This window comes from Ambystoma mexicanum, chromosome 13 (genome assembly GCF_040938575.1).
Source record: "Ambystoma mexicanum isolate Mex_15411 chromosome 13, UKY_AmexF1_1, whole genome shotgun sequence".
In the NCBI taxonomy this organism is placed as follows: domain Eukaryota; kingdom Metazoa; phylum Chordata; class Amphibia; order Caudata; family Ambystomatidae; genus Ambystoma; species Ambystoma mexicanum.
In genome coordinates, this window is record NC_090938.1 from 332,326,817 (window position 1) to 332,398,905 (window position 72,089).

Consider the following 72,089-nt stretch of genomic DNA (forward strand, 5'->3'; position numbering starts at 1 on the left):
GCACCTTCCAGCAGGCCCCCACCCATGTCTACCACCACCCCCACCCCCCCCAGCAGTCAGGGGCACCTTCCAGCAGGCCCCCACCCATGTCTACCACCACCCCCACCCCCCCAGTAGTCAGGGGCACCTTCCAGCAGGCCCCCACCCATGTCTACCACCACCCCCACCCCCCCAGCAGTCAGGGGCACCTTCCAGCAGGCCCCCACCCATGTCTACCACCACCCCCACCCCCCCAGCAGTCAGGGGCACCTTCCAGCAGGCCCCCACCCATGTCTACCACCACCCCCACCCCCCCAGCAGTCAGGGGCACCTTCCAGCAGGCCCCCACCCATGTCTACCACCACCCCCACCCCCCCAGCAGTCAGGGGCACCTTCCAGCAGGCCCCCACCCATGTCTACCACCACCCCCACCCCCCCAGCAGTCAGGGGCACCTTCCAGCAGGCCCCCACCCATGTCTACCACCACCCCCCAGCAGTCAGGGGCACCTTCCAGCAGGCCCCCACCCATGTCTACCACCACCCCCACCCCCCCAGCAGTCAGGGGCACCTTCCAGCAGGCCCCCACCCATGTCTACCACCACCCCCACCCCCCCAGCAGTCAGGGGCACCTTCCAGCAGGCCCCCACCCATGTCTACCACCACCCCCACCCCCCCAGCAGTCAGGGGCACCTTCCAGCAGGCCCCCACCCATGTCTACCACCACCCCCACCCCCCAGCAGTCAGGGGCACCTTCCAGCAGGCCCCCACCCATGTCTACCACCACCCCCACCCCCCCGCAGTCAGGGGCACCTGCCAGAAGGCCCCCACCCATGTCTACCACCACCCCCACCCCCCAGCAGTCAGGGGCACCTTCCAGCAGGCCCCCACCCATGTCTACCACCACCCCCACCCCCCAGCAGTCAGGGGCACCTACCAGAAGGCCCCCACCCATGTCTACCACCACCCCCACCCCCCCAGCAGTCAGGGGCACCTTCCAGCAGGCCCCCACCCATGTCTACCACCACCCCCACCCCCCCAGCAGTCAGGGGCACCTTCCAGCAGGCCCCCACCCATGTCTACCACCACCCCCACCCCCCCAGCAGTCAGGGGCACCTTCCAGCAGGCCCCCACCCATGTCTACCACCACCCCCACCCCCCCAGCAGTCAGGGGCACCTTCCAGCAGGCCCCCACCCATGTCTACCACCACCCCCACTCCCCCGCAGTCAGGGGCACCTGCCAGAAGGCCCCCACCCATGTCTACCACCACCCCACCCCCCAGCAGTCAGGGGCACCTTCCAGCAGGCCCCCACCCATGTCTACCACCACCCCCACCCCCCAGCAGTCAGGGGCACCTACCAGAAGGCCCCCACCCATGTCTGCCACCACCCCCACCCCCCCCGCAGTCAGGGGCACCTTCCAGCAGGCCCCCACCCATGTCTACCACCACCCCCACCCCCCCAGCAGTCAGGGGCACCTTCCAGCAGGCCCCCACCCATGTCTACCACCACCCCCCCCGCAGTCAGGGGCACCTGCCAGAAGGCCCCCACCCATGTCTACCACCACCCCCACCCCCCAGCAGTCAGGGGCACCTTCCAGCAGGCCCCCACCCATGTCTACCACCACCCCCACCCCCCAGCAGTCAGGGGCACCTACCAGAAGGCCCCCACCCATGTCTACCACCACCCCCACCCTCCCAGCAGTCAGGGGCACCTTCCAGCAGGCCCCCACCCATGTCTACCACCACCCCCACCCCCCCAGCAGTCAGGGGCACCTTCCAGCAGGCCCCCACCCATGTCTACCACCACCCCCACCCCCCCAGCAGTCAGGGGCACCTTCCAGCAGCCCCCCACCCATGTCTACCACCACCCCCACCCCCCCAGCAGTCAGGGGCACCTTCCAGCAGGCCCCCACCCATGTCTACCACCACCCCCACCCCCCCAGTAGTCAGGGGCACCTTCCAGCAGGCCCCCACCCATGTCTACCACCACCCCCACCCCCCCAGCAGTCAGGGGCACCTTCCAGCAGGCCCCCACCCATGTCTACCACCACCCCCACCCCCCCAGCAGTCAGGGGCACCTTCCAGCAGGCCCCCACCCATGTCTACCACCACCCCCACCCCCCCAGCAGTCAGGGGCACCTTCCAGCAGGCCCCCACCCATGTCTACCACCACCCCCACCCCCCCAGCAGTCAGGGGCACCTTCCAGCAGGCCCCCACCCATGTCTACCACCACCCCCACCCCCCCAGCAGTCAGGGGCACCTTCCAGCAGGCCCCCACCCATGTCTACCACCACCCCCACCCCCCCGTAGTCAGGGGCACCTGCCAGAAGGCCCCCACCCATGTCTACCACCACCCCCACCCCCCCCCGCAGTCAGGGGCACCTACCAGAAGGCCCCCACCCATGTACCATCCAGGTCCACCTTCACCTGGGTCACAACCCCACACAATCATGACCGTAATGGACAGTCTGCCCTGCAAGAATTCCCAAACAACTATCCCATCCACCCACATATCAAACACAATGACATGTGACACACCCAATGTAAATCATATGAATGAAGACATGTCTGTCACACACAGATGTTGCAAGTGAATGTCCAAACAACCCACATGTCATGCATGAAAGCAATGAGATGATACAACACATTGAAGGATCAAATGAAAATGTATTAAAAATAAACAAGGATGGTAAAAATAAAAAATAACAATAAACATGCAATGCAAACTAAATAATAAAAAAGTACAACCAAAAAAATCAGGAACACTAATTAACAAAAAAAAAGTAAAATAGGGGTCCAAAGTCAAAGTCCAAAATTAAATCCAAGTACAAATGAAAGAAGAAACACATTGCCTCATGTGAAAAATTAAAACAAATATTAACATCCCTCAAACTATCAACATGATGATCCGGGTCCATGAGCCCTAATAAATGAAACCTAACTATTTACACTAACTAAGAAAATGTCTATATACAAAAATGTGGTGCATTGTCCTTTGGCAACCAAATAATAACATTAAAACAAAGGAAACCTAACTACAACTAAACTACAGAACTATATACAAAGGCGGCGGGCAAGTCCTGCGGCTCACTGATTGTTGTTCCGGGCCAGGGCATCATCGAACTCCCGCTCGATGTCCCGGAGGCGGCCCCGTTCCACAGCCCCGAGGGTCCGCAGGGACGCCGATGTACCCACCTCCAACTCCCTGCGGATGGCCTCGAGGCACTCGGCCCGCCTCAGGGCCCTCCGCATGGAGTTCTCCGCCCTGACCATAGCGAGCCGCGCCTCTTCCGCCCGCCGCCGCTCCGCATCTATGGCATGGCCCAACCGCTGCCACACGGAAGCCACTTGACGTCCAGGGTCCTCCTGCCCTCCGGCTGATGCCTGCCCCTCTGATGGTGATGGCCCCGAGCCATCAAGGCTCCCACCTTCTTCCTCCTGCTGCTGACGTGCTGGTGCCGGTGCCCTGACACCTGCTGCCTGCACATCCTCCATTGTTTGGGGTGCTGTTGTTGCGGTGGCCACCCCTGCTGGACTCACGACTCCCGACTGGGGCAGGGATGTGTCCTCCACCAGCCTGGCCCCATCGTCAGAGGCAGCTCAACAGGGCACCCAGGTGACAGGTGGGTAGGAAGATGGCACAGAGGACGACTGGCGCATAGGGGGTTCAGGTGAGGAGGGGGTCGGAACAAGGCCCAGTGTATGGAGGAACACAGCCTGGTCTCCCTGAGAATGGGTCCGGACGTGGGCAACCCTGCTGGTGCAAGATGATGCAGACACAGGACCGGGGACAGGATTACACACAGGCACCTCCGCGGCGGCCTGTGCTGCCTCCTGTCCCTGCCCCTGTGCTGCACCACTAGCACCAGTGGAATGCCCACCTCCAGACCCCATCTCAGTCCCTTGCACGGCCTCCTCCTCCACCAAACCCACCACCAACCTGGATGACTCCCTGCCATCTTCCACCGCGGAACCCTGTGGGGTCTCAGCTGCCCCTTCTGCTGCCGAGGAGTCCAACTTCCTCCTGCGCCTCCTGGACCTCCCCTCGGCAGCTGCGACCTGGGACACAGCACCGGACTCCTCACTCCCCGACGAGATGACAACAGGGGAGGGGAGCCGGGCCTTGCGTCTCCGGCTGGCGGTGGCATCCCTGCCGCTGTGCTCCACAGCACCTTCTCCGCCCTCCACATCAGATGACGCTGCAGGCAGGGAGAGACAGGAGACAGGCATCAGGACACTGTACAATTGACTCACACACATAACAGTTGTACAAGAGTGGCATTGTGATACTCCAGACCTGGCATCACAATCCCCAACACACTTGTCTCCTCAACGCACACACATGAGTCATTCAACAGCCATATTGCTACAGCCCGCTACATACATTCACATACAGCAGCATGAGCAGACAAAGGTGAGCCACACATCACATTATACACACGGACTCAAATACACATGCACACATGCAAAGCACACATCCAAGCATGTGTACCACTCCGCAAACTGTCAGTCATGAGATGAACATCCATGTCACATTTGCAATTCACTCTCCAACATGACAGTGTCACCTGCATCCATGTAGCAACACTGTTGCACCCTTCACAACTACACACACGCACACGCTGCAGACTAATGCACCTGGAATCAACATCCATGTGTCACACCACAAGCATGCCAACTCACATGCACAGTCAAACACATGTGCCCACACACAAGCATTTGCACTGCAAGCACACACACACACACATGCACCATCCTTGTCTCACACATCACAGGCACACATGTGCTTGTCTCACAGCCCTGCACACACACATTTATACATGGCCACACAAAGACATGTGCAACATGCACACTCCTGGCACACCACCACACACACAGCTTACAATCAGTATGCATGTACACTCACCGCTCGACTCCAGACGGGTCTGCCTCCCAAGGACCTGGACATGGAGCGCTGGGGATATGCGTTCCAGGACCCGAAGTTCATCTTGCGACAAGTGGCCCCGCCGCCCCTTGGCATCCACTGCCTTCACGAGGCGCCGGGCCTTGTTCAGGGTCCTGGACCTGTAGTCCTCCCAGCGCTTCTTGACTTGATGGAATTCTCGGACTGCCACCCCCTCTGCGTTGATGGCAGTCACAATGTCCGTCCAGATCCTGGTCCGTCCTTCCTTGTCGAGGCGCATCCGTCCGTAGAGGGCATCATACTGCCCCAGGACTCGCTCCACCAGGACACCAACTTCGGTGGCACTGAAGCTGGTGCCCCTCTGCCTCCCTGGCCGGGGGTTGCCAGTCGTGCCAGATGTTGTGCTCCCTGACATGGCAACCCCAGAGGCAGGAGTGGGTGGGCAACTGGGTCCTGGGGCTGGGCTGTGGAGCGATGGTACGGCTGTCGGGAGTCTTTGGTTCCAGCAGGGGTGGTCACAGCAACTGCACCCCTGGCTGATGTGCAGGCAGCAAACAGCAGGGCACGTGGGCAGCAGGCAGTCAGGCAGCAGCAGATGGCAGGTGGGAGCGTGCTCGGGGCTCTGGGGGGCAGGATTCCGGCCTTCGGGGCAGGAGCGTGGTCTTCCGTGTGGGAACGCATGGCCAGCTTGATACGGAGTGAATTGGCACGTTAAAATCATGCACGTCTGCGTGGAATCCGAGGAAAGGCCGCGTAAGCACGTCAGCACGCGTACGCGATTTCATTGGTCCAAAGGGCCAGGCGCATAAGCGCGTCTATAACGCACGGCCGTTTCCCAACCCGCGTGATTGGTCCAAAGGGCCAGGCGCGTAAGCGCGTCTATAACGCACGGCCGTTTCCCAACCCGCGTGAAAAAATAAACCTCCCGCGCGAGCGCGTCAGCACGCGTACGCGATCTCATTGGTCCAAAGGGCCAGGCGCGTAAGCGCGTCTACAACGCACGGCCGTTTCCCAACCCGCGTGAAAAAATAAACCTCCCGCGCGAGCGCGTCAGCACGCGTACACGATCTCATTGGTCCAAAGGGCCAGACGCGTAAGCGCAACCATGACACGGCCGTTTCCCATCCCGCGTGAAAGAAACACAAGCCAGTGTCAATGCGTGTGATTGGAGGCTGGCCCTTCAGCGCCTACACGCGGAAGTGACGCAGGACCTGTGGGCCTGCATAAAAGGTACATGTAGAACGCCATTTCCTTGTACGTGCTTTTCGTGGAGAGCGAGTTGGTGTATTCTGTACTTCTTGTCAGTTGACACGCGATTTACTTCACGGCGTTCAAAGGTCGTACTCCCTGTTACCTCTGACAGCTTTTTCTCTTTTGCTCTTTTTCCTGGGCCTGTTTCCTCACACAGCGTTCCCTTCTACTGTTGTCCTGTCTCCTCAGACAGCGTACCATTCTTCTTTTGGCGGGGGTGTTGCCAACGCGCACACGCGCGTCTTTTTGACGCATTTCTCCCTGGCAGACGGTGAGTTGCGCACGCATCTATCATCTGTGCTTGCCCCGTGTGTCACGTACCTCTTCAGAGGTCAATCTAGGCTGCGTGTGACACGCATACGTTCATTCTTGTGTTACTGGATGCCACAGCGTAGTGCAGGGTTTTTTATACGCACACGTGGTCTAGGAGGGGTATCGTGCACGTTCCTTAACTTTTTTGGGGTGCCTGTGCGTTGCGTGACCCGTCATCTTTCCCCAGGGGTGTCATATAGCCTTGCCACTGCACTAGGGTACGAATACCATCTGGTACCCAACCCCTTTGACACCCAATTGCCCAGGACAATTGTGCACACCCACTCCCATACGCACAATAACATCAGTGCCATGGTTGGGAGGCGTGCAAGCCGTAAGGGTGGCAAAGGTGGCCGAGCCACACGTGGTGGCCGTGGAGGATCCACTAGGGGACGTGGTTGTGACTTGCAGGGTGCCCCTGTCCCCCCCAGTCTGGAGGACCAGTCAGGGACACCCATGCCCCCCCTCCCCCCCCCCCAGGTTGAGGGTCATGTGGCTGATACCAACCCTGATCAGCCCTTGTTGGACCAGCCCATTGTGGCACCAGACCTGTCCGAGGGTGACTCCATCGCTGACATCCAGGTCAGCAGGTCCACTGCACGTGCACCGGTGCACATTGGTGTCATCAGGACACGCGCATCTATGCCAGATAGGTCATCTGCTGCCCCCCGTGGGCAGGGTGTGGCTCCATCCACCCCACCTCTCATACACCCTGCCAAGACTGTGTCGGTCCTAGTTCATGCACCTCAGATCAGGCCTGACCCTATCCCTCTACCCCCAATGCCTGCACCTACTCCCATGCTGAGTGTGCAATCCCACACACCCAGTACTGAGTCCACCACGGCTCCTGCCCCTAGTGTCCACAGCGGCAGAGGACACTCTGGATCCCCACCCCCTTCCAAGCGGAAGAGGAAGAGTGCACGTCCGGCACAGGCTGATGCCCCAGGCACGGCTGCACAGTCCGGCCCATCAAGGAAGCCCAGCTTCACAGACGCCGAACTGAATGCACTTGTTCAGTATGTGTCAGACCATGATAGGGAAATGGTCATCGTTGCAGGGTCCAAGACCACACATGCCAGACGCCAGGCACACTGGCAGACCATTGCTGACAAAATAAGTGCCCTTGGAGTAGTGAGGCGCACAGCTAGTGATTGCCAGAAGCGCTGGAATGACCTTAAGCGCAGGGCAAAGGATAAGCTGGCCTCAAGTCATGCCGCAACCTTGGTGACTGGAGGTGGGTCCCCAGCACAGGAAATAGAACTCACACCACACGAGTCCGTAGCTGGATCCTACGTCACCGAGGGACAACTCCAAGGTGTGGGAGATCTCCCTGATTACGAGGCATCATCCGGTGAGTGCACATGCATGTGTGTTATATCCATGTGCATGGTGTGTGTGCGAAGCCTTCATGTTGGGTGCCTGTCAAGGGGGTGTGTGGCAGAGTTGATAGTGTCACCCATGTGCCTCATCCAGTATGTTCAGTGCAACACCATGTGCCCACAGCACTATCCCTACTGCCAACAGTGCACATATGGCCCTACACCATGGAAGTTCCCCTTGAATTGTCATTTTGTCACGACATTGTTGCTCATTCTCCCCTGTCTATTCATCTTATGTCTTACATACCATTCCTACACTTTCCCCCAGCCATTCAAGTTCCATCGTCACATGCCTGACATGCAATGATACCACATGCTAATGCGTCCTCTGTATATACATGGCACTCAACATGCTGTCATACTGTGGAATTTGCCTTGACACCCACCTCCTACCTGTGTGCTCTTGTTCCGTCTGGTTTCAAGCCCCATTCCCTCACACTCCATGCTGCTCTTCATGGTCTATCTTCCCTGACTTCTACTGTTCAGACCATCGTGCCCTACTCACGACACCTGCTTGCAAACAGTCAAATGAGGGCACCCTGCCCTCCAATGCGACCCACCCTATTGCTGACAAGTACATCTGAGCCTACTCAAGGTTAACTCTCACTGACATCTGCTCATACATGCCTTTGCCTGTCCCATGGACCCTTCACATGGTCCCAGTCCTCTCTCCTTGCTCCTCTTCCACCATCAATGGTGTGACCCGTTGGGGTGTACTCTTGGCCTCCTTCCAATCCTCAGAGGCCACAATTGATGTGTATGGTAATGGGAGCATCTCAGTCCAAGGCCCTCAGGCCAACCTTATTCTCCTTGACAAATGCTACCCAAATCTCATCAACTTCCTTTCCTCTCCTGCTGTCCCCCCTCCTCTCTCCTCATCTATCCTGCACTGCCTCCCTGCACCCTCCCATGATCCTTCTCCGCCTCCCACTCCAACTCCTACACATGCTGCACCTCTGATCTGTAGCACTCCCCGTAAGTCCTACAAGGCTGTCAACCTCCTCCACATTTACACTCCTTACTCTGCCGCTGCATCAGGCATTCCTCCAATATATGTCACTTACATGAGGTAATGCACCTTGACATCCTTGGTCTCATGGAAAAATGTCTGACGGCCAGCTCTGTCTGCATCTTTGACACACTCCTACCTGACGTTCAGGAGATCCTCTCCTTGGCCCGGCACTACTGTGCAGGGGGGGGTGTGCCCTTGCCTTCCCTGAGGGTATTCCTGCCACTGTCACTCCTACGTAGACCTACTCCCCTCTGGAATGGCTTGTGTGACGTCTCTCTCCATCTCACCTCGACATTCACAAACTGTGCGTACTGTGTATCGGAAAACTGGTCAAATGTACTACTTCCTTTCTGAGTGGCCTCACCTCTCCTCCTCACTCATGTCCCCAGACACTGAAATCCTCTTCCTTGGTGATGTACGCATCCACCTGCATGCTTGTTGTCCCCCCCACGTGACTTTTCCGTGACCTCAGCAACTCCCTATCACCCTCTAAACTCCCGTCTGTCCCTACTCATTCTGCAGGGCACACTCTTGATGCTCTGATCTCATCTGACCTTCCCCTCTCCATCCCTCTCTGCACTCCTCTCTCCTGGAGTGATCACTTTCTCCTCTCCTCCCACCTCACCCTCACCACCCCACAGCCAAAGCCACCCTCACCACTGTCACACACCTTCTTGGTATTCCAACCCATGAAGTGTGTGTCAGTCGAGGCTTATGCTGCCAAAATCTCCCCCCCATCCAGCTCCCCCTTAGGCTCACTCCCATCCTGACAGGGCCCACTCCATGCTCCACTCTATGTCAGGTACACTGGATGTCTTTGCCACGGTCATGACAATCCGCCTGAAGCCCCATGCCAATGCTGACTCCTGGCATGACTCGGATCTTGTGAACCCAAAACACAGGTGCCGGGTGGCAGAGAGGAAATGGCCTGCATCATGCTCATCCTCTGGCAAACTGGCCTGCCGCCTGCTCCAAAGGCAATAGCGTCTCACCCTTCTCACCAAGATGAGAGCCCCAATCCAAGGGCACATATCTGCGGCATCTGACAACTCTGCAGGACACATTGAAATCTGCAAGGACCTTGCCGAGCCAGATGCAGTGTGTACCTCCCCTGTCCCCTCCGAGCCCACAGCACTGCATGACTGTCTCTGTACCCCTATAGGCCACCCCCCCAGCACTTGTCTGCGCCTACCACCATCTGCCCTCGACGTTAAGTCCTACTTACCTTGTACAGCACTTCCAGCCGCAACTTCCCCTTGCACTTCATTGTGCCACCCACCTCTGCACTTGCGTTACATGAATGACACCAGCACCAGTAGGATTGTTGAATGGCATCCCCTTCTGCCCCACCACCCCTCAGTGCTCCGCTGTACCTTCATACATTTCTGTACAGGTGCTTCACGAATGCTATATGAATCCATTACAGGTGATGGGGAGGTGGAATCTCATTGTTTACTGCATTTTGTTAATGTTGACAAGGCACTGTGCATCATGGCCAATTGGGACTAGCAGATCCATGTCCAACATGTTAACTTCTTGATGTGATGAAGCAATGTCAGGACCAGAGTGGCCAAAATCCAAATTAGTTGCCCTCCTCTCCCTCTTCACTTGGTGGCTATGTCACATGCCATGTGTGTGATGGCATGTGCATTTGACATGGCAATCACCGGCCAATGTGTGATGCCAGTGCTAGGCAGCATGGGGAGCAGGCGTTGCTCTCCATTCTCTGTGTCATCATTGTGTGCCCTGAGCCTCCCCTCCAGACCCAGTGATGGTGAATGCATAGGAGGTTTCCCAGTCATGTGGGACATGTGTCATTGAACTACTGGCTCTGTTGTTCATCAGCCCTTGTTGTATGCCATGGTGCTAATGCCTGTTTCCATTTCTCTCTTTCATGTCTTTGCAGGGGACGACGCACTTGTTGATGCTGGGGATGTGGTGGTGGAGCCGTCCCAGGAGGGCAACCCGGGCCGACCTTCCACAAGTGAGGGACGTGGTGTGTTTGTGGGTGAAAACCCACAAGTGCTGCAGGTCGTGCTGTCGAGGGGTGTCTCTGGGGGTTCCTCCCCCGAGCAGTATTCAGGTGTAGACTCGGAGGATGACACCTATGTGCAGTCGCAGGTGAGTGTTCTTGGGAGAGAATCTCCTCTGTCCGACCCACCTGCAGCTGGGTTATTGCCCTCAATGGGGATGTCAGTGTCGGCAGCTCAGCCTCCGGTGGTTACGGATGCAGGGCCACACCACACAATCTCTGATCCTGTTCCTGGGGCTGCAGATCAGAGAGGGAATGCAGTCCTGCAGCCTGAGGCTTTGCCGGCACAGCAAGGCGCAGTCCGCCTTGCCCCAGGCAGGTGTGGTGCCCGCCAACGTGGTGGCCGTATGCCACCTGGCAATACCGCTTGGGAGCAATCCATCTACGGTATGGCCACCCAACAGGCAGCATCATCCGAGATGATTGCACAGGCCATGGATAGGGTGGCCACTTCCATTGTCCCCCCAGAAAGGCTGATGGAGCGACTGGAGCAGGCTACAGAGTCCATCTGCCAGGCACACAGGGAGGACATGTTGGCGTCCAACATGGACAGGCGGGCGGGACTGGCGACTCTGCGGGAATCACTTTCCATGGAGTCCCAGCGCCACAGGGAAGGCCTGAGGGAAGAATTCCATCACCTCAGGTCGACCCTGTTAGAGCTTGAGGCTTCATCCCATAGAAGGACAGAGGAGCAGCTGGAGCGTCTGACACGGACGCTCTCGGCCGAGATGCAGGCAACTCGTGCGGAGGTCAGGTCATCCCGGAAGTTACTGCATGGGGACCTCCGCATGATTATAATCCAGAACCAGACCTTCCAGACCCGCCTGCTTGCAGCCATGGAGGAGCAAACTCGGGCTTTGCGTGGGCTGCCTCCCATTGTCACACCATCTTCTGAGGCAGCTCCCCCACCTCCTGAGTCAGCTGCAGGGTCTGGCCAGAGCGATAGCGACTCATCTCCCACAACAGAGTAGCCGTGTGGGCCACGAGCCTATGGGGTGTTTTTATTTCCCATGATCCACACAGGTGGATTGTGGCGTGCATCCTGTCCTCGGACCTCATAGGTGGCCCCCCCCTCCCCGCCGGCCCTTTCATGGCCATTTTTTCTTATCATATTTTTCTTTTTCAAGTGTGTTGCCTTGTGTGGGTACCTGGGCATACACTGTATTGTGGCTGGGCACATGCAGGCTTGTCCTGAGTTTGGTTTCGATGCTTGGGTACCTGACATCCACACCCCTCCTGCTTCCGTTTCCATGGGCTTGCAAAGGGTGTGCCCAAGTGACAGCAAATTACACGGTGACATTGGACTCCCATGAGCTGTTGGGCAGTCCATAGTCAATACTGTGTAGACATTCATAGTGTACATTGTTGTTGCACCTAACTATGCATGATGGTTTGATATGTGCCTCAACTTACATATGTTACTCATGTTTTGCAGGTATTTCACACAGTTCTTCACACGGGCATACTCTCTGGAGTCAGACTACATGTCGGTAGATGTGCAGTGACACTTTTGCGTGGCGCCATCACTGTACATCTGGACGGTGAGGACATACCAGCACAATCAGGTATTGAGACTACCATTGATTACATGCATTGTGTCTTGTTTTGGTGGGCTTCAGGGTGGGTTGGTGTGTAATTTGATTGAAATGACTCTTACACAGGTGTGTAGTAGTGCCTCCATCACGGTTAGCTGTTCAAGTGCGGCTATGTTCCATTTGGGGCACTGCAATTTGTGACACCGGTGTCATGTTGTGAGGGTCAGTTTGTTTGCTCTCACATACCATGACATGGTGTCCTCTGTGGCGGGACTGTGAAGGGATTGGGTGACATGGCAATGTTGTCATGTAGCAATTCGCCTGTGCCAATGCATATTTGATGAATGGAGTTGTGTCTTTTCATAGTTATGCATTGCTGGTGTATGTGTAGGTAGGGGTGCACACATAGTGACACTTCCATGTTAACAATCTCAGGCTGATGTGTTTCTGACAGCTTATTGTCAAGAAATTTTGTGACATTGTCAGGTAGTGTCATCATTGATCGTCAGATGGTATGTGCCAGAGCAGTGTGCACTAGCCAGCACTGTGATTCCTAGGTGAAGAAGTTGGCCACCAGTTGCGTACGGGCTGCCTCCCCCCGTGCCCTTTCCCCTCCCATGCGCAGCGGGCGTGCATGTGGTTGTGGATGTGGGGGCACCACCATGTCCACGGGCAGGCCCCGGCGTGTTGCAACGTTGTGCAGGACACATGCTGCCACTATGATCCTGCACACTAGTGGGGGAGCATATAACAGCTGCCCGCCAGAACGGTCAAGGGAGCGAAAGCGTGACTTCAGCACTCCGAATGTGCGCTCCACTATGCCCCGTGTTGCAATGTGGGCTGTGTTGTACCTTACCTCAGGTGGCGTGGTGGGGTTCCGGATTGGGGTCATCATGTGGGGGCTGATAGGGTAGGCACTGTCCCCTGCGGAGGTGGTGATGGGTATCATTAGTGGTGTTGTGACATGACCCTGTATCTGACATGCATGCATGTGCAGTGGCATTCATGCTCACCAAGCAGCCATGTATCTCCATGCCGGCCAGCCTCTAGGTCCCGGCTTAGGGTAGACATTCTGTAGATGAAGCTGTCGTGGGTGGACCCGGGATAGTTGGCATATACTGATGTGATGATTCCCTTGGCATTGCATACAACTTGCACGTTGATGGAATGCCAGTGCTTGCGGTTTCTATAGATGTGCTCTGTTGCCCTGGGGGGACGTAGAGCCACATGGGTGCAGTCAATTGCACCAAGCACTTTGGGGAATTGAGCCACACCATAGAATTCCTGGATGCACGCCCGCCTTTCTGCAGGAGTCCTGGGGAGATATATGTGCCTGCGGACTGATGGCCGTGCAGTGATGATGTTCAAGACCTGGTGTAGACAGCGTGACTGCGTGGCCTGTGACACACCACCCACTATGGCACTTGTCCGCTGAAAAGATCCAGTGCCCAAGAAGTGCAGTACATTCAGGACCTTCTGCAGGGGGCTGAGTGCTTGGGAGCACAGGGTGGGTGATGTGAGGTCATCCTCCCACTCACTGACCAGGTCCAGTATGATGTGTGCTGGAAACCTGTACCTCCCATACACCTGGTCATCAGGCATCCCGAATAGGCTGGTTCTGGGTGAGAAAATTCTGGCCCTGACTCTCCTCCTCCTCCTCCTTTGGTAACCCACAGCCACTGCTGCTAGGAACGGTATGTTCATCTTTGCACTGAGCTTGTAGGATGTTTTCACGTGAATATTTAGACGTGCCGGGTCACGTACGCCTGCTTCCTGCAGGCGTACGTCTTTCCGTATTGCCTGTTGTAATTTTGCACGTGTCGTGGCCGAGCGTGTGTGACTACATGCTCGAGGTTTACCAGGTTAAATGTACGTTATTAATATTGTAATTGTATTCAGATGTAAATGGTAACCGGGCGTTTTTCACGCGCGCTGTTGAATATGCGATTACTCGCTGTGTGCCTTTGGACCAATGAAATCGGGTACGCGTGCTGACGCGCTCGCGCGGCACGTGTATTTTTTTCACGTGGGTTGGGAAACACCCGTGCGTCATAGGCGCGCTTACGCGCCTGGCCCTTTGGACCAATGAAATCGGGTACGCGTGCTGACGCGCTCGCGCGGCACGTGTATTTTTTTCACGTGGGTTGGGAAACACCCGTGCGTCATTGGCGCGCTTACGCGCCTGGCCCTTTGGACCAATGAAATCGGGTACGCGTGCTGACGCGCTCGCGCGGCACGTGTATTTTTTTCACGTGGGTTTGGAAACACCCATGCGTCATAGGCGCGCTTACGCGCCTGGCCCTTTGGACCAATGAAATCGCGTACGCGTGCTGACGTGCTTACGCGCTGAGGGCCTTTCCTCGGATTCCACGCAGACGTGCATGATTTTCACGTGCCAATTCACTCCGTATCAAGCTGGCCACGCGTTCACACACGGAAGACCACGCTCCTGCCCAGAAGGCCGAGTTACTGCCCCCCAGTGCCCCGAGCAGCCTCCCACGTGCCATCTGCTGCTGCCTGCCTGCCTGCTGCCACTGTGCCCTGCCATTTGGTGCCTGCACATCAGCCATCTGCAGGCGTACAGTTGCTGTGTCCACCCCTGCTGGAACTGAAGACTCCCGACTGGAAGAACACCACTCCACAGCCCAGCCCCAGGACCAAGTTGCCCACCCACTCCTGCCTCTGGGGTTGCCATGTCGGGCACTGAAACATCTGGCACCACTGGCAACCCCCAGCCAGAGAGGCAGAGGGGCCCCAGCTTCAGTGTCACTGAGGTTGGGGTCCTGGTTGAGCGAGTCCTGGGGCAGTATGATGCCCTCTTCGGAAGTAGCCGCGCCAACTATGAAGGACGGACTCGGATCTGGGACGACATCGTGACTGCCATCAACGCGGAGGGGGTGGCAGTCCGCGACAACCGACATGTCAGGAAGCGTTGGGAGGACTGCAGGTCCAGGACCCTCTCAAAGGCCCGGCGCCTCGTGGAGGGGGGCCGGGGCCACATGAGTTCGATCCAAATGAGGGTCCTGGCACGCATACACCCAGCGCTCCACTCCCAGGTCCTTGAGAGGGAGACCCGTCTGGAGTTGAGCGGTAAGTGTGCAGGCATTGCTGTGTGAGACAGTGCATGTTGCAGTGTGCTGGTTGTGTGATGCTGTATGTGTGGAATGGGCCTTGTAGGCATGTATGTGTGCAGTGTTGTCATGGCGATGCATGTGCGACCAGTAATTTGTGGATCACATGGTTGTTGTATGTGTTGCTATGCAACCTGAGGAGGCCTATGCAGATTGGACACATGTGAGCATGCAAGTGTATGTTCGTGGACATGGGTGTGGGTGAGGGATGGATGCTGATGCCAGGTACATGTATGGTGTCGAGGTCGGTGTGCTTGACCTGCATGTCTGTGACTTTTGAATGGCATGGATGCATGACACATGTCTGTGACACTGTACAGATTCACTGATGCTGCCTAATCATCCTTGTATCCACTGGGTTTGTGATGTACGAGGCCACATGGATGTGACAGAGGTGAAGTGTGTGCGTGTGATTTGCATGACCAATGATGCATGTGAGTTCCATGACATCGTACTTTAGAAGAGTGCAGTGGACATGTATGTTGATGTGCATGCCATGGACCATGGGTGTTGCGTGTGTGTATTGCCTGACCCATGTGTTGTGGAGGGACATGATAGAAGTGTACTTTACCATTGCCAGTCATCTGATATTGCTTCCTGTGTAGGGGACCATTGTACAGTGCCCTGATGCTTGTGTTCTATGTCTCCCTCTATGCAGCGGCTAGTGATGGAGAGGGCGGAGACGGCGCTGTGGAGGTAGACAGCGGGGATGCCCCCACGGCTGCGGCGGAAGGGGTGGGTGAGCCCCCACAGGGGCCAGCTACAGCGGAAGAGGGCAAGGAGCCATCCAGGTTGGTGGTTTCTACAGAGGAGGAGGCGGCCGAGACTGAGGCACACCTGAGGCCTGGTGGGGGCATCCCTGCTGGTGCAAGTGGTGCAGTCCAGGGCCAGGGGCAGGAGGCAGCACAGGTCGCCGTGGAGGTGCCTGTGCATGTCGCTGTCCCTGACCCTGTGAGTGCACCACCATGCACCAGCATGGATGCCCCGTCCCAGGCCCGTCCGCAGGTGGAGGGGGTGTCTATGTCATCTGACTCCCCTCCACCTGCGGACGAGGGGACCCGTGGGCGCATGGAAAAGGTCCTGATTGGGGTCGCGTTGCGCACGGGGGTCATTCGTGATGACGTGCGTGCTTCCCGGGAGGAGCACGCACATCATCACGAAGAGCACCGTGCCGACGTGGCCCAGTTGGGATCTGCCATTGCCACGGGTTTTCTGCAGGTGATGGCCAATGTGTCGGGCATCTCCTCCTCTGTGGAAAGTATGCGCCGGTCGTTCTCCTTGCCGTCTTCCGGCCCAGTTGACACCAGGGCCCCCTGTGGACCTGCCCCGACCAATGCAGCCGGCTCAGTGGGGATCCCATCCCTGCCACAGTCGGGAGTCGGTGGTCCAGCAGGTGTGGACACCATGGCAACTGGACCCCTGCAGGTGGAGGATGTGCCGGCATCATCAGGCAGGGCACGTGCACGACGGCGTCGGTGGATACCATCAGCCTGGATGCCGTCGTGCTGGCAGAGGCAGTGGCTGCAGAGGCAGCGGCAGCGACGTGGGAGGCGTCATGGCTCGGGGCCATCAACATCGGAGGGGCAGCCATCGGCTGGAGGGCAGGAGGACCCTGGACAGAATGTGTCTTCCGTGTGGCAGCGGTTAGGCCACGCAATAGATGCGGAGAGGCGGCGGGCAGAAGAGGGGCGGCTCGCTATGGTCAGGGCGGTGGACTCCATTCAGAGGGCCCTGAGGCGTGCCGAGTGCCTCGAGGAGATCCGCAGGGGCTTGGAGGTGGACACTGCGTCAGCCCTGCGGGCCCTCGGGGCCATTGAGGATGAACGCCTCGGGGAGATAGAAAGGGAGTTCGATGATGCCCTGGCCCATAACATCTCTCAGTGAGCCGCAGGACTGGCCCGCCGCCTTTGTATATAGTTATGTAGATAGTAGGTTTCCTTTATTTTTATTTATTATTTGGGTTGATTGGACAATGGCCCACGTTTTTTGTATATAGTTAGCATTAGTTAGGTTTTGGGTAGGTTTCATTTTATGGTTTTTAGGGATATTGGACCCGGACAATCATCTTTGTACATAGTTTGTGGATATTTTCGATTTTATTATTTGGACCATGGGGCAATGTGTTTGATTTTGATTTCCATTTTGATTGACTTTGCACCCGTTCTTTTGGATTTCACCTTTCATTTGATTTTTTTTGTTTTTTACCTGTTACTTTGTGTATTCATTTAGGTGTTTCTTTTTTTTTCCTTCTTACATTTTAATACATTGTTCTTTTGATTCTATTGTGTGGACTTCTCTCATTGGTTTGTTGACTGTCACAATCTGGGTTTTCACAGTCATGTGTTGCCATTGTGTGAGTCTGACGGACTTGGACTCATGCGCATACTGCTCATTGGTTATGTATCATGTAATGGGTATTTGATTTTTGAATGGATGTGTACCTTGGATGTGTGTATGGACTGGGGTGACATGGGGTGGGATGTGGTTGCCCATGGGATCCAGGGATCTGTATTGTGATTTCCTATTGGCAGGGGAACATCTGTGTGGGCCTGGTGGAGGGTGCCCCATGACTGCTGGGGGGTGGGGTTGGTGGGAGACATGAGTGGGACATAAGTGGGGGCCTGCTGGCAGGTGCCCAACAGTGCTGGGGGGTGGGTGTGGTGGGAGGCATGAGTGGGACATAAGTGGGGGCCTGCTGGCAGGTGCCCCACAGTGCTGGGGGGTGGGGGTGGTGGGAGGCATGAGTGGGACATGGGTGGGGGCCTGGTGGAGGGTGCCCCATGACTGCTGGGGGGTGGGGTTGGTGGGAGACATGAGTGGGACATAAGTGGGGGCCTGCTGGCAGGTGCCCCACAGTGCTGGGGGGTGGGTGTGGTGGGAGGCATGAGTGGGACATAAGTGGGGGCCTGCTGGCAGGTGCCCCACAGTGCTGGGGGGTGGGGGTGGTGGGAGGCATGAGTGGGACATGGGTGGGGGCCTGGTGGAGGGTGCCCCATGACTGCTGGGGGGTGGGTTTGGTGGGAGACATGAGTGGGACATAAGTGGGGGCCTGCTGGCAGGTGCCCCACAGTGCTGGGGGGTGGGTGTGGTGGGAGACATGACTGGGACATAAGTGGGGGCCTGCTGGCAGGTGCCCCACAGTGCTGGGGGGTGGGGGTGGTGGGAGGCATGAGTGGGACATGGGTGGGGGCCTGGTGGAGGGTGCCCCATGACTGCTGGGGGGTGGGGTTGGTGGGAGACATGAGTGGGACATAAGTGGGGGCCTGCTGGCAGGTGCCCCACAGTGCTGGGGGGTGGGTGTGGTGGGAGGCATGAGTGGGACATAAGTGGGGGCCTGCTGGCAGGTGCCCCACAGTGCTGGGGGGTGGGGGTGGTGGGAGGCATGAGTGGGACATAAGTGGGGGCCTGCTGGCAGGTGCCCCACAGTGCTGGGGGGTGGGTGTGGTGGGAGACATGACTGGGACATAAGTGGGGGCCTGCTGGCAGGTGCCCCACAGTGCTGGGGGGTGGGTGTGGTGGGAGGCATGAGTGGGACATAAGTGGGGGCCTGCTGGCAGGTGCCCCACAGTGCTGGGGGGTGGGTGTGGTGGGAGACATGACTGGGACATAAGTGGGGGCCTGCTGGCAGGTGCCCCACAGTGCTGGGGGGTGGGGGTGGTGGGAGGCATGAGTGGGACATGGGTGGGGGCCTGGTGGAGGGTGCCCCATGACTGCTGGGGGGTGGGGTTGGTGGGAGACATGAGTGGGACATAAGTGGGGGCCTGCTGGCAGGTGCCCCACAGTGCTGGGGGGTGGGTGTGGTGGGAGGCATGAGTGGGACATAAGTGGGGGCCTGCTGGCAGGTGCCCCACAGTGCTGGGGGGTGGGGGTGGTGGGAGGCATGAGTGGGACATAAGTGGGGGCCTGCTGGCAGGTGCCCCACAGTGCTGGGGGGTGGGTGTGGTGGGAGGCATGAGTGGGACATAAGTGGGGGCCTGCTGGCAGGTGCCCCACAGTGCTGGGGGCTGGGTGTGGTGGGAGGCATGAGTGGGACATAAGTGGGGGCCTGCTGGCAGGTGCCCCACAGTGCTGGGGGGTGGGTGTGGTGGGAGACATGACTGGGACATAAGTGGGGGCCTGCTGGCAGGTGCCCCACAGTGCTGGGGGGTGGGGGTGGTGGGAGGCATGAGTGGGACATGGGTGGGGGCCTGGTGGAGGGTGCCCCATGACTGCTGGGGGGTGGGTGTGGTGGGAGACATGAGTGGGACATAAGTGGGGGCCTGCTGGCAGGTGCCCCACAGTGCTGGGGGGTGGGTGTGGTGGGAGGCATGAGTGGGACATAAGTGGGGGCCTGCTGGCAGGTGCCCCACAGTGCTGGGGGGTGGGGGAGGTGGGAGGCATGAGTGGGACATGGGTGGGGGCCTGGTGGAGGGTGCCCCATGACTGCTGGGGGGTGGGGGTGGTGGGAGACATGGGTGTGGGCCTGGTGGAGGGTGCCCCATGACTGCTGGGGGGTGGGAGTCATGAGCAGGTGTGCAGGGTAATCCCCTGTGGTGTGGACTGCATGCAGGGGACGTGGAGGCTGTACAGGGAAGACCTGTGAAGACCCAACGATCGGAGTAGCGTGTTCAACTATCCACGCCCCCCTGAAATGGACGTAGCCTGGGATTTCGCGTGTGAAACGTTCCCGCGCACCCCTGAAATGGAAGTAGCCTGGGATTTCGCGTGTGAAACTTCCCCGCGCACCCCTGTAATGGACGTACCCTGGCTTTTCGCGTGTGGGACTTCCCGCGCACCCCTGGAATTCCCGTAGCCTAGCTTTTCGCGTGTGAAACTTCCCGCGCACCCCTGTAATGGACGTACCCTGGCTTTTCGCGTGTGGGACTTCCCGCGCACCCCTGGTATTCCCGTAGCCTAGCTTTTCGCGTGTGAAACTTCCCGCGAACCCCTGTAATGGACGTACCCTGGCTTTTCGCGTGTGGGACTTCCCGCGCACCCCTGGTATTCCCGTAGCCTAGCTTTTCGCGTGTGAAACTTCACGCGCACCCCTGTAATGGACGTACCCTGGCTTTTCGCGTGTGGGACTTCCCGCCCCCCTGCAATTCCCGTAGCCTAGCTTTTCGCGTGTGAAACTTCACGCGCACCCCTGTAATGGACGTACCCTGGCTTTTCGCGTGTGGGACTTCCCGCGCACCCCTGGAATTCCCGTAGCCTAGCTTTTCGCGTGTGAAACTTCCCGCGCACCCCTGTAATGGACGTACCCTGGCTTTTCGCGTGTGGGACTTCCCGCGCACCCCTGCAATTCCCGTAGCCTAGCTTTTCGCGTGTGAATCTTCCCGCGCACCCCTGAAATGGACGTAGCCTGGGATTTGACGTGGGAAACTTCCCGCGCACCCTTGAAAATCGCATAGGCCGCTTGCCGTGATGGTCCAGGGTTAGCGCAGCCCCTTGCGCTGGTTTGGGATTTTTATGAGATTTCCCAGCGCAAGGGGCGTTCCTGGGGGCGTAACTGGCGCTGCAGCGAGTCGCTACGCCACTGTGCGCCACGGCTGCCTGGGGAAGCTAAAATCCATGAATACGCTGTGCGCCGGATTCGGTTTTGGCGCACGCGGCTGGCGCAGACTATCGCACGCGCACGCTGTGCGCCAGCCGCGTGCGTTACTTGTGCGCTGAATTCTATGAATTACCCTGATAATGTGTATGTTTGCTGGTTTGTGAATTTGTAAAATGTTCATATGTTATGATATAACAATTAAATACCTCCCAGACTTTTTGGGTAGTGGTGCTGTTGTCCGCATATGTCCGCGGACATTAGAAGAGTTCGCGAACATCAAATTCAGTAGAGGGGGTTCAGTATGTTCCATGTTACATGTACATAAAGTTAGAGATATTATTGTTAAGTTGCGCTACTAAAAACCTATGAAATTCAGTAAAAAGACTTTGTTAAAGGGACGTTATGGTTAAGTTGCGCTACTAAAAACCTATGAAATTCAGTAAAAAAACTTTGTTAAAGGGACGTTATGGTTCCAAGTAATACCGAAAACCCCTGAAATTCGCCAGCTATGTTAAGTTAAACAACCATAACTCGCGCCACCACTGTGCACCGCTAAGACTAACACCCAGGACATCAAAGATGACATCACAAATGTCATTGATTACAAAGACCATCCACCATCACATGTGCATTCAATTTTCATAAAAACTGTGTGCAATGCATTCCTATTATAATGTTCACAAAAAAGTGTCAAGGATCATTTGCATAAATGTCATGAGGTATTTAGTGCATTAATCAATACGTTGATATAAATACATTCTATTATAAATTCTATCAAGTATACTAACATACTCATGTAGAAACATACGCATTGTGTGCAACATACATGATGGAAGTGTAATATACATAATTTTGCAATATTCAATACTGAAATGATAACTACTTTCTTATTACAGTTTTGCATACTGTTACACATGTAATAAGTGGCCATAAGAAGCAAAGAAACAGGTGGTTTATATCCCCGAAAGTCCACGAACACTGCAGATGTCCTGGGACAGTCCTGTGGTGTTCGCATTTCTGCATTACAGGGTTGGTGAAAAGCAGTTTTTGGATGGCTTATAACTTTGGCGCCACTCAATGAAACTGCATGTCATTTTGGAATTTGATTCTAGACCTAATTCCAAATGGTTTTGCAAAGATTTGTGGGATTCTGTCAAGAGGGGGCACAATTAGAGGGGGGTCCCACAATATGGTAAAGGCTTACAAATGTGGTGCCATTTGACAAATCTGCACAACAGTTATCAAAACGATTTTGGTTCTAGATATAAATGGTTCTGAAAAGTTTGGTGGGATTCTGTCAAGAGGGGGAAAATTAGAGGTGGGTCCCAAAATAGTGTGAGTAAAATGTGTAGAAATAGGAATATATACAGGGAAAGTATAGTAATAAACAAAAGAAATATCAAAAGTGCTGATAACCCTAATTATTATCTTAATGCACAGAAACAATTGCTGTCTTTCAAGCCTATGTCTTCCCTTATGTATATGTTTAATAGGATATGACTGGACCCTAAGAGAATTACTGTGGAAAGCGCTCGGGAGACCAACAGAAACAAGTGACAACTGATCTTGTACTGAACTTATCAAAAGGAGAATTAACAGAGGAAGAAAGGAAACTATTAAATAAAGGTCTTTCCTTTGCACCTACGACAACATGCAATTACATAAACTTACAAATTGATTTGTATAAATTCATCCGGAAATTAAAGTTAAAAAAGTTATTTGCAACCCAGGCACCGAAGATGTATGTCAGAAAAGAAAAGGAACAACCAAGTGAGACAACTATTCATCCTCTCAGATCATTAGGAGAATCAGAAACCTTTGTCATAGGAGATGTCCTACAAGAATTAAACATTCATCAAGAAAATCTGTCCATGAAGGAATTGAAATCACGGTCAAAATTTGTCCCGCAACTACCCCCAGACAATGTTATTGATACTTTTTACAAAGTTGTAACAGAGGATTTGTACAAACTATCAGAAAAGCAAACTAAACACACTTGCAAATTCAATCTGACACTCAAGGAATACTTAGCAATTCAGTATTTGATGGAAGATACCTCTGTGTGGTAATTAAACAAGACGATAAGGGAGGCGATATTGTGATTATGGAAAGAACGGATTATCTAAAAATGGCCATGAATCACTTAGAAAGCCCAGGATGCTACATTAAAATACCAACAAACCCTAAGAAAGAAATTGTATCACAATTAGGGAAAAGGATCACAGAATGGCACAAAGATGGATTACTCACTGATGAAGAAAGAAACTTCCTCATAATAAAGGAACCAGTCACACCAATCATGTACTTTTTGCCGAAAGTACATAAGAAATTCAAAGACATAACAGAGGGGAGGCCAATACTTAACGGGATAGGCTGGGCTATGGAAAATCTGTCAGAATATCTAGACAACATACTGAGACCCAGAGCAAGTAAACTTAAATCATGTATTAAGGACACCACAGATGTTATCATCAAACTAAAAAATATTGAATGGAATGAGGAACTCAAACTAGCCACTTTGGACGTGAAATCTCTCTATACATTAATCCAACATCACTGGGCAATAAAAATTATCAACCATGCATTTAAAAAGAATCGGACTCGATGTATCAACAGATTGTGATGATCAAAGAGATGTTGAAACTCACACTTGAATACAACACTTTCAACTTTGACAACTGCTTTTACAGACAATTGAAATGAGTAGCAATGGGCATCAAATATGCCCCTCATTAGCTAATCTATTCATGGGTTTATTCAAAGACAAAGTTGTCTATGTAGATGAGGCCTATCCTAATCAATTGATCCACTTGATGAGGTTTATAGACGAGATTCTGATAATTTGAAATGGCTCAGAGGACCAATTCAAGAATTTTATGAACAGGATAAACATTAATCAATTCGGCATCCAATATACTGGAAATTGTGACCCAACAACCATTAATATTCTTGATTTCACAATCTATATAGAAAATAATAACATAAGAACCGATAGGAAAGATACAGAGGTCAATTACATCTTGCAAGCAAATAGTTGCCATCGCCAATCAACAATACTTAATATTCTAAAGGGGGAATTTGTGGGGGCAAGGATAAACTGTTGCACACAAAATGACTTTGAAGAAGAATGCAACCTACTCAAAACTAGATTCTTGCAATGTGGGTACTCGGAAAAATGTCTAACGAAAGCACACAGCACAACTAAGAACTGGACCCAAGAACAAACTCTAATTCCAAGTAAATCTTTAACAAAAAGCTCTGACCAAGAATGGAAATTGGGATTCATAACCAAATTCAACAAGGACAGTCATAAGATCAACAAAATTCTGCAGAAACACTGGCATCTGTTAGAACTCGATGAACATATTAGAACTCAAGTTGGAGACAAACCAAGAATAATTTTCAAAAAAGCAGACACTTTGAAGACTAAACTAAGCCCATCGTTCTTACCAGAAGTCAAGAAATACAACACCAACACATGGGGCCTCATTACGACCCAGGCGGTAAGGGGTTAACGGCGCCGTAAAAGGTGGCGGCACCGTTAACACCTTACCGCCTAATTACAAGGTCCCTTTGTGGGTCCCCACCTTAACGGCTGGTTTTACAGCCGTTAAGGAAGGAACCCGCAAAGGGACTTTCGAGGAAATTACGGTACCGCAATCTGTGGTACCGTAATTACTGCCTTCCCCATTCCCATTGAGCCCTATGGGGGCAAAAAAGGGAATGGGGAAGGGCCAATGGTGAATGGTGAATTATCGCCCCACCAACCTTGGAATGGGGCGGTAATTCTGCCATCCACCATGGCACAATCGGTAAAATACTGTCGTCAACCATGGCGCTAATAGCGCCATGTTTAACGCCTGGGTCGTAATGACCCCCATGGACTCTATCACCCTTAAGAGGCTTTTGAAAATGTGGGATGTGCACAATGTGACAATGTGCAAATATGCAAGTGAACAGACTGATTTTCTAAAAGACAGCAATGGGAAAGTAATCCGAATTAAACATGTGATTAATTGCTGAACGAAATTTGTAGTGTATGTTATAAAGTAAGCACTATTTGAGAATTGCGCATACGAATCAGGGAACATCTGGCAAAAATAGGCAGCCAAGACCACAGACTGTCCCTATCAGCACATTGGCAGAAAGTACACCAAATGGAGAAGAAAGAAGATCTGAAATTCATTGGACTACAACATGCCCAATTTGGCAGAATATGAGGAGACAGAGAAAAAGCACTCTGCCAGGCAGAAGCCAGAATTATTTGTAAATTAAATAGCACAATAACTGGTTTGAATTCACACAACGAGATGGCATCATTTCTTTGAACTCCTGAAGAGAGCGTTGCCCAGTGCCACGAGGGTTCTATGACCATCTGAAACTGAACTGATCGATTTGGTCTTTATAGATGTTAACTCTCAGAATGTGTTTAGAGTGATTCAACCAACACACACTAATGACCAATTCACGCAAATTCTCATAAAATTACTAATGGTAAGAAGAGTAAGAATAGTGGTTTGGCTCGCTGTCTAATATGGTATGCAAAATAAAAAAGATAATGAGCAACATACCCATTTAGTTTAGGTACACGTAATTACTGCTATTTTTCACCAAAAACTAGCAATTTTAAACATTAAGTCATAAGATGATGTAACTGGCCGAAATTAGCGGGAAGGTTTCTACATATTTAGACAAGGTACACGTAATCACTTTGACCATAAGTACTCATACCAAAAATATAACATTGCAATGATCAGGCAAGGGCACAATGTAATAGGCTCACATTAACGGTAAGGTTTTCACTTTCCCAAAAGATGGCGCCCATAATTTGCAGGACGCAGTTTTAGGACTGAAGCTTTGTTCGTTGCCATGGCAACTCACAAAAACTTTCTAAAATGGAGAGTGCGAGAGCAGTACGCGAGCAGCAGTGCGAATGCGAGGGATGCCGGACGGCTTGAATCAGAGGTAAGAGATCATCGATGTTTTCAAAATCATTGTAAAAGGTGCACATAGTAGAACATAAAGTGGAAAGGCAGCAGATCGATACGAGCGCACGAGATGCATACTCGAGTACAAAAGTAGAATAGAAATGTAAACACAGAAAAATAGTTGAAACATTTTTTGAATAGACAAACTCAATCCAAATAAACAGATGCTCGAAGAGAGTCAATGCAATGCGGATAGAATCCCCAATGACAGCAATGCAACATTTAAATTGACACACAAGCGTATTGCGATGGCATCTGGAAATATGAAACTATCTCCTGCATATGCAAATTATTCATGAGGCAATGTGCAGATTCAAGGTAACCTCAGCATATATAATATGTAGGTAAAAATAAGCAGTTTAGCGAAAGTACTTTACAGGTAGCTTTATTGAATGTACTATCTCAATCAACCGAAAAAGAAATCAAAGCAAGGTAGACAATTTACAATACTTTTACATTTATTCACAGGGATTGGACCCTATATAAAAGGAACTCACACAAACCAACAAGGATTATAAATGTCATAATGCTGCGAAGGTAATGTGAAATATAAGCTATATTTGGAGAAAACAAGCCATATGAGAACAGTATGGCATGGTTGTGTTATAGTTTTTCTGTTGAGTCATTTTTGTAATTCTGACTATGGCCCTCATTACGAGTTCGGCGGTAACCATGCCGCTATTGGCGGCATGGCTGCCGCTGAAATCGCGTCAGGGTCCGGGTCCTCGGAATGAGGGCTTACCGGGCCATTCCGAGTTCGGAAGGCCCGGTAATTCCTCCCTCCGAGGACCCGGACACGGTCCTTCCCCATTCCCATTGCAGCCCTCATAGGGCTGAATGGGAATGGGAGAGGGAGCAAACAACAGGCCATTACGAGATGGCCCGTTGTTTGATCCCTCTTCTCCTCGCAGGACCTGGTAAGCACACCTGGTTTTCCCAGGCGTGCTTACCATGTCCCGCGAGGGGAATTTGTAATGCGGTGGTAGAGAGTGAATGGCACCGGCACCTTTTACGGCGCCGTTCACTCCGTACCGCCAGGGTTGTAATGCGGCCCTATGTGTTTTATTTATTTCTCTTTTGTTATTTTATTGTCAAATCACCCATTAATCCTCCCCTACTCCAACCCTCAATCTCGATGAATCTATATACATGTTTGTTCACATATCTGTGTTAACCATATTATGTGTTCTTAGATTTGTTAATAATAGCACAAATAGCCCTGATATGAGAAAGGCTTTCAAGAACCGAAACACGTGTCATCACTAAAGGCAAAGCATTAAAACTCAAGTTTATGGTTTATAAAAAAAATGGGCGCATTTCTTGACATCTGAGTGTGTATGAATACCTTACCACGTAGTAGTGACGTTCTGCTCTCAGTACTTTGCAGTACTTCCTGTAACATTTCCTTCTTCGTTTCTATGTAAATCGGCACTACTGTAATATTGTTAGAAGCGGACGTTATTTCTCTTGTTGGTGCATTTCATTATGGTGCATACCCTATGCATTTGTTCTGTTTGTTTTATAAGTACAAAGTTTGAAGACCTACTGTATTTTTCTTTGCAATTCATGTATATGGTGCTGTTTGTATATGTTCTGTGTCTTTGCTGAACGGTACCACTATGTAAGAGAATCCCTGAATTGATGTCTGCTAACAGACGCACAGTCCGCGGCCACTCTGCCCATCAGCATGGAGCCCTTGAATTTAGTATGTTGTATGGTACATCTATACAAACTAAGGGAATCCCGGTAAAAACCTATGAAATTAAAGGGGCGATATGGTTAAGCTGCGCTAATTAAAACCTATCACATTCAGGGAAAACATGTTGTTAAAGGGACGCTATGGTTCATTTGGCGTAAGAAAAACATATGAAATTCAGTGCATAAACCTTTTGAAGGGACATTATAGTTACTTTGCACTAAGAACAACCTATCCATATTATGGTTGAGAGTAAAACCAAAATCCCCCAGAAATGTGGCAGTTATGGTAAGCTAAACAACCATAACTCACACCACCACTGTGCACTGCAAGGACTAACACCCATGACATCAAAGATGATATCACAAATGTCTTGACCCCCTCTTACCCATTATGGATGAGCCAGCCGAGTAAAATATGACACTCCCTTAGATGTTTTTTTTCAGCGGAGGGTGTGCTCTTAACTGTGAAAGGGAAACTTTGTTTCCCTTTCCCAGTTAAATGTCCCCAGCTGCGCAAGCTCAATGAGCCATTTAATTGCATGCTTCATTTGAAATGCTGGCTGGGGAACTGCACATCTGTATGTGCAAGGTGGCGCTCCCGCATCTCCTCGCACATACAGACAGTGCAGGCTGCAGTGGGGCATCTCCAGACTCACTCTCAGGGCCCTTGCACACATGTGCAGGGACCAAGAAACTTACTGATTCCTGTTCATGTGTGCAGGGTGCTGGAACACTTGAACCTCCAGACCCACGGCAGAAGGTACGTTTGTTTATGTTAATTTTTAAATATTTAACTTATATGTATGGATGCTTGTGTTAGGTGAATGTATGATGATGAATGCTGGTTTAAGTGCTTTCAGTGTGTATGTTGTGTTGATATGTTTGTTTATTTAGTATTTAAATATGTGCATGGATGCATGTATGCTTGTGTTATGAGTGAGTACATGATGGATGCTTGTGTGCATTAAACAGAGTGTTTAGTGCATGTGTGTTGTGTAATGTGTGTTTGTATGCTCATTTATTTATTATTTAAGTATGTGTATGGATGCATGAATGCTTTTGTTATGAGAGTGCATGATATGTGCTGTGCAAATGAAAGAGTGTTTTCAGTGTGTATGTTATTTAAATGTGTGTGTTTGTATGTGTATTATTTAAATATGTGTATGGATGTGTATATGCTTGTGCATTGACTGACTGCATGATAGATATTTTTGTGAATAAAAGAGTGTTTGCTGTGTATAGGTTGTGTGTGTATGTTGTGTAAATGTGTGTGTTCATATATTTACTTATTATTGAAATATGTGGATGGCTGCATGTATGCTTGTGTTATGAGTGCATGATTGGTGCTCATGACTGTGAATGAGACAGCAAGTGCTTGCTGTCTGTATGTTGTATAAGTATTGGTTTATGTGTGTGTTTGTTCTGGTCCAAGATGATTTTGATGAGTGGGGGTAGGAGGTTTGTACAACAAAGGCAATTTAAAAATGCCTTTGTTGCACATACCCCCTCGCCACAGGCCAAAATGGCGCTGTGGGGCCCATGGTACAGGGATGGTATCCTTTTACTGGACATTTATCATAGATGTCCAGTAAAAAATACCATACCTGCGCTCCTGTCCCCCTGCGCCTTGCATACACACATAATCAGTTTGATTGTGTGTGTGTGTTGGGCCCTATGAAGCCCACAGGACAGGCATGGTATTTCTTTTCTGGACATCTGTCTAATAAAAAATATCATACCTACCCATCTGTCCCCCTGCGCCTTGCCTACATACATAATCACGTTGACTGTGTGTGTGTGTTTGCCGCTGTGAGGCCCAGGGGACAGGCATGGTCTTTTTTTTACTGGACATCTATGATAGATGTCTAGTAAAAAAAAAACATATCTACCCCCCTGGTCCACCAGTGCCTAACGTACACAGAAAATCATTTTGATTCTGTGTGTTTGGTGCTGTGAGGCCCATGGGTAAGGCATGGTATTTTTTACTGGACATCTATGATAGATGTCCAGTAATAAATACCATCCCTGCCCAATGGTCCCCTAGTGCCTGGCATACGCACATAACCACATTCATTGTGTGCATGTGTGAGGAGCTTGGGACACAGAGGGACAAGCGTGTCATTTTTATACTCGCCATTTATGATAGATGGGCAGTAAAAAAAAACATGCCTTACCCCAGACTGGCATTTCAATGCAGCCAGTACAGTAATTTCATATTGTGGTATGGCATTTTGTATTGGGCATCGTTGGTAAAGCAAGCATGATAAGTGTAATCATGAAGCAAGACCGTCACTTTTATGCACTTAGTCTAGCCGTTTCTTATTGCGGTATGACATTTTGTATTGGGCATTGTTGGTAAAGCAAGCATGATAAGTGCTATTATGTAGCTCGACTGGCATTTTAGTACCACCAGTTTGGACATGTTTTCATACTTTGGCTGGAGTGTGTTCTTATGTGGGGATACTGCCATATATCGGCAGCACAAACATGGACATATGTTCTTATAGTATCATTACTGCATTATGCACAAAGCAAACATGAGTGTATTCTTATATGGGAATAGTAGGGTATAATGTTGCAGTCAGCATGGAAATGTATGGGTACAGCCAGTGTGAAAAAGTTTAATATTGGCACATATTGTGGGAAAATGCATCATGAAAATGTGTTGGAGAAATGCTCCTGTGCACTGTTGGTGACTTCCATCTATTGGATTTATTTCATGAGTTACCCTACAAAACCCAATTGAAAACTGTTTGGCTTTCACCCAATTTCTCTAAAAAAGTTTGCTCTAAAATGCACCATTTTCACACATTATTTAAAACAATGTTGCAAGGGGGGGTCCACCCCGAACCCACTTAAGTGGTGTGGGTAGGCTCAGTCGCTCAGCCATATCAGGGACAAATATTTACACCCCTCCAGTTAAAAAATTCAACAGCCGCCACTTGTCAGCAAACTCACTCTCCTATTCAGTCAGTGGACACCCCTCTGGACCAATCATCGGGCAGCGTGATGTCCGCGGACATGCCCAGGATTGGATTGGCTCCTCGTCTTTCGGCCTGGGGGAGAGGGGGACGATTTCAGCACTCGACTGGGCCAGTTTGGAAACATTTATTTATTTTTTTAAATAGGAAGAAAAAAAAGCACCTGCAATGACATAATTCATCAAAGCAAGATAACACATGTTACCAGCCGGGCCTGCAGCTATCACTGCGCCACCAATCCACTGGGCACGGTGCCTGCCCCCTGGAATGGCTATGCTGTTGTATTAGTGATAAATATGTATTAGTGATATTAGTGATAAACAACCAATTTAGAGAAGGATAAGCATCCATTTCAGACTATGGACCTCATTATGAGGTGGGCGGTAAGGGGTTAACACGCCGGTAAAGGTGCCAGAGCCATTAACCCCTTACTGGCCTATTACGAGGTCTCCTTTTACCAGGCATCCTTAGCGGGTCCCACGAGCAGCCCAGCATGCTAACAGGCCCATCATTAACGGGCCAGTTGTTAGCATGCTCCCCATTCCCATTGAGCCATATGGGGGCACAAATGGGAATGGGGATGGTCCAGGTCCAGTTTCCCTGAATGGGGAAATACCGAGCCCTCTAAGGTCAGAATGGCCCGGTAATTCCCCATTTAGGGAACCGAACCAGAGTTTCGAGTCAGCCATGCCCTTATTAAGGGCATGGCTACCTCCATACTCTTAATGAGGCTCAATGTGTTCAGATTTTCCATATAACGCTGTACCTATTAAATGGTCTGCAGCTTCGTAGCACCCGCATTCTCTATGGGAGAGCATTTTTACAACGATGCTGTACAATTTTTGTGATAGTGTTTTGTCAGATGATATGTCATCCCAGAAGTCTTTTAGCCCTATTTTCTCAGTTTAGGTGAGATGGGCTGTGACATATCTTGCAACTGCAGTGGAACTGTCTTCAATGTATTGTATGACTATGTTTGCATTCAACAAGAGGGCAATGAATGCATTGTAATTGTTGATGTACTTGGATGCCTCATTGCTTTTAAAGTTGTATGTTTTTAGAGGATTTGCCTTTTATGCTGTGTCTAGCAGAAGGAATTAAGCAATTAATTGTCCTTTTTTACAAACTGGTCTAGGGAAGCCAATGCAACATTTGGTATAGTGTTTACCTTTGTTTTTATATATATGATGGTAGTATTTGCCACACTTATGTTTTTGTAAGCGTATGATTTGTGTACGTACGTCACTATGTGTGGTTTCTGAAGGTATGTCACAGATAATGTATTTTTCAGTAAGCTGTAAAACAGTGGTGTCATTGTCATGGCCAAATTTGAGAGCATCTTTTATCTACAAAAGCATGTCAATGTGTGGTGCTCCTCTGGATTGATATTCTTTAAACCAAAAGAAGTGTTGCACTTCTCAGAGCAAAGGGGTATATTTATTGCAGATGAAGTGCAGCATGGTAATGTAGCGATGGTGAAAGTACCTTGATACATTGACAGGGTCAAGAGAACAGAGTTCTCCTTGTGTTTTTATAACTATTCCCTCTTTATTTTAGTTTGGAATGTGTAAGTCGTGCAAGTCATCCCATGCGCACTTTGTGGAACTTAAAGTAACAAACCATGTTGGTGGGCCTAGGTTCCTTAGCATACAATGTACATCAGTGTGACGTCTGAACCAGTATTCCTTTGTACCACGCATGTTTGCCAAGAGATTTGTGATGCTTTTTGTATGATATTTTTGATTCTCTTCATTTAACTGTATTTAATATGATCTGTATGGAACATTGTATTCACCCGTAAAGCAAAGTAGGAGTTAGGGGTGGTTTAATAAATGAATGTTTTTTTTTCTTTCCTCTTCCCTCTTCTTCCTCCCGCTCCTTTGTTTTTGATCATTTTAAAGCTGTATGGATTCTTGGAGGTGAGGGGGAGAAATGTTGTTTGTTTGAAATCTACAAGGTTGCTCATGTTTGGATCTTTATTTATTATTGTTTCTTTATAATAATCTTTGTTTTTTATTATTTTAAAGCCGTATGGGTTCATGGGAGTGAGAGAGGGGACATGTTTGTTTGAATTGTATTAGGGTGCTCATGTTTGGATCTTTATTTATTATTGTTTCCATATAATAATCTTTTCATATAGTTGTATGCTGACCAAATCAATAAATTAGTATAAAAAAAAGAGAGTTGTGATACTTGACTGCAAGACTTCATCTTGGTCTTTTATCTTTTGAAGCAGTTGGGTAGTGAACATGTTTAAAAAATTAGAGCCTGTTTTTAATGTGTGTGCAACTCCATAACAGAGTTGCTATTTCACTTTTGAACAAGAGGTGAAACATATAGTCTACATTTTGTCTGAATCTGGAGTCTTCAGAATAAATTTGTAAAGAGCGATATTCTGATGCTCTTATTTGTGTGGACCTTTCATCATATCTTCCTCCTTTTCCTTTAGGAAAGAGTAGAGTAAAAGAAGGTGCTTCTACACTTTTTTCCCATGTGTTCATTGGTGATCCTTTGGCTTGACGCATTTGATATGTTTCTAATGCACCTTCAATGGGTTCTTTAGAGTGTAGTAGGTGAATTGTATACTGGTCTAAAATGTTGGCTGCAGTAATAGGATCTACACGTTGAAATTGGCCAGTTGCTGGTGAATCTTGAATTATTTAGGTGGTTTCTCTTAAGTTTTCCGCTATGTTTATATCTTTGTAGTATACATTGTTTTGTTTTAGATATTGTAGGGCTTGGTTAACTTTGTTTGAGTCAACTAGTTGTTGCCAAATGGGTTTGTCTTTTGTTGGTACACCATTAACTACTACAATCAAAGATTGTCTATTGGTTATTGTATTCCTAGAGTTTCTACATTTTCTTTCATATCTAATGACAAATATACTACTTTGCCACGGGTGCACTTTAGTAACTCGAATGAAGGTAATTTGGACGATTTTGGTTGAAGGCATATTATAGCTTGAAATGGGTGTACTGTTTGGATTATAATGTTCTCATACAAGTTTAGTTTTTGGAGAGCTTTTTGAAGTGGGAATATTTCTAAGTTATTAGTAGTAGCACGCAAATTGGCAAAATAGACTTTGTGATTTGCCAAGAAGTGAACAAATGGACAAAACTACATTGATGGCTGCTGTATTAGAAGATTGTAAGTGGATGAGAAGCCTGTATAAAAATGGGATAGGCGGGCTAATGAGTAGGAGGGATTCATCAGCTCCAAATAAGCCCTTATCCGAAGGTGGTCTAAAAGGTTGCTCAACTTCAACACAGACTTATAATGAGAGAGAAGGGCTACCGTTAACAATGGACACGGGAATCTCTGGCCAGGGGGATCAGCTGGGGCCTGAAGTTCCAACATCCAGTCAAGACTTAGAAGGGCTACAAAGGGTGTTTGGGTTAAACTCCGGCAGGGCTACCTCCACTACGAAGTATGGCAGGACTGAACCTTCAACTGATTTTGTTTCGATTTTTCAAAATCAGAAGCCAGTAGGCTTGGTGGTTCCGCTGCCCCGAGGGCGGGGGGCTGCCCAACAGAAAAATAAATCTAAGAATGTGCCAATGGGCCTGACATTGAAGTCCAATGGTTCAAGGGCTTTCCTCAGGTACCTGTGGTCCCCCCATCTAAATCAACTACTCCAGTTGTCAAAGGAAAGAGGTGCAAGGATGCCTAAATCCACTGCAGAAACTAAAGGGCAGGGCAATGGATATGCCTTTCATCAATTTGGGGAAGACGGATGGGAATGAAGACTTAGAGCTGGCATCTGATCCATGCTTGAGTGATTTTCTTGCAATTATTCCCATTCATGAAGAGGCCGAAGTTCTGGAAGACTTGAGGTTGACTTAGTCATAGGGTATCAGCTATAGACTGGCTCATCAGGCCCCCCAAGTGGAGGTAATCTCCACCTCTAATATAGCAAGTGGGCCCACCTAGTGAAACCCAGCAGAATACAATGCATTTTAGAACGTTGGAGGAAAAAAAGGTTGGCAGTGTCAGCGAGGATGTCTTGTGATAGAAAGATTAAAGTTCACGAAATCTTAAAAGTGAGTGAGAGTCTAAATCTGAATTCATCAATTGGCATAGATGAGACAGCTTCTCTCTCAATGTTAATTCAACCTGCACAGTCTACTTGGTCAGGCATAATCCAGCAATGCAGAGTGCATAATGTAAATGCAGAATTATATCTCTTTATATCAGGATAGACAAAGCCATCGCAATTTAGGAAGTAGGATCATTTTTACCACACTAACCTTGCCCTCAAGAGTTCTTTTTAATTTCTCCCATTTATTGCAGGGTGTGTTTAACCCAGACCCTTTGCATAGAATCCTGGAATTCAAGAGGCTTCATTGAAACCTTCACAAATGCAATTTTGGAACTTAGCAGCTATGACATTTGTCTCCAGGTTTCTATTGGAAATTCAGCAAGTGGCAAGTGCCTTAATTTTACAAGACCCTTTGTCAAGTCTTGGCTCCTTTTCTTGTACAACTGTATATGGAGATTATACATACTGAGGTGGTTGCTGAATCTATGCACACAGTGTTAATCACGGTTATTCCTAAACCTTGTAAAAATGTATCGCTGTGTGAGAACTATCGATCTATCTCACTTTTAATGATGTAAAACTTCTAGCAACAGTATTTGCCAGAAGACTGAATGGTTTAATTCCTAAAATAGTTCATAAAACCAGACAGGGTTTATATATGGTAGGAATAGTTATGATAATTTGCATGAATTGCTTGATGTTATCTACCTTAAGAGGCACTCTAGTGACGGTCATGCATCTATCAGTATAGATGCAGAGAAGGCTTTTGATAGAGTGAGTTGGGTCTTCAGCCGCCAAATCTTGAGTAAAGTTAACTGTGGACAACGTTTCCTCAAACTCTTTGGAGCTCTTTATGGTGGCGCAAAAGCAGACATAACTGTTAATGGATATATTTCAGACTTTTTCCAAATCCATAAAGGGACTTGTTAGGGCTGCCCTCTGTCCCCATTGTTATTTGTCTTGTTGATTGAGTCTCTAGCAGTTATGTTGATGAATAATCCAGACATTATGGGCATCCCATTCGAGGACTATATTTCAAAGGTCCTCTTATATGCAAATGACCTTTTGGTGTCAATCTCCAATCCTGAGTTCTCTTACCAGGAACTCCTACTATCACTACAGATATTTAGAAATGTCTCTAGCTATAAGGTGAATGTCTCAAGGATCTTAGTTTTTCCAATCTCTCTTTCTTGCCATAGAGGACTATTTAATATAGATTGGGCGGAAAGGGCTGACTCAGGTTTTAAATATGTGGGTGTCCATGTTGACAGATATGTTGAATCTTTCTTAGTCAATAACATTCAGCTGAAATTTATTGAGATAGACAGACTCTGCAGTAAATGGGAGAAATTAAAACAGACTCTTTAGGGCAAAGTTAGTGTGGTAAAAATGATCCTACTTCCTACATTGTTATATATTTTTAATATGCTTCTGCTACTACTCCCAAACAAATTACTTTTGAATACTAATAAATCACTGAATAGATTTGTGTGGGGTGAGAATGTTTGCGCACGTATGCCGAAAGTTGTTCTTCAAAGACCAGTGCATTTCAGTGGGTTTGGCTATCTTGATATAAAGAGATATCATTCTGCATTTACATTACACACTGCATCGCTTTATTATGCCTGACCAAGTAGACTGTGCAGGTTGAATTAACATTGAGAGAGAAGCTGTCTCACCTATGCCAATTGATGCCAGCCAAATTGACTCCCCCGTTTATAAAACATGTGGTAAAAGAATGGAAGAAATGTAATGTGACACAAGGTAAAAAATATTTACTCTGTGTAGACTCTAACTTGTGGAAATAATTGTGCTTTGTCATGGATTTCTTGGCAAAAAGCGGGCATTTGGAGGTTGGAGGTTGGGCAGGTTCAAGATGGTCAGAATATGTTTGATTTTGAATTCTTATGTTTTAAATATAAGCTGAAGGCAGGAGAGATTAGTCGCTATAATGTACTGAAGGATCTCTGTAGTAATATGTAGAGAAGGAGCCAAGTACCCCCACCTCTACCAAGTATGGTGATGGCACGTACAAAGCTGAACTGACGTACATGGAAGATATGCAGAGACAAGAAAATGAAGATATTCTATAAAGAATTTAGAAAGTATCAAAGATAAGTGACATCTTGGGCTCCAGATACAATGAAGATATCAAGTCATTTCACACATGTACATATGCAACGAAACGCAAGCAGATGAAGTATTCTTGAGGCTAGCTATGTAGGGAATAGATTGCGGCAAGCGCTAACGTATATATATATATATATATATATATATATATATATATATATATATATATATATATATATATATATATATATAATTTATATATTCTGTGAAAAAACTTTGTTAAAGGGACGTTATAGTTAAGTTGTGCTACTAAAAACATATGAAATTCAGTGAAAAAACTTGTTAAAGGGACGTTATGGTTCCAAGTAAATACGAAAAACCCTTGAAATTCGCCAGTTATGGTAAGCAAAGCAACCGTAACTCGCGCCACCACCGTGCCCTGCTAAGCCTAACACCAGGACATCAAAGATGACATCACAAATGTCATTGATGACATCACTGATGACATCACATGCCTGACACAACCTTTTTTTTCCTTTCCTGACATATCTAGGCCACATGATTTACTTCAGTAACGGTCAGGAACTAAAAATTGTAAATGTACTATATTTGTAGACTTATCCTTCAAGTATGTTCTTACAATAATTCCCTTATGGTCCAGTCATATCATATGAAACATATACATAGGGGACGACACAACCTTGAAAGACAGCAATCCTTTTTGTGCATTAAAATTATCAGTAGAGTTATCAGCACCTTCTGATAGTTTTGATGTTTTTTTTATTACTGTACTTTCCCTGTACATGGTCATATTTTTATATGTTGTACTCACACTATTTTCCTTAGGGTCCAGACACATCATATGATATATGTAGATAGGGTAAGTAACAGCTTTGAAACAGAGCAATCATTTCTCTGCATAAAGGTAATCAGTTAGGTTAAGAACACTTTCTGCTTCTATTGCTGTTTTTTTTTCTTACTTCAATTCCCGTGTATATATTCATATTTGTATGTGGTGTTGTCTCTTTGTGATTTGTCTATAATAATGCAATTATGTATTAAGTGGGTTTTATTACCTACTTATCACAAGTTTCACTGTACACAAAACTCTAATTTAAAAACAGTTATCATTTCACTATTCAACATGGCAAGCTTATGAATATTGCACCTCCATCATGTATGCTGCACACAATGCCCATGTTTCTACATGAGTACCTTAGTATACTGGATTGAAGTTAATAATAGAATGCTATTTATATCAATGCATAGCTTAATGGACTGATTAGCACTTGATAATTATTCCAATAATCTTTGACACTTTTTTTATTAACATTACACTAAGAATCCCTTGTACAGACTTTTCATGAAAGGTAAATGCACATGTGATGTCATCAGTGATGTCATCAATGACATTTGTGATGTCATCTTTGATGTCCTGGGTGTTAGGCTTTGCAGTGCACGGTGGTGGCGCGAGTTATGGTTGCTTAGCTTACCATAACTTGCGAATTTCAAGGGTTTTTCAGTTTTACTTGGAACCATAACGTCCCTTTAACAAAGTTTTTTCACTGAATTTCATAGGTTTTTAGTAGCGCAACTTAACCATAACGTCCCTTTAACAAAGTTTTTTCACTGAATTTCATAGGTTTTTAGTAGCGCAACTTAACCATAACGACCCTTTAACAAAGTTTTTTCACTGAATTTCATAGGTTTTTAGTAGCACAACTTAACAATAATAACTTTGAATTTATGTACATGTAATATGGAACATACTGAATCCCTTCTACTGAATTTGATGTCCGCGAAATTTTTTGATGTCCGCGGACATGTATGGACAACAGTACCACTACCTAAAAAGCAGGGTACGTGTATTTCAGGGGTGCGCAGGAAGTTCCACACGCGATTTCAGCAGGGTACGTGTATTTCAGGGGTGCGCGGGAAGTTCCACACGCGATTGGCCCAGTGCGAGCAGGGTACGTGTATTCCATGGGTGCGCGGGAAGTTCCACACGCGATTGGCCCCGTGCAAGCAGGGTACGTGTATTTCAGGGGTGCGCGGGAAGTTCCACACGCGATTGGCCCAGTGCGAGCAGGGTACGTGTATTCCATGGGTGCGCGGGAAGTTCCACACGCAATTTCAGCAGGGTACGTGTATTCCAGGGGTGCGCGGGAAGTTCCACAAGCGATTTCAGCAGGGTACGTGTATTTCAGGGGTGCGCGGGAAGTTCCACACGCGATTTCAGCAGGGTATGTGTATTTCAGGGGTTCTGGGGAGTACTAGACGTGAATTGGCCGTGTGGGTCCTCCCAGGTGTACGCTCCACAACCTCCACGGCCCCTGCAGGCGGCCCACACCACGGGGGACTACCCTGCACCCCTGCTCATGTCCCGCAGGCAGCCCATCCACCATGGGCATGCCCCCCAGCCAACCCACATGTCACCTTGCACTACTGATCAACAATGCATGTCTCCCACCACCCCCACCCCCCAGCAGTGCAGGGGCAGCCTCCACCAGGCCCCCACTCATGTCTCCCACCACCCCGCCCCCAAGCAGTGCAGGGGCACCCTCCACCAGGCCCCCACTCATGTCTCCCACCACCCCCACCACCCAGCCACCAGGGGCACCCTCCACCAGGCCCCCACTCATGTCTCCCACCACCCCCACCCCCCAGCAGGGGCACCCTCCACCAGGCCCCCACTCATGTCTCCCACCACCCCCACCCCCCAGCCACCAGGGGCACCCTCCACCAGGCCCCCACTCATGTCCCCCTGCACCCCCACCCCCCAGCAGTACATGGGTACCCTCCACCAGGCCCCCACTCACGTCTCCCACCACCCCCACCCCCCCAGCAGTGCAGGGGCACCCTCCACCAGGCCCCCACTCATGTCTCCCACCACCCCCACCTCCCCAGTCACCAGGGGCAGCCTCCACCAGGCCCCCACCCATGTCCAACTCATGTCTCCCACCACCCCCACCCCCCAGCCACCATGGGCAGCCCCCACCAGGCCCCCACTCATGTCCCCCTGCACCCCCACCCCCCAGCAGTGCATGGGCACCCTCCACCAGGCCCCCACTCATGTCTCCCACCACCCCACCCCCAAGCAGTGCAGGGGCACCCTCCACCAGGCCCCCACTCATGTCTCCCACCACCCCCACCACCCAGCCAGCAGGGGCACCCTCCACCAGGCCCCCACTCATGTCTCCCACCACCCCCACCCCCCAGCCACCAGGGGCACCCTCCACCAGGCCCCCACTCATGTCTCCCACCACCCCCACCACCCAGCTACCAGGGGCACCCTCCACCAGGCCCCCACTCATGTCTCCCACCACCCCCACCCCCCAGCCACCAGGTGCACCCTCCACCAGGCCCCCACCCATGTCCCCCTGCACCCCCACCCCCCAGCAGTGCATGGGCACCCTCCACCAGGCCCCCACTCATGTCTCCCACCACCCCCACCCCCCAGCAGTGCAGGGGCACCCTCCACCAGGCCCCCACTCATGTCTCCCACCACCCCCACCCCCCCAGTCACCAGGGGCAGCCTCCACCAGGCCCCCACCCATGTCCAACTCATGTTCCCCACCACCCCCACCCCCCAGCACTGTGGGGCACCTGCCAGCAGGCCCCCAACCATGTCCCCCTGCCCCCAGGTCCGGACGATACACAATCATGGCAGTAATGGGCAGCATACCCAGCACAAACACCCAGCCAAGGATTGCATCCACCCACATAGCAAATGCAATTACATGATACAACCCCAATGGCAAGTATGTAAATGAACACATGTCTGTCACACACACATACACAATGGGTGCAAGTGAATGTCAAAACCCATATCATGACATGCATGAAACCAATGAGAAAATACCACAAAAGAAAGTTATAAAAACATGTATTCTCAAAGAAAATGAAGTAAACTAATCAAACATACAACAATGGGGATAACAAAATAAATTGTCCTTGTCCTGATAAGTAATGTAAAAATCCAAAAAACAAAGGAATCCAAAAACTAATGTTGTCCAAAACAAAATCATGGTGAAAAAAATAAGGAAAAACCTTTGCCTCATGGTGAACACAAATATAAAATAAAAAAAAAAATGTATTTTAAAAAATCCAACTATACACAAGAATATTCCAGGGTCCATGAGCCCAACACTATAAATGAAACCTACTACTACCTAATAAAAAAACTATATACAGTAAAGTGGCCATTGTCCGAGCGGTCCAAAAAAATCTCATAAAATAAAGGAAACCTAACACTAACTAACTAAAGAACTATATACAATGGCAGCGGGCAAGTCCTGCGGCTCACTCTGTGATGTTGCCGGCCAGGGCATCATTGAACTCCATGCCGATGTCCTGGAGGCGGGACTCTGTCCTGGCCCCGAGGTCTCGCAGGGATAACCCCATGTTCACCTCAAACTCCCTGCGAGCTTCCTCGAGGCACTCAGCCCGCCTCAACGCCCGACGCATGGAGAACTCCGCCCTGACCATGGTGAGCCGCTCCTCTTCTGCCCGCTGCCGCTTCGCACCTATCTGCTGGACCAACTGCTCCCACATGGAAGACACTACCATCCCAGGGTTCTCCTGCCCTCTGGCCGATGCCTGCCCCTCTGATCTTGATGGCCCCGAGCCATGATGCCTCCCACGTCGAGCCTGCTGCTGCCTCCGACGCCACTGCCTCTGCCAGCACGACGGCATCCAGGATGATGGAAACCACCGACGCTGTCGTGCACGTGCCCTGCCCAATGATGCCGTAACATCCTCCATCTGCTGGGGTCCAGTTGCTGTGTTGTCCACCCCTGCTGGACCTCTGACTCCCGACTGTGGCAGGGATGGGATCCCCACCGAGCTGGCTGCATTGGTCAGGGCAGGTCCACAGGGGGCCCTGGTGGCATCTGGGCCGGAAGACGGCAAGGAGAACGACTGGCGTATAGTCTCCACAGAGGAGGAGAGGGCCGCCAGATTGGCCGACACATGCAGGAAACCCCCGAACATGGCCGATCCCAATTGGGCCACGTCGGCACGGTGCTCTTCGTGATGACGTGCGTGCTCCTCCTGGGAAGCACGCACGGCATCACGAATCACAGCCGTGCGCATCGCGACCCCAATCAGGACCTTCTCCACACGGCCAGGGGTCCCCTCGTCCGCAGGTGGAGGGGAGTCAGATGACATGGACATCCCCTCTACCTGCGGACGGGCCTGGGACGGGGCATCCCTGCTGGTGCAAGGTGGTGCACCCACAGGTTCAGGGACAGCGACATGCACAGGCCCCTCCACAGTGACCTGTGCTGCCTCCTGCCCCTGCCCCTGGACTGCACCACTTGCACCAGCAGGGATGCCCCCACCAGGCCCCATGTGCGCCTCAGTGGCGGCCTCCTCCTCCTCTGTGGAAACCACCAACCTGGATGGCTCCTCGCCGTCTACCGCCGTAGCAGGCCCCTGTGGGGGCTCACCCACCCCTTCCGCTGCAGCCGTGGGGGCATCCCCGCCGCCTTGCTCCACAGCGCCGTCTCCGCCCTCTCCTTCACTAGCCGCTGCGTAGAGGGAGACATAGAACACAAGCATCAGGGTACTGTACAATGGTCCCCTAGACAGGAAGCAATAGCAGATGAGTGCCACTGTCAAAGTACACTTCCATCATGTCACACCACAACACATGTGTCAGTCCAGGCAAAACACACACAGTGACAGTCATGGTGCGTGCCATGGACATTTCAATGCATGTCCAATGGACTCTCGAATCATACAATGTAATGGGACTCACATGCATCATGGGTCATGCCTATCACATGCACACACTTCACCTCAGTCACATCCATCTGGCCCCGTACTCCCCAATCACAGTGCATACAAGGATGACTAGGCTGCATCAGTGAATCTGTACATTGTCACAGACATGTGTCATGCATCCATGGCACTCACAAGTCACAGACACGCAGGTCAGGCACATAGACATGGATACCACATATGTATCTGGCATCAGCACCCATCCCTCGCCCCCACCCATGTCCAGGAACAGAGACTGCCATGCTCTCATGTGTGCAATCTGCACAGGGCTCCCCATGTCGCATTCAAACACATGCAACAACCGTGCGGTTCACACATTACAGGTCGCACATGCATTCCCATGATGTCCCTGCACACATACATGCGTACATGGCCTATGTCACACATGCAGGCAAGTATCAGACAACCAGCACACTGCAGCATGCCCTGTCTCACACAGCAATGCTTGGCCACTTACCGCTCAACTCCAGACGGGTCTCCCTCTCAAGGACCTGGGCGTGGAGCGCTGGGTGTGCGCGTTCCAGGACCCTCAACTGGATGGAACTCATGCGGCCCCGGTCCCCCTCCACGAGGCGCCGGGCCTTCATGAGGGTCCTGGACCTCAAGTCTTCCCAGCGCTTCTTGACCTTCTGGATGGTGCGGGTTGCCACCCCCTCCGCGTTGATGGCAACCACACAGTCGGCCCAGATCCTCTCCCGTCCTTCCTTGTTGGCGTGGGACGATCCGAAGAGGGCATCATACTGCCCCAGGACTTGCTCCACCAGGACACCAACTTCGGTGGCAGTGAAGCTGGTGCCCCTCTGCCCCTCTGGCTGGGGGTTGCCACTGGTGCCAGATGTTGATGTGCCCGACATGGCAACCCCAGGGGCAGGAGTGGGTGGGCAACTGGGTCCTGGGGCTGGGCTGTGGAGCGATGGTATCCGAGTCGGGAGTCTTCTGTTCCAGCAGGGGTGGACACAGCAACTGGACACCTGCAGATGGCTGATGTGCAGGCACCAAATGGCAGGGCACGGTGGCAGCAGGCAGGCAGGCAGGCAGCTGCAGATGGCACGTGGGAGGCTGCTCAGGGCACTGGGGGCAGTAATTCGGCCTTCTGGGCAGGAGCGTGGTCTTCCGTGTGTTTTCGCGTGGCCAGCTTGATACAGAGTGATTTGGCACGTGAAAATCCTGCACGTCAGCGTGAAAATCGAGGAAAGGCCCTTAGCGCGTAAGCGCGTCAGCACGCGTACGCGATTTCATTGGACCAAAGGCCCTTACAGCGTAAGCGCGTCTGTGACATTTTGCGCACGGGCGTTGCCCTGGCAGGGCTTGGTGATCCCGCGTGCCTTTATGTTCTGTACGTGCTTTTCGTGCGGTGCGTGTGTTTTCCATCCGTTGGGGTTCACACGCTATTACTTCACAGTGGGTGTTGGCTACGCGTTCTTCTACACGCAAGGCAGACGGTGAGTGGTACACAGCTCCCCCAGGCCCGATCGTGTGAAAAACTTCACGCGAACCCCTGTAATACACGTAGCCCGCTCCCCCAGGCCCGATCGCGTGAAAAACTTCACGCGAACCCCTGAAATACACATAGCACGCTCCCCCAGGCCCGATCGCGTGAAAAACTTCACGCGAACCCCTGTAATACACGTAGCACGCTCCCCCAGGCCCGATCGCGTGAGAAAGTTCACGCGAACCCCTGAAATACACGTACCCTGATGAAATCGTGTGTGGAACTTCCCGCGCACCCCTGAAATACACGTACCCTGCTGAAATTGCGTGTGAGACTTCCCGCGCACCCCGGTATACACGCACACATATTTTTTGTCAGCGGGTGTCCGTCTTTGTGGGTACCCCTTTGCACGTCATTTGTCCTGGAGGGCCACAGTATAGGACATTCATCATGGCAGTATATAGGTGCTATTTGTTGGCGCACCTTTTGGCGCACATTTCTTACAGCCGCAGAGACGCTACCGCCTGCTTTCTTGTGGCGGTCGTGTTTGTGCCTGTGCGCTGGTTTGAGCGTGCGCTTTTTTCCCCTATTCTATTCCATGAATACGTGTTGTAGGCGAGCGTGTGGGCGTTCTGCGCACTTGTGCCCTGTACTTCCCCCGTGACGCCCACGTTTTGGCAAGTTGTTCCCCATTCCGAGTGTTACGCCCGTGTTCCGCCTACTTTTGTTGCGTGCGCCGCGAATTTCGCTGTGGCCTGTGCGATTTTCGCTGTGACCTGGCGCACGCTGTTAGATGGCCTGTGCGCCAACGTGCGCCGCGCACTTTTTTATCGCACATCCGCTGGTTTTCTCGCACACGGACTTCCATGAATCGATGTGCGCTGCTTTTCGTGCAATTTTCGCACTTGCACTGCGATTTTCGCTATTCCACTGCGATTCGCACGTTTTTGCCCACTTGCGCCGCGCTAATTATTCCATGAATCGGATATTCTGTACCACAAAAAGTAAAATGTTGTAAAAGAAAACTAAATCAAACAGAAATGCAACAGGATATCACTGTAAATCCTCCAAAGAGAGTAAAAGAAACTAAAACTTCATCAGGTACCACAAACATAAAAGAACCCATTAGGGAAAGTAAACAAGGTACTTCATCAAAGAAGGAAGACAAACTAAAAAAAAAATCTATCAGATACAGAACTACCTGGTCCATTTAAACTCTCAAATATAGTTGGAGCAAGTTACTACGCAAATGTAGCAATGAATATTCTATTTCAATTGCCACCAATTGTTGACAACATTTACTACACAGTACAGACCAATTGTGTTTGCAAATGTTAGCACTTCACAGAAATGCAACAAACAATCCTGATAACACGTATAGTGTTTATGGAATAAGACAACAATTGGACTACTGTGCTGGAATAGTTAAATTCACTATAAACTCACAGGAAGATCCACAAGAATTTCTTATGTACTTACTACAAGTACTGGAAAATAAAAACATACCTATAAATGAAATCTTCCAGATTTCATACATGTGGAAACATACATGCACTCTCTGCAACAATTTGACACAAGAAGAAATCCCCAATGAACGCTTCATATATATGTCAATACCTAATTGTGAATCCATTCCATTTCAGCAACTTGTACAAAATGCAAACCATGGTAGATTATGTACTACCTGCAATTCGGATAAGCGCTCCACGTTAGTAATACAAACACATAGTAAATATGTAATACTAATGCTTCTACGTTACAATGCAGATGGTATCAAAAACAACTGCAAGCTGACTGGATTCACACATGGTCAAATATCTCTTGGTAAGAAAACCTTCACAACAATAGGTATAATCTACCACGCAGGAGCCACAACCAATTCAGGGCACTACACTGCATATATAAAAAAGAAATGTGGATGGTTTGAATGTAATGATAGTACCATTACTTTAAAGCAGAGATTACCAGCAAATCTTACAAATGTTTATTTAATGTTCTTAAAACCAAAATTTGATAACTAAACTGTACTTAAACCTTAAGTAAACTTACAGTAAAAAAATATAAACTGTTAGAATATTCCAAAAGCTATCTAACTGCCCAAAGATTCTACAACAACTAATCAGAAATGAATACCACTAAATTAGAGCAAAAAATAGACAGTTAGAATACGCCAATTGGTATCTAACTGTCCCAAAATGTAACAATATCCAAACAAATAAATAATATGTTACTGCTCCAAAAAACTGCAACAAGCCAATGTATAAAGCATTAGCCAGAAACAACAAGTGAACACTGAAAACAAACAAATAAACTGTAGCATAACAGAAAACGTTTTTTTTTAATCCAACATGGATTTCTTTTTCACCCACAGACCCAATGATTTTAGCAACAAACACAGAAACTGAGCAAATTGCACAGTACTCTGGTTTGTAATCTACTATATATGAGGGTCCAAAAAAAAAACATTGTTGATTATACATGTAATAAGTCATTACAAAATACTAATACTAACATGCTATTTTCTTTTATCACAGAAATGAACAAGAAATACATGTACTCCAGTTACTAAACCAAACAGTAAGTATATTATAATAAGTACAACCATCGCAAAATATCACACCCATAGTGGCTTATAACTTTGTTCCTTATAAATTTGTTTTTTGACGCAAAGTTATAAGCAACTATGAGTGTGATATGCTGCGGTGGTTGTGGCCAGGGCATAGACTCTTGGGTGCATGGCAAAACCACCACAGTATATCACACCCATAGAGTCAAACATTTCAACTATGGCCTATGGAAACTTTTAATTTCCGCTGACATTATGAGTGTTCTTAGAACACTTTCAACTTGCCAGCGAACAATACGGACAGCGTCCTCAGAACACCCCCATTGTGTTTATTTACAAACATTTCAGGACACCGCAAGTGTTCTTAGAACACATTCAACTTCCCATCGAACAATACGGACAGCGTCCTCAGGACACCCCCATTTTGTTTATTTACAAACATTTCAGGGCACCACGAGTGTTCTTAGAACACATTCAACTTGCCAGAGAACAATACTGACAGCGTCTTGAGGACACCCCCTACGAACATTTCGGGACACTGCAAGTGTTCTTAGAACACTTTAAACTTGAAACCGAACAAAGCAGACAGCGTCCTCAGAACACCCCCATTTTGTTTATTTACGAACATTTCAGGACACCACAAGTGTTCTTAGAACACATTCAACTTGCCATCGAACAATACGGACAGCGTCCTCAGAACACCCCCATTTTGTTTATTTACGAACATTTCAGGACACCGCGAGTGTTCTTAGAACACTTTAAACTTCACAACGAACAATACAGACAGCTTCCTGAGAACACCCCCATTTTGTTTTTTTACGAACATTTCAGGACACCGCGAGTGTTCTTAGAACACATTCAACTTGCCAGTGAACAATACGGACAGCGTCTTCAGGACACCCCCTACGAACATTTCAGGACACTGGAGTATTCTTAGAACACTTTCAACTTGACAACAAACAATACGGACAGCGCCCTCAGGACACCCCGTTTTTGTTTATTTACGAACATTTCAGGACACCACGAGGGTTCTTAGAACACATTCAACTTGCCAGAGAACAATCCAGAGGGCGTCCTCAGGACACCCCCATTTTGTTTATTTACGAACATTTCAGAACACCGCGAGTGTTCTTAGAACACATTCAACTTGCCAGAGAACAATCCGGACAGCGTCCTCAGGGCACCCCCATTTTGTTTATTTACAAACGTTTCAGGACACCACGAGTGTTCTTAGAACACATTCAACTTGCCAGAGAACAATACGGACAGCGTTTTCAGGACACCCCTACGAATATTTCAGAACACCGCGAGTGTTCTTAGAACACTTTAAACTTGAAAACGAACAAAACCGACAGCGTCCTCAGAACACCCCCATTTTGTTTATTTACGAACATTTCAGGACACCACAAGTGTTCTTAGAACACATTCAACTTTCAAGAGATCAATACGGACAGCGTCCCTAGAACACCCCCATCTTTTTTATTTGTGAACATTTCAGGACACCGTGAGTGTTCTTAGAAAACATTCAACTTGCCAGCGAACAATACGGACAGCGTCTTCAGGACACCCCCTACGAACATTTCAGGACACCGTGAGTGTTCTTAGAAAACATTCAACTTGACAACGAACAATACGGAAAGTGTCCTCAGGACTCCCCCTTTTTGTTTATTTGCGAACATTTCAGGACAATGCGAGTGTTCGACACATTCAACTTGCCATCGAACAATACGGACAGCGTCCTCAGGACACCCCCATTTTTGTTTATTTACAAACATTTCAGGACACCACGTGTATTCTTAGAACACATTCAAATTGCCAGAGAACAATACGTTCAGCGTCCTCAGGACACCCCCATTTTGTTTATTTGCGAACATTTCAGGACACCGCGAGTGTTCTTAGAACACATTCAACTTGCCATCAAACAATACGGACAGCGTCCTCAGGACACCCCCTACGAACATTTCAGGACACCGCTAGTGTTCTTAGAACACTTTAAACTTCACAACGAACAATACGGACACCTTCCTGAGAACACCCCCATTTTGTTTTTTTACGAACATTTCAGGACACCGTAAGTGTTCTTAGAACACATTCAATTTACCAGAGAACAATAGAGACAGCGTCCTCAGGACACCCCCATTTTGTTTATTTACGAACATTTTAGGACACCAAAAGTGTTCTTAGAACACATTCAGCTTGCAAGAGAACAATACGCACAGCGTCCTCAGAACACCCCCATTTTTTTATTTGCAAACATTTCAGGACACCGCGAGTGTTCTTAGAACACATTCAACTTGCCATCGAACAATACGGACAGCGTCCTCAGGACACCCCCATTTTGTTTATTTACGATCATTTCAGGACACCGCGCGTGGTCTTAGAACACATTCAACTTCCCATCGAACAATCCGGACAACGTCTTCAGGAACCCCATACGAACATTTCAGGACACCGCGAGTGTTCTTACAACCCTTTAAACTTGACAACGAACAAAACGGACAGCGTCCTCAGAACACCCCCATTTTGTTTATTTACGAACGTTTCAGGACACCACGAGTGTTCTTAGAACACATTCAACTTGCCAGAGAACAATACAGACAACGACTTCAGGACACCCACTACGAACATTTCAGGACACCGCAAGTGTTCTTACAAAACTTTAAACATGACAACGAACAAAATGGACAGCGTCCACAGAACACCCCCGTTTTGTTTATTTACGAACATTTCAGGACACCACAAGTGTTCTTAGAACACATTCAACTTGCAAGAGAACAATATGGACAGCGTCCTCAGAACACCCCCATTTTTTTATTTACGAACATTTCAGGACACCGCAAGTGTTCTTAGAACACATTGAAATTGCCAGAGAACAATACGGACAGCGTCCTCAGGACACTCCCATTTTGTTTATTTGCGAACATTTCAGGACACCGAGAGTTTTCTTAGAACACATTCAACTTGCCATCGAACAATACGGACAATGTCCTCAGGACACCCCCATTTTGTTTATTTACGAACATTTCAGGACACCACGAGGGTTCTTAGAACACATTCAACTTGCCAGAGAACAATCCGGAGGGCGTCCTCAGGACACCCCCATTTTGTTTATTTATGAACATTACAAACATTTCAGAATACCGCTAGTGTTCTTAGAACACATTCAACTTCCCATCGAACAATATGGACAGCGTCCTCAGGACACCCCCATTTTGTTTATTTACAAACATTTCAGGACACCGCAAGTGTTCTTAGAACACATTCAACTTGCCATCGAACAATACGGACAGCGTCCTCAGGACACCCCCATTTTGTTTATTTACGAACATTTCAGGACACCACAAGGGTTCTTAGAACACATTCAACTTGCCAGAGAACAGTCTGGAGGGCGTCCTCAGGACACCCCCATTTTGTTTATTTTTACGAACATTACGAACATTTCAGAACACTGCTAGTGTTCTTAGAACACATTCAACTTCCCATCGAACAATACGGACAGCGTCCTCAGGACACCCCCATTTTGTTTATTTACAAACATTTCAGGACACCACGAGTGTTCTTAGAACACATTCAACTTGCAAGAGAACAATATGAACAGCATCATCAGAACACCCCCATTTTTTTATTTGCGAACATTTCAGGACACCACGAGTGTTCTTAGAACACATTCAACTTGCCAGAGAACAATACTGACAGCGTCTTGAGGACACCCCCTACGAACATTTCAGGACACCGCGAGTGTTCTTAGAACACTTTAAACTTGAAACCGAATAAAACAGACTGCGTCCTCAGAACACCCCCATTTTGTTTATTTACGAACATTTCAGGACACCACAAGTGTTCTTAGAACACATTCAACTTGCCATCGAAAAATACGGACAGCGTCCTCAGAACACCCCCATTTTGTTTATTTACGAACATTTCAGGACACCAAAAGTGTTCTTAGAACACATTCAACTTGCAAGAGAACAATACGCACAGCGTCCTCCGAACACCCCCATTATTTTATTTGCAAACATTTCAGGACACCGCAAGTGTTCTTAGAACACATTCAACTTGATGACGAACAATATGGACAGCGTCCTCAGAACACCCCCATTTCGTTTATTTGCGAACATTTCAGGACACCACGATTGTTCTTAGAACACATTCAACTTGCAAGAGAACAATACGGACAACGTCCTCAGAACACCCCCATTTTATTATTTGCGAACATTTCAGGACACCGCGAGTGTTCTTAGAACACATTCAACTTGCCATCGAACAATACGGACAGCGTCCTCAGGACACCCCCATTTTGTTTATTTACGAACATTTCAGGACACAGCGAGTGGTCTTAGAACACATTCAACTTCCCATCGAACAATCCGGACGTCTTCAGGACATCCCCTACGAACATTTCAGGACACCGCGAGTGTTCTTAAAACACTTTAAACTTGACAATGAACAAAACGGACAGCGTCCTCGGAACACCCCTATTTTGTTTATTTACGAATGTTTCAGGACACCACGAGTGTTCTTAGAACACATTCAACTTGCCAGAGAACAATACAGACATCGTCTTCAGGACACCCCCTACGAACATTTCAAGACACCGCAAGTTTTCTTACAACACTTTAAACATGACAACGAACAAAACGGACAGCGTCCTCAGAACACCCCCGTTTTGTTTATTTACGAACATTTCAGGACACCACAAGTGTTCTTAGAACACATTCAACTTGCAAGAGAACAATACGGACAGCGTCCTCAGAACAGCCCCATTCTTTTATTTGCGAACATTTCAGGACACCGCAAGTGTTCTTAGAACACATTCAACTTGCCATCGAACAATACGGACAGCGTCCTCAGGACACCCCCATTTTGTTTATTTACGAAAATTTCAGGACACCACGAGTGTTCTTAGAACACATTAAAATTGCCAGAGAACAATACGGACAGCTTCCTCAGGACACCCCCATTTTGTTTATTTGCGAACATTTCAGACATTTCAGAACACCGCTAGTGTTCTTAGAACACATTCAACTTCCCATCGAACAATACGGACAGCGTCCTCAGGACACCCCCATTTTGTTTATTTACAAACATTTCAGGACACCAAGAGTGTTCTTAGAACACATTCAACTTGCCAGAGAACAATACAGACAGTGTCTTGAGGACACCCCCTACGAACATTTCAGGACACCGCGAGTGTTCTTAGAACACTTTAAACTTGACACCGAACAAAACAGACAACGTCCTCAGAACACCCCCATTTTTTTATTTGCGAACATTTCAGGACACTGCAAGTGTTCTTAGAACACATTCAATTTGCCATCGAACAATACGGACAGCGTCCTCAGAACACCCCTGTCGGGGAGTTTCTCCCGGGGTCGGCTGGGCCTTCCGCGGACCTCCGGGCTGGGAGGCCCCAACTCCTCCCGCGTATCCCAAAAATGAGTATGAGACACACACAAGAAGCAAGGTGGTTCTGCTGTTTATTGAACAACGGCAGGGATGGGTCTAGGATCGTACGCGTCCGTCCAGACTCTCGAAATTCTTGGGGCTCGCAGGCCCCTTTTTGCCTCAGTATGACGCGCTACTTGCGTCAACTGGGAAAGTTAGCAAAAAACCTATCGCCACTCTGGATTGGTTCCTCGAGTGGTAGGGTTAGTATAGCATACGTATAGGGAACGTTGTTAGTGGTTAAGGGTCAGTCAGGTGGTATACTTGGGTTGTCCCTTCTATTAGATACTTGAAAATTGTTACACAAAGACCCCTAATGATTGGCTAATGTTAGTGGCGTCAGTGATGAGTGCCCCATGTTCTGATTGTCCACTCGCAAGCCCCCCAGCCTGGGACCATCATTGTTCCCAGCTCGCGATGTACCTGTCATTTGCAACAATATGTAACTATGTGTTCGTGCAGACAATGCGTGGATTTGCTCATATGCCTGAGAGCAGACCATTCCTATCGTTGTAGGTATCCATTTTGTTTATTTACGAACATTTCAGGACACCACGAGTGTTCTTAGAGCACATTCAACTTGTCAGAGAACAATACGGACAGCGTCCTCAGGACACCCCCATTTTGTTTATTTACAAACATTTCAGAATACAGCGAGTGTTCTTAGAGCACATTCAACTTCCCATCCAACAATACGGACAGCGTCCTCAGGACACCCCCTACGAACATTTCAGGACACCGAAAGTGTTCTCAGAAAACTTTAAACTTCACAACGAACAATACAGACAGGTTCCTGAGAACACCCCCATTTTGTTTTTTTATGAACATTTCAGGACACCAGAAGTGTTCTTAGAACACATTGAACTTACCAAAGAACAATACGGACATCGTCCTCAGGACACCCCCATTTTTTGAATTGCTAACATTTCAGGACACCACGAGTGTTCTTAGAACACATTCAACTTGCCAGCGAACAATACGGACAGCGTCTTCAGGACACCCCCTAAGAACATTTCAGGACACTGCGAGTATTCTTAGAACACTTCCAACTTGACAACAAACAATACGGACAGCGTCCTCAGGACACCCCATTTGTGTTTATTTGCGAACATTTCAGGACACCGCGAGTGTTCTTAGAACACATTCAACTTGCCATCGAACAATACGGACAGCGTCCTCAGGAAACCCTCATTTTGTTTATTTACAAACATTTCAGGACACCACGAGTGTTCTTAGAACACATTGAAATTGCCAGAGAACAATATGGACACCGTCCTCAGGACACCCCCATTTTGTTTATTTGCGAAAATTTCAGGACACCGCGAGTGTTCTTAGAACACATTCAACTTGCCATCAAACAATACGGACATCGTCCTCAGGACACCCCCATTTTGTTTATTTGCGAACATTTCAGGACACCACAAGGGTTCTTAGAACACATTCAACTTGCCAGAGAACAATCTGGACAGCGTCCTCAGGGCACCCCCATTTTGTTTATTTACAAACATTTCAGGACACCACGAGTGTTCTTAGAACACATTCAACTTGCCAGAGAACAATACGGACAGCGTTTTCAGGACACCCCTACGAACATTTCAGAACACCGCAAGTGTTCTTAGAACACTTTAGACTTGAAAATGAACAAAACGGACAGCGTCCTCAGAACACCCCCATTTTGTTTATTTACGAACATTTCAGGACACCACGAGTATTCTTAGAACACATTCAAATTGCCAGAGAACAATACGCTCAGCGTCCTCAGGACACCCCCATTTTGTTTATTTGCGAACATTTCAGGACACCGCGAGTGTTCTTAGAACACATTCAACTTGCCATCAAACAATACGGACAGCGTCCTCAGGACACCCCCTACGAACATTTCAGGACACAGCGAGTGTTCTTAGAACACTTTAAACTTCACAACGAACAATACGGACACCTTCCTTAGAACACCCCCATTTTGTTTTTTTACGAACATTTCAGGACACCACAAGTGTTCTTAAAACACATTCAACTTACCAGAGAACAATACAGACAGCGTCCTCAGGACACCCCCATTTTGTTTATTTGCGAACATTTCAGGACATCGCGAGTTTTCTTAGAACAGTTTCAGCTTGCTTGCAAACAAAACGGACACATATTGCGTCCTCAGAACACCCCCTCATTTAGTTTATTTAGAACATTTCAGAACAGCCGTGTTGTCCGCAGACAAATCGAACACAACAAGAGCGTCCACCACATAACAACACTAATTTTTTTTACCTACTTTTTGGTCATTTTTTAAAAAAAATACTGGACGGATTTTCACCAAATATGCAAAGGCACGCTTACGGGACCAAGCCGCTACTCCTAGTCTAAATTTGGTGAAAATCCATCCAGCGGTTTGGGCCCCATTGTGTCTATGGGAAAAAAAAAAGTTTTGGGACCCGCCCTATAACTTTTCTCCCCCTGGACGAATCCTCACCAAACTTTGCAAAAATTCAGAGTGGGCCATATACTTTTTTTGCAAAGTTTGGTGAGTATTCGTCCAGGGGGAGCGAAGTTATAAGTCGCGCAAAAAGTGCTCTTCCTATGGAAACAGCAACTTAACCATAACTACATGGCCACGGTGATATATATATATATAGGAATGAGCAAATAGTTGAAGTTTTCCACAACGTGTTATAGCAGACCTAGACCAAAGGAAGGAAGTACTCTTTACCAGTGTGTTGCAGTTGAAAAAGCTATTGAATTACACTGGCAGATCTCAGAAAGGCGAGGTTGGATGAATACCAGAATACCAAGAAGCCAAGTTCTTATCAGACTTTGATGAGCAGAAAGTAGTTACAAATCAAGTGAAAGAACAAAACTCTTGTTCAGAAGGCATGGACAAAAACAAGAAATACGTCAAAGGTCTATTAAATAATAGTATTTTAAAAGCACCAGAGCTTGAATTTGTGGTCTTCAGTCACGTAGAAGGATGAAGTTGGACAAACATAACAGACCGCACCTACGCATAAAGGAAGAACGTGCCTTCACTCTTCTGAATTCTCCAGAGCAAGGACCATTTCCAAGGAATAGTTCAAAGCCTTAATTGACAGCAGACCACTGACATGATGATAGATGATATGCTAATTGGTGGGAATCTATAGTTATGACTAGCTCTGCAGCACCTGGAGGTCTTGCCTGTGTGCTTCTAAACATAGGTGGAAAGGTACTGACAAATGTAAGAGTACCAACCAATTGTAGGGGGCCGTATAATATAGAGCCCTATAGTTTGTATAACCAATGGGACATCGTGTATTTAGTGATGTTCATAATGACTTGTTTGAAGGGCGGGCTTAGTTGACCCACCTGATGTTAAAAAGCCTGTCACTTTCTTAGACTAGTATTGAACGTATACCTAGATGTTCCTTTTGAGCCTATCACATTTGCCACTAGATTTTAGTAGTTTGCCACGTAGGATGGCGTTAGTAAATATGCAGGTTCACGTCATCCATGATGAGTTTTTATTATATAACTCATGTTTTTTCTGAAGCAAATTGAGAGATCATGCATTGAGATCTGTTGAGATCTGTTGTACTCTCTGTGTTAGATAATTGATATTAAAACAGTTAACCTTTTGCCAACTACCTGAGACATTACAATTATTGATGTTTGAGTAACTTCTGCTTCCCCATTCATCTCACTGTAATGCCACCTTGTCTTAAAGGGCTGGGGTGACTCCCTCAGTTCACGTGGTAGCAGAGTGAGGATGGTTAAAGACCCATCGAGATAGTAAGCTTTGGGTTCCCAGCAATATCGACCATCGTCTGCGATTTAACTGAAAGGACATGCAGCTCCCTGTAGAAAACGGAATCTGTTTTTCAGACATAAGTCTTGCAAGCACAGGTTAGACGGGTCCCTTGTTTTCAGACAGAAGCCCCTCCTGACTGAGCGGACGGAAGGTTGAAAAGACTGATAACGAGGCGGCGATCCTGCGAGTCGGAAGTCGAAAAAACAAATGGTGAGTAAAACTGAGTGAGGTGGCAAAATTGTGAATGGGCAGTGAGTAGAGAAAGTGGAAAGGGGAAACGAGAAACAAGTAACAGAGGGAGGTTTGGGGTAAAAAGCAACTCGAGCTAATGAGTGTTGAGTTATTAAGTAATTGACCTGAGGAGAGGAGCCAAGCAAATGATAAACTGTGAGATGACGAGCCTAACAGTAGAGTAAGCCCAGTGTCCTGCATCATAAAGACGTAACAGAAGCAACTGTATCTAGAGCCCATTTACGGGTGACGTAAGCTACAGATTTGTTTAAAGACAATCTAATGAGAAGGGTTCACATCCCGATCAGGGTATTTATTAGGGGCAGGATAGGTCTCGAGTATGTCAGTCTGTCTGTTTGTTTTATGTGATTGTATAATTTTATATGTGGTGAAGGAATAATAGAGAAATTAAGAGACTAGAAAAGGAAAACACGAGATTTAAGAATTAATTATTTATCTGTTGAAATTGAATTGATGGTGCTTTAACGAATAAAGTAGTTTGGCATAAAACGTGAAATAGAGGGTTTGGAGCCTGCAACGGTTGGTGCACACTCATATTGTATTATTTTCTTGAAACGTAATTTTGAAACGTGCAAAGTATAAAGGTGAGTATTGACAGTCAAGAGTGACAAGACAAAATGGAGGATATTACTCCGCTTACACATCTCTACAAACAGTTGCCGAAACACGCACCCAAACTCATACAGTATAGTGCACAATGGGTTAAGCTCACAGCAGACAAGATGTGCATGCCATGACCACAAGGGGGATCACTATCAAAGGCAGTTTTTGCATCATTTGACAACATATTTGCATGCATCATAATGGGAAAAAAGTTAGAGAAAAGGTTTGCGAGTTTAGAGTTCTGAAAAATGTACCAGGAGGAAAGGGAAGAGCCGCCTCCTGAAGACTGGATACTTAACATATGCAAAGAGCAGGGTGAAGAGACTTCTGCTCCCCCGCCGTGCCTGAAGTAGACGGTGATAGCAAAAAAGTAGACAGACTGTACTCATTAAGAGAACATAAGGCAGGGACAGGGTGCAGCAATCCGGCATATGAGTCGCCTGTACAAAGCAGCGATGAAGATGCAGAGAAAATTTCTGAGAAAGATGTGATCTCTAAAGTCCAGAAGGACAAGGAGAGACATGACAAGGAGAGAGGTGATCGAGCAAGTACATACTTGGATATAGCATGAGAAATAAAGAGATGGAAAGGAGAAAATTATAAGGCTGATGAGGTAGCGCTCATACAGAATGAATGGATGGGTGGTCAGATTTTGCTTAAATGCGATGGTAAGAGCATTGAGGATGTAAGGCAAAGTGAAGATGGAGACGAACAGGACAAAAAGGATAAAGAAAGGAACAATTGAAAGAAGATGGGGCGAAAAGAAACGATAGACAAAGACGGGAACAGTTGTGTCAAGACGAACAACTGAAAATGCAGGAATGAGCAGAGGAGCAAACAAAGTATGACAACAGACAGAGGGCACTTGAAGAGCGAGAGGGATTAGAAAAGAAGAGAAAGGAAGGGGAGGAACAGAAATTAAGGGATAAAAGAATACAAAGATGAAGAGATGAGGAGATACAAAGGGCAAATGAAAGATATAAAAATAAATGAAGAAGACAGGGTGAGAGAAGAAGCAAGGAAACAAAGAGAGCTTGATGATGACATAGAACGAAAGAGAAGGTAGAGAGCTTGATGATGACATAGAACGAAAGAGAAGGCAGAGAGCATGCGATCTTGAACATATGGAAAAGGAATGAATGGCTCCAGTAATGGCATGGGAGGATATAGAAGAAGTCTTCCCAGCACAGGAGCCCATAGCAGGTTGAGTTTGACTCTAGAAGCATTGGGGACTCAATCGATAAAATCTATCATGATATGAGGACTAAGAAAGGGCTAACAGGAAAGGGCAAGAATGATTGTCTTGAGAGTACACAGCTATATGATAGAGAGGGAGGCTCATGTAGTTTTGAACCTAAAGAGCTGTCTTTAGATACAACTAAGACTAACTATGAATAGAGACGAGGAGGAGAGAAGCCACAGAAGTTGGGGACAGGATATGTCAGACGAGGACAGAGAAACCTTCCGAGGGGAGCAGGGTGGTAATACATGTGGTCCCGAGGGATGCTCTCCAAGAGATTGCGAAGTAAATGGTCTGATCTAGATCTTCCCAAAATGCGGGTGTCAGAATCCCTGAGGCGACTAGATCAACCTAAAGAACAATCCCATGGTGAGAGGGGAGACTTGCCACCTTATGTGAACAAGTTAAGGTTATTGCCAGGCAGAAGGCGGGGCAGAACCATTGTCCCTGCTGTGGACAGACAGGCAATGGGGGACGAATGTGAGTTTGAGATTTCACAGTTTCCCTTGTTAGAAAAAGGAGGTGCCAGACCACAGTATATACATTTGCCGCATATGGATAAACATCATTTAAGGTGTAAACTCCCAAGTTTAACTTCTGCCGCTGGGAAATGGATACACGAGTTAGAGAAAATGCCAGAAGGAAACACGCTACCTGTAGGGGACATTAAAGGTCTCCTAGTTGCTTTCCTTGGGAAGAGAGCTAATGACGTTTGGTCAAGCGAAGGATATTCGAGTGTTACCACGTTGAGCACTGCTCATGATGGAGCACCATTTAACCACTGTAGGGCGGCAGTCTGGAAAGTGATAAGAGAACTGTATCCGGGCACATCAGAAATGGGAGATATCATGCCGAAAAATATGCAGGAAGGGATGATCCTATTGTATACATTCAGAATTTTATTTTCAGTAACAATGGAGCTTAGAGACTCGAGAGCCATGGGGGAAATCTATACCTGTATTTTAACATATACTATGCCAAGGGCTGCCAGAGCCAGTGCAGAAGTAGCTCAAGAAATTGGTGGCCATGGAAGCAAAGCCATGGTCAGAAATTCAGCTGACCATTCTGCATTATTCCAAACTTTTGCAAGATAAAAATCGAAAGAAAGACAATACTAGAAGCGATGAAGAGGTGTCATGGGTACCAGGCATGTAGTTGGGGCAAGCTGTGTGGAGGCCTGGCAGGCCTGGCATAGGCACACACAAAAACCCATAGCACATACCTTCTTTTAATTCCTTCCTGGAGTTTGTAGTAACTTCCTGGTTACCACTTCCTGTTGCCAAACAGGAAGTGCATGACAGTCCATGAGCTCTCTAGTGTTCGGGTGTGGCTGGCTATATAAGTCACACCCAAGATTCTACCAGTGATTTGTGTTACTTTCTGTAAACTGCATCAGCAACACACTCACAGTGCTTCTGCTTACCTGCTCCGGATCATCCTGCTTCTGCTTATCTGCTCCGGATCATCCTGCTTCTGCGTATCAGCTCCGGATCAACCTCTGTGCTTTCTCTACACCGCAGCTTTCTCCAGTCACAAGGTGAAACCTACACTGGCAACTGTAAGCACAAAGAGGAGCTTTCATTAGCGCGCTCGCTCCAGTAACACTACGCTTACTCACCAAATATTCCTGCTACGCTGGAATCCAGGTTCGTAGTCCGAGATCCCAAATTCCTCCAAAAGCAAGGTGAGACATTACTTACTGCGCTCGCTCCAATAACGCTGTGCATACCTACCGAAGTCTCTGTGCATGCTTACCGGACCACCAAGGCTCTCCAGTAATGGTGAACCCAAGCTCATGGCGCAACTCCATAATCCACTCCTGCAATCTCGCGCCTTGAAACACCTGTGTATAGGCGCGTTACAAATACCATATCATATCATATCATATCAAGGGAAAAGAGAGACATTACTAGGTGCGCTCGACCCTATAACGCTGCGCATACCTACCGGCAGTTCTGAGTTCTACATGCAGCGCTACTCACCCAATATACCTTACAAATACAGAAAATTTGGACAATTCCAGACTCTCAAAATCCAACACGCAACATTCGCCTTGTGGAAAAGGCTTTCTTGCTAGTGAAGAAACTAGCACATTGAACACTCTGCCTCGCTGTGAAGGCATATAACAGCGTGTGGCATCAGAACTCGGCAAGACACTGACTTCATCCCTGCAAGTGTAGGGCTGTGAATCTCCCATAGAATCGCACCCCTGCGGATGCAGGACGGAGTGCACACCCCACTAAAAACCAAGGTAAGCCCTTAGGGGACATCACAGCACACAGTAGAGAGAAGGGAAGGGGCCCAAGGGAATCAGGTGAATTCAGGTCTGAGTGTGCATCTTATATTTGACAGGTGTTCCTCCGGGTGAAACAGTGGAAGTGAGAACTCAGGGTCCAAGGAGGCTCATCCATCGCTCCTGCAGAGACACAGGTGAGTGTGACAGAACACGATGGAAACCTCTGAGGTAGACCAGCTTTCTCTATTGTTAGGTGAACTACTAGCTGAGGTGCATGCAGCCCGCTCAGAGACTAATGCCTTAAGGTGCAAACTGGTAGTCAATAGGGACAAAACCGACGACTTGGCAAGACAGCTCTTACAGACCCAAGCCGGTCTAGCACCCCTACCAGGTTGAGCCCCTCAGGGGCAGCCTACTGTGGCACCTGTAGTCACACCCGTACAGGTACTGCTTCCAGGCCATATCCCTTTAGCACCCCCAGAACTTTTCTCTGGGGATCCCAAGAAATTTGGAGCATTCATGAATCAATGCCGCCTACACTTCATATGCAAACCGGACTCTTTTCTGAACAACCAGGCTAAAGTAACGTTTGTCCTCTCCTATTTAGGAGGACACGCGGCAGACTGGTCTATCCCATTAGTGCCTAGGGACGACCCCTTGTTGAGAAATTACCCAGGTTTTCAACCTGAACTGGAAAAACTATTTGCTCATCGGACTCGTAGTCAAGCCTTGGTTGATGAGCTGCTCTCTCTGCGACAGGGTGGTCAGAATCTTATTTCGTATGTCGCCACATTAAATTGTCTAATAGCCAAATCAGGTTGGCCAGAGGCGAAACGAATAACATTATTTTATCGAAGACTGAGAGGAGAATTAAACGATGTCTTGGCACAAGTAGTTAATCCTCCTGAAGACTGTAGTGAATACATCGATCTGACTATGCAACTAGACTACCGGTTACAGGATCGCAAGGCCAACCGAACCAGATCAGAACATAGACCAGTGTATGTCCGACCGAAAGAAGCCTTCAATCGACAGGCCTCTGAAACACACTCAGAGCACATGCAATTGGGTGTCCTCAGAGGACCACTCGCCAAAGCAGAGAGTGAACAGAGGTGTTAGGAAAAACTTTGTTTATATTGCGGCCAATCTGGTCACTTCCTCCGTAACTGCACTGTTAAACCCCCACGGAAGACAATGGGGGTCCTGGATAACACAAGGGAAGACACTGAAGCGGAAAACTCCAACCCCCAGCAGATGTATATGTCGGTCTGTCGAGCCAAGAATGGAGCACTTAGATGTCACTTTTCAGTATTCCTGTGGTTCTGGTAGATCCTTCACAACCCAACTGAATGCATGCCCTCAAGGCTTTCATAGACAGTGGGGCTATCAGGAACTACTTGGACGTAAACAGTGAAAACACCTTGAGAATGGCATTCCACCGTAAGGACACCACTGAAAGTGTGACAGCTGTGGATGGTTCACAACTCCTTTTGGGACCAGTAACACAGTGTACTTCCACTCTCACCTTAATCTGCCAAGATGGTCATAGGGAAGGTATTAGGTTCGACCTTATCGCAGCACCCCAATTCCAGCGTATTCTTGGGATACCGTGGCTAGAGACGCACAACCCAGGGATAGATTGTCGAGCTAGAACCTTACTCCTTCCCACGGAATGTGTCTCTTGCTATCTAATGATGCCACAAAAATAGGAGTGTTGACCGGACAAGTGGCGTGAGCAATAATGTGTGCTAAAGTGCATGCATTAAGGGGGGTCCCCATCCCTTTGCGAAACCCAACTTGTGAAGGACTTAAAGCATCATTGGTGTATTAAAAACTTTCTAGCTCCTGTAAAATCAGGGCAGCAAATATTTTTGCTGCAACATCAATAATTGCTACCGGTCTGTAATTATTGGGATCTGATATTGCACCTTTTTTATGTAGAGGAATAATGATTGATGTAAGCCAAGAGCTGGATATTTTTTTAGAATGAAATATTTCCTGAAAGATGCTAAGAAAGATGGCAGACCAAAATAAGGGATCATCCTTAATTAAGCACGGGGGAAGCCCATCCGGACCAGAGCATTTGGAACTCTTTAGTTTCTGGATAGCACTACATATATCAGACTTGTCCCATGGGCAACGATTAGGAATTAGATGGAATTCAGGCGGTTGTTCAAAAGAGGTAAATTCAGTAGGAAGGGAATATTTTGCGAGAAAGAAAGAATACCAAGTCACACTGTCAATACCTGAGTCAAAATTACATGAAGGCTCTTCGTCTAATGCTCTTAGTGTTTTCCAAATTTTTTTGTTTTCCGGTTACATAAAAGGTTAACTATTCTTTGATTTTGCCGTATTTTCTTTAAAATACGGCTCTCCTTTAGAGCTTTTTTTATAATCAGCCATAATTTTTTTTTTAATGTTAAATAGTCAGAATTAGCAAGACCCAATCTAGATTTCATAGCCTTATGGAGGTCAACTTTTTTTTTCCTTTTTATTGAAGCAACGACCGGGCAATATGATCGACTCTCACTCTCGCCCACATCCTTCCTATCCATCATATCAGACATTTTTGCCAAATGTGAAGAAATCATCACAGAGTTCCAGTTAAATATAATTGCATTATCCACCGAATTTCCCCCATTATATTTCCAAAGATCACGATTCACTAGAGAAGTTAATTTCCTGCATATTGCTATTGACCAGTTGATAGAGTGACGTGGTCTATCACATTGGATAAGCGCAAGCTGGCAAACAGGCGGACTGCTTGTGAAATACTTAGAAATAGATGATGTAATCATAACATGATCCCCAATAGCATTTTACAGGTATTAACTTTTGAAAGTCTGCCAGATAATTCCTTCGAGGAGAACATGTGGTCGATCCATGATTGAGCATTGCCCCTTTTCCACGTAAACCTCTTCTGCATATCTGTTGAGGCAATTAGAAAAATGTTCCAAGATTTCAAAAATGTACTCCATACATTCCCTTTATGAAGAGAAGCCTGAAAATAGGGTGCATTAGAACTCAGGTTAACAATATTGGTCATAAATGAAGCATTGAAATCACCACCAATAAAGACCTCAGCGTGAGGTGCTTTGCGAAAAGCCTCATCGAGGGCCTCACCTAGTAGGTCACATGCTTTTTCAATGGCATACTGGGCCGGCTTCCAATATAATGAAATCAAAAGTAGGTTTTCGTGTAAGTTCACCTCAAAAGAAATATCGCATATCATAAGTAGGTCAGATTCGTATGCATTATTAATGTTGAATTTTAACCTATTATCAACCAATATCAGATGTCCCCCTGAGGGTCTCCCTTCTGACCCTTTTTTAGCTGGATGTGAGCATACAACAAATCCATTGATTTCAACACTATCTAGTGCCATTGTTTCTTGGACCAATAATATGTTAGGTAAAAACTCTGCCTTGACACTTTCTCTCCATTTTAACAAATTACCAATGCCACAGCAATTCCATGACATGATCACAAGGTCATGCATTTATGATGTATTTAAGGGGAGGGGCTTATTTACAACAGTTTTAATCAATTGTTCTAACCATTTTAACCCATTTAAAGCATTTGTGAGGGCAGAAAGCTGATCCATCATATTATTATTGGAATTGTTTTGACCCGAAGTAGAATCTTTAGATTCATGCATCAATATGGGTGGTGGGGGATGAAATTCCAGGAAATCCATTGCTGTTTTTATTGGGGTAAATACGACCATTTCCAGCCCAAGAAAAGAGAGATTGCTTTGGTGCTCCCAAATTAATTTTGCAATTATAGGCGATATCATTTTAGACAGCATTCTATTATTATTCTCGTTAGGCAGTCGTATCCACTCGATGTCATTTGTGACCAATATGTGTCTCTTGCTGTGCCAACAAAGGGACCCAGAGAAGCCCATTGTTAGCTTCACAGGAAAAGATAGCAGGTTTAGGTTTGGTGGGGACCTTATCAGCGGAATACCAGGAATTTCAGGGAGTGTTCGCGAAGGAGCAAGCTAATATGTTACCACCACATCGAGTTTATGACTGCCAGATCGATCTGCTACCAGGGGCACAAGTACCGTCCAGCTGCATTTATGCGTTAACCGAGGAAGAAAACACTCATCTAGGGACTTACTTAGACCAATACCTGGCCAACGGTTTCATTAGACCATCTAAGTCACCAGCCGCCTCCCCACTTTTCTTCGTACCTAAGTAAGAGGGGGATTTAAGAACATGTATCGATTACCGGGCCCTAACTCAAGCTACCATAAAGAACAAGTACCCATTACCTCTGTTACCAGTACTCATAGACCAGGTGAGACAAGCAAAGATTTTCACAAAACTAGATTTACGTGGCGCATATCACCTGGTATGCATGAAGAAAGGAGACGAGTGGAAGACAGCGTTCCATTCCCGCTATGGTCTGTACGAATACCAGGTCATGCCCTTTGGGATCTGCAATGCCCCAGCTGCGTTCCAGCATTTTATGAACAATGTGTTACGGGAACTCCTCCATGTCTGTGCAGTCATCTACATCGATGACATTCTGATTTACTCCACCACTTCCCAAGAACATGTAACCCATGTGCGAGCAGTGCTCCGCAAACTGTGTGAAAACCAACTGTATGCAAAACTTGAAAAATGTTCCTTCCACGTCACCGAGATGGAGTTTCTGGGATATGTACTGACATTCGCAGGGAATCAAGATGGACAATAGAAAAGTGGAGGCAATCCTCATCTGTAAAGGCAATCACGTCTGTAAAGGGAGTACAGAGTTTCTTAGGTTTTGCGAATTTCTATCGACGCTTCATACCAGGATTCTCACATTTAGTACACCTAATTACTTCCTTGCTACGTAAACACCGAAAATTCGAATGGACACCAGCGGCGGAAGAAGCCTTTCGAGCCCTCAAGGAAAAATTCACCTAAGCCCCAATACTACAATACCCGTAGCCCGATTTACCATACATCGTGGAAACGGACGCTTCAAGCATTACCATGGGGGACGTATTGTCTCAACAGAATCCCAAAACTGGATGTCTTCATTCCATTGCCTTTTGGTCGAGAACATTTTCCCCAGCAGAATTGAACCATGCGATTTCTGAGAAACAACTCCTAGCAATCAAGAGTGCACTGTGCGAATGGCGACATTACTTACTTGGAGCAAAACACACCATCACAATAATAACAGATCATCGGAACTTGCAATACTTACGCTCAGCAAAATCTCAGTCTTCAAGACAGCTCCGTTGGGCCCTATCCTTAATGGAATATGACTTTGTGATCACCTACCGCCCCGGAGTTAAGAACGGGAAAGCGGATGCGTTATCCCACATTGGCACAGGCGAGGAAGTCTATAATGCCCCTAACCTGGTGGAGATCATACCTAGCCATAACATTCTCGGCTTCTGCACTGGCTCATCTCTGTTAAACACTCTGTAGGAAGCAATAAAAAAAGCATGTCTGAAAGAGACCTACTGGCTTGGGACAAGAAGGGAGAACAGTTCACCATTCAAGACAAACTACCATATTACCAACAACGTCTCTACATTCCAACTAAGGATCTGCAACAAGCAATTATGTCTGACTACCATGACTCGCTGTTGGAAGCCCATCCAGGTATAGCTAAAACCATGAAGAAAGTAAACAAATCTTACTTGTGGGCAACTTGGCGAGAGGATATTGCTACCTACATAGGCACCTGTGAGGTGTGAGCACAATACAAGACATCCAGGCAAAAACCAGCCGGCCTCCTTCAACCAATCACCATTCCACCAGCGCCCTGGCACACAGTATCAATGGACTTTGTCGCTGACTTACTTCCCAGTTTAGGTAGTAGTGGACCACTTCTCCAAGATGGCCCATTTGATAGCTCTGAAAGGTATTCCTTCAGCTCTGACTCTGGCGCAGCTTTTTCCAGGCTGAATCGTCAAGTTATACGGATTTCCCACCGTAATCGTTTCTGACGGAGGCAGCCAATTTGTATCTCGTTTTTGGAAGAAATGTTGTGCCCTGGCAAGAGTAGAAATCTGTCTGTCCTATAGTCACCATCCTCAAACGGACGGTCAAACCGAGCACACAAACCAGACCATGGAACAGTATTTGCGCTGTCTGTTACACCAAACAAGCCAAAGCTGGACAGAAATACTATGGGTGGCAGAGTATACCTACAATAATTCAACACACTCATCAACCCAAGAAACACCTTTTTTTGCTATATATGGTGGAAACCCCAGAACATCTGTCTTCGACCCACCAGAAAACATTGAGGTGCCTGCGGTAAGGAATCTGCACGCCAGCATCATTAAAGCAGCCAGAGAGGCCAGCAAGAACCTACAGCAAGCCAAAGAAACACAAAAAAGAAATGCCATTGACGAAAAGCCACAGATTATCAAGTGGGAGACTCGGTCTGGCTGGCAGCTAGACACATTGCTTTAAAAGGTCCCAAAACATTCAGCCTAGATACATCGGCCCATTTACGATTGAGACAGTGATTAATCCAGCAGCCATGAGACTGGCGTTACCTCAACATATGCGTATACATCCCGTATTTCATGTATCGCTCTTAAAACCAGTACACCGAGGAACCCGGACCTCCACACCTCCCGCACCTATACCAGTGGGTGAAGAAGCACCAGAAAATGAGGTAAAGAACATATTAGATTCCAAACTAGTACAAAAGACCCTGTATTACTTGATTGACTGGAAGCCAAAACCCACACTCAGACCATTGGGAGGGGTTTTGAGGGGGAAGACTGTTATGGGTACCAGGCATGTAGTCGGGGCAAGCTGGGTGGAGGCATGGCAGGCCTGGCATAGGCGCACAAAAAATCCCATAGCAGATACCTTCTTTTAATTCCTTCCTGGAGTTTGTAGTACCTTCCTGGTTATCACTTCCTGTTGCCAAACAGGAAGGACATGACAGTCCATGAGCTCTCTAGTGTTCGTGTGTGGCTGGCTATGTAAGCCACACCCAATATTCTTCCAGTGCTTCATGTTGCTTTCTGTAAACTGCATCAGCAACACACTCACCATGCTTCTGCTTACCTGCTCCGGATCATCCTGCTTCTGCTTACCTGCTCCGGATCATCCTGCTTCTGCTTACCAGCTCTGGATCAACCTTTGTGCTTTCTCCATGCCGCAGCTTTCTCCGGTCACAAGGTGAAACCTACACCAGCACCTGTATGCACAAAGAGGAACTTTCATTAGCGTGCTCGCTCCAGTAACGCTGCGCTTACTCACCGAATCTTCCCGCTACTCTGGAATCCAGGTTCATAGTCTGAGCGCCCAAATTCCTTCAAAAGAAAGGAGAGACATTACTTACTGCGCTTGCTCCAGTAATGCTGTGCATACTTACCGAAATTCCTGCAAAAGAAAGGTGAGACATTACTTACTGCGCTTGCTCCAGTAATGCTGTGCATACTTACCGAAGTCTCTGTGCATACTTACTGGACCACCGAGGCTCTCCAGTAGCGCTGAACCCAAGCTTGTGGCGCAACTCCATAATCCACTCCTGCAAGGGAAAGGAGAGACATTACTAGGTGCGCTCGAACCAATAACGCTGCGCATACCTACCAGCGGTTCTGAGTTCTACACGCAACGCTACTCACCCAAGATACCTTAGCAAATAAAGACAATTTGGACAATTCCGGACTTTCAAAATCCAACGCGCAATGTTCGTCTTGTGGAAAATACTTTCTTGCTAGTGAAGAAACTAGTACATTGAACACTCCGCCTCGCTGTGAAGGCATATAACAGTGTGTGGCATCAGAACTTGGCAAACAGACATTGGCATCATACCTATGAGTGTAGGGGTGTGATTCTCCCATAGAATCGCGCCCTTGCGGATGCAGGACGGAGTGCACAACCCACTAAAAACCAAGGTAAGCCCTGAGGGGACATCACAGAACACAGTAGAGAGAAGGGAAGGGGCCAAGGGGAATCAGGTGAATCCAGGTCTGAGTGTGCATCTTATATTTGACTTGACAGGTGTTCCTCCGGGTGAAACAGGGGAAGTGAGAACTCGGGGTCCAAGGAGGCTCATCCATCACTCCTGCAGAGACACAGGTGAGTGTGACATGAGGCGAAGTTAGTGCAAAAGAAAATATCAAAGTACGCCATTGAAGGGGCGATGTTGACTAGCGGAGCAGGGTCAGGTCTGCAGCAAGCAGCAGGAATACCACAGGTGAATAACCAAAGGCAATATGATCAAGGAAACAGTGGATTCGTACCACGGGGTAGGGGAAACTTGCAAGGTACAGCCTTTCTGAATAATCAGGGAAACTTCCAGAATAACCAAGGTGGGTTTCAAAACACGCAGATTGATTTTCTAGGCATGCAGGACGGACCAATTAGGGAACCTCCTGTATGTTGGACATGTGGTATGTCAGGACACATTGCACATAACTGTAGAAGTCAAGGGTTTGTACAAAATGGGCAATTATCATGAGGGGGGGAACGCATACCCGCCTGCAGACACTCAACAGAATGAAAGTGGGGTCTGCTCAAAATCAGACAGTGCAACAAACACAAGCGTTGAGAGTACAGCAAGATTTACACATGCAGCAGACAGCAATGAATCCTTTGCAAGTGCAATCACAGCTGTCACCCATGCAGCTACAGCAAGCTACAAGCACGGGACTGAAGGATAGGGGGTGTCACAGTCGAAGGAGGAAATCGTTTCACAGGTACAGGAATGAGAATGTACCCTCAATAGGACAGCTCACTGGGAGACTTGGTTTTTTCAATACTATCTGTAACACCTAACCCTGAAGAGGACCCAAGGGTTGACTGACGTTAATACATATATGGGGGCAAACATTGGGAAATGCCATGAATACTCAAGGTTTCACAGGAGCTACAAGTAGAGTTCCTTTTACTAAAAAGTTGCCAGTCTCTATAGGAGAATGTGACATGTCTGTGCCATTATTATATTCAAGACAGTTACCTGTCAATATATTAGGTCGAGATTTAATGACAAACTTAAACATGACGATTTTGTTCACTGATGAAGGCATAGTGTGTTCAACACCAGGAATGCATTATTTAAACGTGAGTGAATTTATTATGGCATTTGCAGGACAAGTGACCATGCAAGGAGTACCATTAGAACCAGAAGTTTGTTACAATGGGGTACCCATTCTGTTAACATGGCTACCAGGTTTAGTGGGAAGAACTATGAGAATACCTGATGAATTTTTGTTCAGGCCAAAGATACCTCTGGATGTAGAGGAAGGACGAGTCTTTCCTTTAGAATTGCAAGCAGCCATAGTACAAGGAGAAATGGCTTTGCTTGATGGAACCGATTATAAGGCAGACGATGGTGCACAGTGATTGCCATTGGGGAAGGTTATAGATTGACTGACGTCACTGATGAGGATATGTTTGGAGACCATCTGTCAGATGATGAAGTAGTATTTGAAATTAGTATTACTTATTGGGTACGAACAATTAGACTCGAGGATCCTCCAAAAATAATGCTAACATTGAAACGTCCTGAGTTTTTTGATGAAGATATGGCAAAGGTGCCAGCTTCATTGTGGACAATAGGTGCCTGTGATGTAGGCCTATTGAAAGGAGCTGGAGAAGTAAAGATTAAAATGAAAGCAGGAGCAAATTTGTTTGTTTGTTTGTTTATTTATTTGTATTGCGCACCAGACCTGAGGGTAACACGGCACAGAGAATACAAGGAGGTTCACAGATTAGTTTACAGAAATAAATACACATGGCAGATAAGGCACAGAGTCAGGCAGAGGGTAGCCATTACAAGTCAACATAGGTTACGGTAGTAAGTTACACAGGGCAAATATAGAAATAAATTACACATGGCAGATAAGTCACAAAGTCAGGCAAAGTGTAGCCATTACAAGTCAACATAGGTTACAGTAGTAAGTTACACAGGGCAAATATAGAGGATAGTCAGACAAAAGGTAGTAATTACACGTCATCAAACAGAAATAGGAAGTGAAGCAGGAATAGTATGTCTGAGATCTAATAGGCGCATCTTAGACAGCTATGTACAAAGTGGTGAGGGTAGCCTCGAGCACGACAGTATCTCATGTCTCGAGAGGCAGATGATGGTATTTTTAAGACAATATCCGCCATGATGGATCAGAGTATCTTAGTGACGTCAGAGTCACCATGTAATACGTCAGTGTATCCGATCAAAAAAAGTAAAGGGGGGTCGTGGCATCTAGTGCAAGACCTTTGCCCAATCCACCAGATTGTAGAGGCTGAGTTTCCTCTAGTTCCTAATCCGATGCCAATCCTATGTAGTATCCCTGTTGAGGCATGATATTTCACAGTGATTAACTTGAAAATTGTGTTTTTCTCAATCCTATTGCATTAGGATTCTCAAGATATGATGTAATTTACGTTGCGTCAGACTAAGTTAAAAAGCACAAGATTACCTCAAGGGTACTGTGAGTCTCCATAGATCTTTAATACAGTTTTGCAGATGGACTTAAGCAATATTGATTTGGAAAGTGTGTTACAATATGTAGATGATATATTGGTCTGCAGCACCTCAGAATAAGAGTGCAGGCGTGATTCAGTTCAACTGATGATTATTCTTGCACAGAAAGGAAATAAAGCAGAAAAAGAGAAATTGCAGTATTGTCAAGAAGAAGTGTTGTAAATAGGTCAGTTAATTTTTCATGAAGGAAAAAAGGTTACTGCAATTATGTGAGAGCATAGGTCTTTGATTACAGTTCATACATAAGTCCCTTGTTGTAAGCTCTAAAGAAAGCACAGGCAACACACGAAAAAATTGTTTGGACAGAGGAAATGGAAGAAGGGTTTGATGAGTTGAAAAAAGCAATCTGCACAGCTCCAATTTTAGGGATTCCCAATTATGCTGAGGAATTCTTTTTGTTTTTGCACACGAAGAGCACTGTTATGACTGCAGTACTTACACAGAGGACCACATTGTGGTATAAGCCCCTTGCATATTAAAAAGGGATTTTTACCCAGTAATCAGGGGTCACTTTCCTTGCGAACAATCTTTGGCAGCCGCGACATTCGCCATTGAGAAGGCTGCAAGTTGAACATGCATTATTTGCCATTTTGTAAAAAACCCAAAGGTACGTTAACTTCTCAAAGGGCTGCTGCTTACGAGGTGGTTATATCAAATCCAGCGATTAAAGTAGTTTGTTGCCGAATAGTGAATCCTGCATGTTTGTTGCAGTACCACTGGCAGAAGGTGAGCATGCGCACGATTGTTCAAACTATGAAGAATTTTATGACGTGATCCAATAGTAAAGGATAATGCATTGGCAGCAAAGGAGATTCTTTTCATTGATGGTTCATCCAGAATCGATCAAAATGATGGGCAAAGATATACGGGTTCTGCTGTGGTAAAGCACAGGGCTAATGGGGAATTTGAAGTGTTAATAAGTGCACAAATAGAGTCTCACTTTTCAGCGCAGGCTGCAGAATTGGTGGTGCTGATAGTCACGCTCCAGACTCATGCAGACCCGGAAGTAACAGTGTACAGTGACTCCGCCTATGTGATGTCAACAGTGCACGCAGGGTTAGCACGTTGGAAAAGGAGGGGCTACCTCCGAGCGGTGGGCACTCCAGTACAGCATGCAGCTTTGTTGGATAGGCTAATTAAAGCACTACAACTCCCAGAAGCCATCGCAGTCGTAAAATGCACAGCTCATACTAAAAGGGCAGATTTTATCTCATGTGGAAATTAAGCAGCAGATGAGTAAGCAAAATGTGTTGCATAGTCAGAGATTGTTATGAAATTTGATACGCCTGATATGAATGAAAGCATGGCGGTGAGGATGGGTATGACTAATTGTTATAATTATCTGTCTAAGAATCAGCTAGTAGAAATTCAAGGGGAAGTGCCTCAGGATGAGAAAGACCTGTGCACACGGAGGGGGTGTTCATTAAGCCCTTCTGAAGCATTGTGGT